This window comes from Embiotoca jacksoni, unplaced genomic scaffold (genome assembly GCF_022577435.1).
Source record: "Embiotoca jacksoni isolate LCO1_2020_lvr unplaced genomic scaffold, fEmbJac1.0.p SCAF_4, whole genome shotgun sequence".
NCBI classification, from domain to species: domain Eukaryota; kingdom Metazoa; phylum Chordata; class Actinopteri; family Embiotocidae; genus Embiotoca; species Embiotoca jacksoni.
This window is the reverse complement of record NW_027185392.1, coordinates 19,987,738-20,048,685: the sequence shown is the minus strand read 5'-3', so window position 1 is coordinate 20,048,685 and position 60,948 is coordinate 19,987,738. Positions and strand designations below refer to the sequence as shown.

The 60,948-nt window shown below is 39.2% G+C and overlaps 4 protein-coding genes across 4 annotated transcripts; 3 read left to right on the top strand and 1 right to left on the bottom strand.

Annotated features, from left to right (window-relative positions):
• Positions 1–276: 276 nt before the first annotated feature.
• grap2b (GRB2 related adaptor protein 2b) lies at positions 277–6,274 on the top strand. Its single transcript, XM_069167708.1, has 7 exons — positions 277–351; positions 1,272–1,359; positions 2,809–2,900; positions 3,757–3,885; positions 4,950–5,112; positions 5,230–5,340; positions 6,009–6,274. Exons 2-7 carry the CDS (start codon positions 1,282–1,284, stop codon positions 6,207–6,209), a joined length of 774 nt encoding a protein of 257 aa, XP_069023809.1. The 5' UTR covers positions 277–351; positions 1,272–1,281; the 3' UTR covers positions 6,210–6,274.
• A 4,575-nt stretch (positions 6,275–10,849) lies between these two features.
• fam83fb (family with sequence similarity 83 member Fb) lies at positions 10,850–20,003 on the top strand. The gene is made up of 5 exons (XM_069167463.1): positions 10,850–11,411; positions 15,869–16,036; positions 17,601–17,722; positions 18,110–18,846; positions 19,120–20,003. Exons 1-5 carry the CDS (start codon positions 10,935–10,937, stop codon positions 19,164–19,166), a joined length of 1,551 nt encoding a protein of 516 aa, XP_069023564.1. The 5' UTR covers positions 10,850–10,934; the 3' UTR covers positions 19,167–20,003.
• A 1,628-nt stretch (positions 20,004–21,631) lies between these two features.
• On the bottom strand, positions 21,632–35,590 carry cyth4b (cytohesin 4b). The gene is made up of 13 exons (XM_069168083.1): positions 35,507–35,590; positions 32,743–32,825; positions 32,516–32,580; positions 31,467–31,533; positions 30,362–30,480; positions 29,938–30,018; positions 28,822–28,934; positions 28,413–28,561; positions 27,136–27,247; positions 26,469–26,545; positions 26,019–26,090; positions 25,712–25,866; positions 21,632–25,096 (listed from the first exon to the last, which is right to left on the bottom strand). The coding sequence occupies exons 1-13, from the start codon at positions 35,523–35,525 to the stop codon at positions 25,015–25,017; spliced, it is 1,194 nt and encodes a 397-aa protein (XP_069024184.1). The 5' UTR covers positions 35,526–35,590; the 3' UTR covers positions 21,632–25,014.
• Positions 35,591–37,664: 2,074 nt separating this feature from the next.
• On the top strand, positions 37,665–54,813 carry rac2 (Rac family small GTPase 2). The gene is made up of 7 exons (XM_069167659.1): positions 37,665–37,772; positions 45,824–45,895; positions 47,367–47,484; positions 48,562–48,624; positions 52,161–52,320; positions 52,757–52,890; positions 54,219–54,813. The coding sequence occupies exons 1-6, from the start codon at positions 37,738–37,740 to the stop codon at positions 52,885–52,887; spliced, it is 579 nt and encodes a 192-aa protein (XP_069023760.1). The 5' UTR covers positions 37,665–37,737; the 3' UTR covers positions 52,888–52,890; positions 54,219–54,813.
• The last annotated feature ends 6,135 nt before the right edge of the window (positions 54,814–60,948 follow it).

Here is a 60,948-nt window from a genome sequence, read left to right as displayed (position 1 = left end):
TTAAAAAATGAATAAATACAATAAATACATGCTTTGACTTCAGATCAAAATATTTATTTTAGTTCAGTCAATAGTTTCCCTCCATTTCCTCTGTGCTTGCAAGTTCGGATGTTTTTGTATTTGTCTTCGCATCTGAATCCGTTTCAGTGTGTGTGTGTGTGTGTGTGTGTGTGTGTGTGTGTGTGGGTCAGCAGCGACATGCAGTGTGTTTCAGTAGCTCAGTGTGTTTCAGTAGCTCAGTGTGTTTCAGTAGCTCAGTGTGTTTCAGTAGCTCAGTGTGTTTCCTGTGAACCGACAGCAGGATTTTGTCACTTCTCTTTGTGGCTCTGCAGGGAGACCAAAATATACATGGTGAGTAACACGATGTTTCTGTCTCTTGAATGAGGCACATAACATGCTGACATTTTGAATTATGGCTTTGTTGACCTGCTGTTTTCTTAACCCTCGTGTTGTCCTCGGGTCAAAATGACCCGCAGCTGTGTTCAACCAGGTTCTATTTTATTTCTATATTTTTATATTTTTTGGGGATCATTGGTCATCATTCTTTAAAGAAACCCTCACAGCCTCCTTGTCACCAATGATCCCAAAAAATATGTAAATAAAATAGAACTTGGTTGAACACAGCTGCGGGTCATTTTGACCAAAGGACAACACGAGGGTTAACTACTGACGCACTTGACTCAGACTTCAGTGAAGGTACAACACGCTGGATTCAGTTGCACTTCTCATGAAATACACTGAATCCAGGTGAATCCGTGATAGCTTATTGATTTCATCTGTCAGGTCAATTACTTTCTCTTTTTTTGTGAAGAAAAAAAAAAAAGCTAGAAGAGGTATTATATCTCCACAGTAACTGACATAAACCCATCAAGGGATTGTATCCCTCTGAAACAAATGACTAACAACATGATTAGAAGTGCAGCACAAATAGTTAAAAAAGATTTTTGTAAGAGCATTTATGAGATGTATGTAGCTTTAAACAGTGCAGCAGAAAGCAGTGACTCTGCTGTCCTGACCTCAGTGTGGAGCTTGTTCCACCATTGTTTTACTAGAGCAGCACTATCTGTGGTGACTTTGGACCACAAAATATGTTGTTCCCATGAATGTGGCAGATACAAGAAAAAAAAAAATTGACACCATTTATTGCATCATTGCCGGGTTCTTATTTGATGAGTACATTGCAGAGATGACTGCTGTTTCTACAGCTCACTAATCAGTTCAACATTTCCATTTATAAACACAAAGTATTAATTTCTTCACTTTTCCTTTAGATTTTTTAGCATGGAGGCTACGGCCAAGTACAACTTTGAAGCTACAGATGGTGATGAACTCAGCTTCCAAAGGGGAGACTGCTTGATGGTAAGGCAAGCACACACACACACACACACACACACACACACACACACACACACACACACACACACACACACACACACACACACACACACACACAATAAGTTCTCCTTCAGTTTCTATGTATGTTGTGTTTCCAACATTGTAGCTGCACACCTCAGGTCATGAAAAGCTGTCGATATGAAAACCACTCAAACGGCGTCGCCTCGATATCTGGACTTCCATTCATACAGTGTGAATAACGACACTATTTGCATTGTGTTGTTCTCTGCAGCATCTTTATTGGTTTGCGCAGTGTGCTATGAAACTGTATTCTGCTGCTCAAGTTTATTTCCTATTTGCACCGTCATTGCAACAAAAGGACAATGTAATAGCAGAGACAAACACACAAATGCAGCAAACAACTGAAATTAAAGGCAGATTATTCCAAAAAAACAGCAGTTTTCAGTCCTATCACAGGAGGGTCAAAGCAGTGTTGTGACGAACCTTCTAATATTTTTGATTTTCATCCACAAATTAGCCATTTTGCTCTAGAAGTATTAGTTGAAGTTACAGTGACAAGACACAATCCTTCAGCCTTCGTCCAAAGTGCAGTAACCGTGTGTGTATGTGTGTGTGTGTGTGTGTGTGTGTGTGTGTGTGTGTGTGTGTGTGTGTGTGTGTGTGTGCTCCTGCTGTAAAGAAGGTCAGGGAAGCTTTTGGAGTTTGCTGTGAAAGTGTGGTCCTCAATACGGTAGCCATTCAATTCACAGTTAAATGTTATCGACATGAACACATTGGTTTTGATCTAGCAATGCAAGGCAAGACTATCTCATGCATGCTGTACAGTGCAGCATATTTCACCTAAATACTCAGTGCACCTCACACATCTATGCAAATACATATATGAACAGCATGTACATCATAGAGAGCAGTAAAAACAGACAGGTGCAACAGCAGAAAGAAGAAAGAAAAAGAAGAAACTGCTCAGCCTCTTAAAGATTTATTTGAAAACCTCACACCAAACATGCAAAGGGAAACCACAAGCGGAAATATACAATGAGAAAACAACAATTCAGTTTCCCCAGGTTGTCAGAAGCTGGGCCAAAGTAAAAGTGCCTCACCTGAAGACATGAGCTTTGATGAATGTTTTTTTTTTTATTTTTTTTTTTTAATAACTACAATTATGATTACAAAAATAAATAAATGTATTTATAAATAAATAAATATTGCATGGTGCTGTAGTTTTCTTGTTTCCCTACCGGCTTTATTATTTAGTTGGGAAATCTTTAGCTTGACATTGTTGAATAAGTTCATGCTGCAGCACAAAATATAAACAAATATACACATGTATATATATATATATAGAAACGCATACACTGTGGTATAGATTGAGTTTCAATCGTACTTCAAAATTGGCAGTATTTGTAGTATTTGATATCAACTGAATGTGTGTTGTGTGATTGTGTTTGTCAGATCCTGCAAACCTCCGGTAACTGGTACAAAGCAGAACTCAACAAAGTCGTGGGGTTTGTCCCGAAAAACTTCATCAACATTCACCTTCCCAGGTAAAACCAACAAGTCAAGCGGAAAATAAAACTGGATAATATAGATACTCAGTCTCATTATTTTCAAAACCATACAAAAGAGAAACTGAAGTCATCATGACAGGAAACAGAATGTGTTTCAAACAATTTTTGTTTGCTATTTATTTTCATGTATCTGGCATAGCCACAGACATTATGGTGTTTTCTGTCCGTATGCATGTTCAATGTTGATGAACAAGATATCTCTCGATTGCCCTGAGGTCATTTCCACAAACCAGGCACATATGTTCACTTGGTCCCACGATAAACTGATTTGATTTTTGGTGGTAAAAAGGTCAAAGGTCACTGATGTCACAACCCTCCCCTATCGTGACCACAATATCTCAGGGAAACCTTAAGAGAGTTTCATCATCTTGCCATAAACATTCACTTCTACTCAAGGATGGCCTGCTTACAGTTTGGTGGCCAGAGGTCAAAGGTCACTGTGACTTAACAAAATACATTTATGTCCATAACTGAATAATTAATTTCCCAATTATAACAACATTTAATACGCATGTTCAAAAGGATAAAATGGAAATTGATGACATTTTATATCCAAGAGGCCAAAGGTCATCTTTCTGTGACATCATAATGTTCTGCAAAAACATGTTTCCCTGCATTATGAAATGACATGACCCTGGAAAAGAAGGGGTGGTTGTGACCTAATTTCACATTCATTGAATCGGTGACAGTAATCTTGGCTATCCACCTTGAAACTGTGCTGATCATATAGATCTTCTGTGCAGGTTTGAAGATGTGGGAGAAGCAGCAGTATTGAACTGGTTTTCATGTTTGTCTCTATTATAATATATAATTCCCTCCTCAATGACTCCAGCTGGTACCAGGAAACCGCCAGTCGCAGTGATACTGAGGAGAGCCTGATGTCACAGCCTGTGGGGACCTTTCTCATACGAAGCAGACAAAATGCAGCAGCACCCACTGCTGCCTTCGCCATGTCTGTCAGGTGCATTCATTGTCTGTTTGTGCATATTTAGCGAAAAAGATGTTACCTTTACCTGACTAACTAAAAACGGTGTATTTTAGAAACTGCTCACAGTCAAATAATTAGCGGTTACAGTTTGGGTTTAGGATTAGACTCACCTAGCCCCATATTTCATGCTGATGTTTATTTTAAACACGGTCACTGTCACATCGTTGTGGCCAAGAGCAAACCACAAGACATGTTTATAGCTGTTTGACTGCACCGCTTCCTCCAGCAGATGCACTTTCTTTCTCAGAAACTTTTCTGCTTGCAGTTATCTAACATGATCGTGGGATGGCATATTTTTTTTAATCCCAATGTTTACATAGATAGGACAATATATAAACAAATACAGTAAAATAGGTACAGGCTTGTCATTTTTCACTGCAGTATTGAATGGAGCCATCCCTTGGGAGTTTTCTTTTTTGTTATTGTTTTAATCGAATAAGAAAATGCTCTGATACAGACCCTTTGAATTTTTTTCACCTCTTACATTATATTTTTGTGGTCTTCTGTGTTTATCTTTTGCATCTGTGTAAACAAGTACAATCTTCTCTTTTCTTGGCTTGCCTTTCTTGGTCTGTCTCTCCAAAATGCTAAAGTCCCAAACATTATTATTATTGTAACATTATTCCATTGAAAAAAAAAATCAATTTCTCTTCCTCGTTACATCCTATTCTTATTCACTTTATTTACATCCTGCTTCCTCCTGCCTGGCTGGTAGAGGATTGTGGTTGTTTGTTCAAGGACACAAAAGCTCAACAAGCTTTGTAAATCCAACTATAAGCTTTAGTTTAAAAAGAAAAGACATATAAATACTGCAGATAAACAAGGTGTGTAATCTGTGGATTAATTTTTATAAAGAATTATGTCAGTGTTCCTATTTTGTAGCTATGGTCGGTTTGATTCTTGCAATGGCTCACATTTTTAGAAAAATGGGAAAAAAAACATGATTTGTTCTGCACCTTTGATAAGAGATTAATAGAAAATGGATGCCGACCCTTGGGAAATAATTGATCCTAATTTTGCTTTACCCTCATTTTTAGGCATCCAGCAGAAGTGCAGCACTTCAAGGTGCTGCGGGACAGCAGAGGGCAGTTTTACCTGTGGTCCCAAAAATTTGATTCTCTCAACCGGCTGGTGGAATATTACAAAAAAAACTCTGTGTCCAAACAGAGTCAACTATTCCTGCAAGAAACACAAACACAGGTGACGCAAATCTTCACGTACACGTGTCACTGTCTAATATTTGAACAGAAACATCCACCAAATGACCTTTAAGAATATAGCCTGAAGGAAATGAATAAGTTATTTGTGTCCCAACAGCAAAGAAAGTCAGATAATCCACCAGATCTACCTGCTTCTCTTCCAACTTGCCCATCTCCTGACCGTCTACCTGGCCCAGCACCACGAGAGGGACTCGGCAGCACTGAGTGGGTGCGTTTGTGTGTGTGCGCACACTGCTTGCTCTCTGAATGATTGTGTGTACATACTGTGTCCCTGTCTGAATGTGGACTGTTTGCCAATTTCTAGAAGGCTCAACAAATCCAGTGCACTCAAGACACCCTAATTGGGTATGTTAGCATGTGTGTGTGTGTGTGTGTGTGTGTGTTATTGAGCCACAGTCGTGGGGTGTTAGCGCTTTGAATTTGAGCTGATGTGCATTTCCAGGTAATTCTAAAGTGCCAACTCTTAAGAAGCTGAGAATAAAAGGCTTTTTAGAGCGTGATAAGAATGTTGACACGATCTAATGAGATTTTTAAAAGGGTTTTATGAGCATTCAAAGTTGGATAATTGTCTCATCTCAAAAAGAAGTGTGTCATCCTTCAACTTCTCTGAATGCTGCCTGACAAGAATGTGAGAGGTATTTCTAGTGCTTCAAAACACATTAAGATGCCAATAATGAGTTCAATTACAGATCCTTTACAAGGCATTTCCTTTTAATGCTTTAAGCCTTTTCTGCCCAATTAAATGGAGACTTGACACAAGAAATGACATGTTAAAACTTCTGCTGAGCTAAAACGGGGTGAATTTGGATCATCTTGTGAAGGCCGATGCAATTTAATAGTATTCATGTGTTTGTCTGTATCTCCTCTTGTGTCCAGCACGAAGCATCATCCACGCTGCAGGTCAGAGCTCTGTACAGTTTTCAGGCAGAAGAGACGGACGAGCTGGAGTTCAACACCGGCGACATCATCACTGTGCTAGAGTTCTCCGACGAGGTCTGGTGGAAAGGCCAGCTGAGGGGAAAAACAGGCCTATTCCCCTCCAACTACACCAAACCTTTGAAAGAGAAACACATGTAGAAAAACTCATGAACTGTAACTTTTTATCCAAACTTGTGTCTCATGCTTAAAAAAAATAAACCAAAAACTGAACAGGAAGTCACAAAGACAAAAGGCTTGATGTCTTATGAAGGAATGTGTCAGCTGTCTGGAATAAAAAAAAAATGAAGATTAACTTGTTGGTTGAGGCGTGTGCGCACACAGACACCCACACACACAAACACACCTGCTGTACATGGGATTTCCCTTCAAGGAAAACATGCCACTGGTGTCTTTTAAACAAATAGATTAAAATGATTTGTTAATTGCAATATAAATGATTGTTTAAAAGTCTTGAAGTTTTCTAAAATGTATTTTTTAAAAAAAAAAAGTTTTTTAAAGCTGAGACAGAAATCCATAACATGATGCATTTAGTTCACCTGTTTCACTTGAGAACAACAATAACATGTATTTTCAAATTGTTATATAATATTATAATATTATATATATATATAATGTTATGTTTTAATAATAAACAAAAAAGGGTGACAGAATGATGGAAAGATTATTTTATATGATGGAAAGACCTACAGGTAACCAAGTCAGGGACTTCGGAAATAGGTCAGGGACATACAGGGAACTATAAGAATAAATAATTAGATACCGTGAGTGTCCTACAGTGTAAAGGAGGGCCGGAACCTAACTGTACACTGTATAAAGACCAGTTGCTCGGGTGAACTCCATACAAACTGGTTGGCTCACAGATCGCAAAAATGGGGACATGCTGTAATAAAATCGAAGAGATACCTCTGGAGGGAGACGTCCCGGTAACATCTGATCTGCCCGCTGCGCCTATTCCGCCTCCGGCTGCTCAGCCAGGTTCTGTCTCCGAACCCACGACACTGTCACCAAACTCCACCCACTCTACTCCAACCCCAGACGACAACCAAGAACTTTTCAGAAGATTTGCCATATGGTTAAGAACCACATCCCCTGGGCGGCACGGTGGTGCAGTGGTTAGCACTGTCACCTCACAGCAAAAAAGGTTCGGGGTTCGAATCCGGTCCTGGGCCTTTCTGTGCGGAGTTTGTACGTTCTCCCTGTGCTTGCGTGGGTTCTCTCCGGGTTCTCCGGCTTCCTCCCATCATCCAAAAACATGCACCTCAGGTCAGGTTACCTGGCGCCGCGCTAGTGGCAGCCTGCTGCAGCATCTCCCCCCTAAAAGATCCCCTGCTGTAGTGAAGAAATTTCCCCTCGGGGATTAATAAAGTGTATAAAATCAAAAAATCAAAATCAAATCAAAAACCAGATCAGGTAGAGACTATCAGAATCTGTCCAATAATACCGTAAGAGATGCACCCCCTGATAGAATTACCTAATCCCCAAGCAGGAGAAAAGGGACAGGAAGCCACAGTACAAGTTTATCGTCCGTGGACATTAGCGGACATTAGGATGGCTGTGGACGGCATTCCTCATCCAAAAGAAAATTCAGCAGAATTTGAAAATCAGCTAAAATTATTGTGTCAGAGCTACCAGTTAAATGGATTTGAAATAGAAAGATGCATCAGACAAATAACAGGAGTAGATTGGTGCCAATACCAAGGCGATTGGAACCCGCTCGTAAATGGAAACCCCGCCCATTTCGGTAGTCACCAAATGCAAGTTCAGATGGAAGCATTACTCCTTAGAATAAGGAATCTGACAGCAGCTAGAGCAGATTTTTTGCGTGTGGCAGAATGTACTCAAGGAGACGATGAGACAGTGGTGCAGTATTTTGCAAGATTAAAGATAGTGTTTGACAGACACAGTGGCATAGCACCAGAAAATCCATATAATGACAGAGGGCCCTATGCACAGCAGTTAAAGAACGCCCTTTTGAACGGATCGTGCGCTCCTATCAGCTCGTTTGTAAAGAAACATCAGAAACATCAGGTGGGCTGGCAGACAGCCGAACTAACAGACGTTAAGGCACACGCAGTACATGCAGAAAAAGTTCTAAAAGATAAACGAAAGAATAAAACAAGAACAGCGGACACATACGTATATGAGGATGAAGACACAGAATATTCTGAAGTATATTATCGAAGAGATGATGATCAAGGGGATTTCAGAAGGAGGAAGCGAGATGGATGGAGAGGGGCTGGCGGCCGTGGGGGAGGACCACGAGGGTGGTATGGCGAGAGCTGCTATACTTGCGGGAGGAGTGGACACTGGACAAAAGACTGCAGGCGGTGGAGAGACGCGAGGGACGGGAGAAGCAGAGGAGAGGAAGACAGCTGGCGGTCGCAGACAGGTTCAACATGACTAATCACAACCACTCCAGGATCAGGTGGTGGAAAACTAGTCGATAGACCTAAAACCAGGGGACTGGGTTTTCATTATGGTGATAAAAAATAAATACTGGAGCTCCGCCAGATGGGGAGGAGCTTTCGAGATACTCCTGACTACCCCAACAGCTGGATTGCTGAACGGACCTCCTGGGTACACCTCAGCCACTGCAAAAGGGGGAGACCTCTGCCCGAACCACACAACACAGACATACCAAAGTAAGGAAGCCGGCATTTCCCCTGTGGTGAAGTCTGACTACAAAGGGGGGGGTGATACCAATAGGGGTGCTTGTCTCAAACCAGTGAAGAAACTAACAACACCCAGGCGGTTTAGTTTCTGGTGAACTTATTTTTGGTATATCTGTGGATGCGCCGAGGCACGCCCGCAGCTGGAGTACTATACCACCCTTTATATGCAGAATTCTACAACTGACCAAATGTGTGAGATCACTAACACAACACCGATTCCACCTACGACTGAATCACCACCCTCTTTGTTTGAGGGTTCTCCAACCTGGAGAACAGGACATGTTCTTGGACACTGGCATATGACAAAATAATGAATCCCTTGCCGGGACTCGAGAGAAGGGCAATGAAGATGATGTAGGGTCAATAACTAATGTCTACCTGAACAATACCTAACAACAACAATTGTGTGATTGTGTGATTTTCCTCATGATTCTTTTTTTTTTTTTTTTGGGGGGGGGGAGGAGGGGGGGGTTCCTTTTTATGTACATGTTATGTTATACTTTGTATAAACAGGAGGGATATGATGGAAATATTCTTTTATATGATGGAAAGATTCTTTTTTTTTTTTTTTTTTTTCCTTTTTATGTACATGTTATGTTATACTTTGTATAAACAGGAGGGATATGATGGAAAGGAAAGATTTGTCTCTTCCTCTTGTTTGCATTGTGGCTCCGGAAAGTCTCAGGCCCCGAAAAATGTCCTTTGTTTTCTGTCTTATTTGCAAGTGATTCTTTCCGCATCTAACTGATGACTATCTTGTGACCGACAACCAACTCTGTATTACCATACAAAAGCAGATAGAAAGGGAATGGGGGTGATGGTCTACTGTTTGTCCCACTGAATAAAAGCTGACCTACGGAGGAGGGAAGGCCCTTCTTTTCTGGACACCTCTCTTTGAGGGTTCATGTATGTGTTCCTTCTTGCAAGAATAAATGTCCGATGTGTTTGATTTTGAACCAAGCCTCTTGAGTAATTTTTCTAACACAGAAGTATTACGGAGAGTCTACAATATATTTTTATAAAAGGAAAATGATGTATACACTTAAGAACAATTCAAAGATACTTGTAATGGAGTGCCTCTTCTACTCCACTACATTCCAAAGGGAAATATTGTTCTTTTGATTCCAAGTGTGTTTTAGATTAGGCCTTTAGATGCAAAACATATTACTTTACAAAATATCAATACAATGCTAATAGTACAAATTTGTCAAACTGGAAGACTGCTGCTTACACATCAGCAGTAATGTTCCAATAATATATCTTCTACACTGCAACATTCTTCCTACCACATAGTGTAACAATCTACCAAGAGCCATGTTAAATTACTGACATTCAAGGACCTTTTGAAGTTGAATGATCAGCCTTATTTGAACTAAAGAGTTGTGCAAAGCTAAAACAAGTGAACCATCATTTTTGTGTGATTCTTTCTGTTTTGGAAACACTGAAAAGTGAAATCAAAAGGTAATGGATCATGTACTGTCGTTTATAAACATCTGTTTGTTTATTTGCACCCCCTATAGTGAATAATGCAGATTTACTTCCGGTATTCAGGCTCAAAGTACAGAGAATATATTCAGATTAACATCGATAAACCCTTTGTCAAATCAATTGTTAACTTTGTTAGGCCTACATTTCTTCAGGAATATGACCTATCTTGTTTGACCCACGTATAAATGATCTGTTTGCTCATTTTATGACCAGGGCTGGTCTGATTTCACAAGATCAACCCCTGCATGCTTTTACAACACCAGCCTTTCCCAGACAAGCCTGTGCTGCATTCAGGTTCAATCTGTCATTCTGACAGGAAATTGTAATTTATCATCCTATTTTTCAAATGGGATGATAAGAAATGGAAATAATTCATTCCAGATATATTTGAAGTTCTCTGAATATGTACAGTGGTGAGTTGGGTATGAAGATACATGCATACAAATCAAATACGGTGTCAGAATGACCAGAATATGTAGGTTATATTTGCATACAAATATACGTAACAACGTAAACAACAACCTGCCTATTCATTCTGGTGACCTTTATTCCAATGGCACGTGAACGCACCACGGTTTCTGCGCCGGGCTCCACCTCAGGTAAGGAAAGTTTGCCAGTTTTGTTTTACCTCTGAGGTCACACATGCCATTCAGCAGACCTCACTTGGTGTGACAGTTTCCGACCTCCAGGAGGGAAAACTGCCATGGCCGAATCCCAGCTCATGTGCATGGAGGACGGGGAGATCGGAGCCAAAGTCCCGGACTCCAAACCGGAGTTTTACTACAGCGAGGAGCAGCGCGCAGCTATCGAGGAACTGCTCAAGAACGGCGACGGCGCCTTCAAAACGCGACTCAAAGATGACAAGATGAAAGACTTTCTGTCCGCACGGGAAGTCAAACTGTTGCTGAACACTTTCAGACAGCATGGAAGCAGCGGCAGCGACGCGTCTCCCTCCAAATCGGAGGAGGGAGCCGCCGCCGCCTCAGACGCGGATTCGGGGGTCCATTCAACCTACTGGCCCCAGATGTCCGACACAGATGTGCCGCCGCTGGATATCGGCTGGCCCAGCGGGGGTTTTTTCAAAGGGGTGACCCGGGTGGCCGTGCACACACACCCGCCCAAAGACAACGGACCTCACATCAAGGAGGTGGTACGGCGCCTCATCCAGGAGGCGCGCAAGGTGAGGAGGGGTCACAAAGGAGGGGCTCGAGACAGAATATATACTGATATAATACAGGCTAATAATTCTGAATTCATGGCCCACGTCATTTACAGGATAATGACAGGAAGTTAGTCGCCTAGTCTATGGCAGTTTGGTATTGGGCTTGTAGAATTTAAAGACAGGATATCTCTGGACAAAATAGCCCACTGGATAACCATAATTACCTGGAGTAGTGGTGACAGGTGTGCTGGAGATTTAATACACAGAGATTTGGGTTAGTTGGAAAAAGGAGATGGCAACTGATTTATTGGTACAATATAAAATAGAATCTAAACTAAGGGGCACAAACCATGAAAAACAGCCCCAGATGATTGGTGCGGTGAAGATGTATCCATATACTACGGATCATGTAGTTTATGGGTTGTAACTACAACAAAGCCGCGGTCCCCTCTGCTTCATTCTACTCAGTTACATACATTTGAGTTGTTAGCACGTCTTCACACAGAAACGGAGGGCCTGAAGTGGGTCTGTGAATCTGAGCTGCCACTCATTGTTTACTCTGGGACTGCCGGAGCTAACCTGAGTCATCTGTTCCGCTTGCTCACTGTAACGCAGTGACAGGCTCTGCTCGCCTCACCCTGCCTTATTATGCCTCTTTCTAGCTGAGTCAGGGAGGACGACAGGAGCTTGTGGCAAATATTCACTCAGGGTCCTGCAGGTCAACTGGAACCTTCCTGTGTGGAGTTTCCATGTTTTGCCTGGGCCTGTGTGGGCTTCCTGAGTCCTCAGGCTTCTCTCTTCAGTCCAATAACGTGCATGTTAGGTTAACTGGTGATTCTGAATTGGCCGTGAGTGTGAGAGGTTGTCTGTCTTTATGTGATGGCTCTGTGATGGACTGGTGACCTGTTCAGGGTCAGCTGGGCCTCTTAATTTGTTCCTTTGAAATCCTCTTTTTTTTTTTTTTTTTTTTTTTTTCTGGTGTCTTCCCTCCAAACTGTGTCTTTTATTTTGTGTTTACTTTTTGCATTCCCTTTTGCTCGCTCACATTCTCACACTCTTCCCTTCCCGTCTTTCTGTTTAAAAATCAGTTCATACTGCATCTCAGAAAAATCACACAAGGTCAAACTGGATCACAGGCCAATGACAGCCTGCTGCTTCCTCTCTTATATGCTGCTAATAAAGAAAGTTGTTTACAGTATGCACACCAGTCTGGACACTACTTTCCTTACTGGTTCTTCCACCTTCCAGCTTTGGCCGTAAAGCAGGTATTCATCAGCTGAGTGGTTTGTTTACCCGTTCACTTCCTCTTCTGATACATTTTCAGGATAAAAAAAAAAAACCTCTGTAAATTAACTTCATAGTACACTTGTTTTCCATGTTTGTGGGTGTTTCCTAAAGTTTTCACGTAAAGAAGAAGGCAAATAAATAAACGGCAGGTTTGTTGTGTGGTTAAACTGTATGAGAGGACTGGAACATACTGACCTACTTTGTTGTTAGTTATGAGAAAGAAAATGGGCTGTTCATAAAATACCAACAAACACACACTGGAGCAACATCTTTTCACACATATTACATTTCCTCTCTTTAGTTTTTATAATTTGCTGCTGATGATCCAGTGCTGAGTCGACCGTCCACATGTCTCAGCTTGTGTCCGTGTTGTTGCCCTCTTAGGTCGACTCAGCATTTTTCTTCAGTGAGACACGGAGTGGAAACAGCAGATCTTTTCTGCCTGACAGACAAGCTTTTGTTCCGCTTTTTTCCATGACATAGCTTTTCAAAGAACAGTGGAAGTTTCAAACAAAACACATTTCCCAAACCTCCACGCTTTTGCTGAACATGTCCCAACATGTTTAATAGGACCACCTCTCGCCTCTTTGGTCCTCTCTCAATCTTTTAATCTGTAATTCTCTATCACGTGTGATTATTGTATAGACCCAACACACAACTTGGATTATTTTTGCATATTTAACATGACAAATACTTCTTCTGGCCAGCTCTCTGTTTAGCTGATTGGTTTGCGTATCTGGGCTGCAACAAACCAGACTCAAACGAATTTACATTTAAATATTGCAGCATTATAAATGAGGGATCTTAATGTGTGACCGTGTGACCTTTTGTGTCGTGCCACAATGAGGCCGAAATGTCCACTAGATGCATATAAATGACAATACAATGATATCATGATAGTTTTACACTTTTTTATTTTTGCTTTTAGAAGGAACTTTTAAATTGAGCTTATCTGATGAGCAATTTAGCACAAACTGTGTTGGGCACCAGACAATGAATCCCTTTTTAATGGTAGAGGGGCCTTTTCTAGTATTTTTTTTTCATCACTTTTATTCCAGGATCAACCCAAGATATATTTTGGAAATTAATTTTGATGAAGTCAAACTGCCATATTAGATGATAGTAAATCAAAACTATTAATTTCACGATTTAGCAGAAACTCTTGGAGAATACACAATAGACTCTATAGCCAATCATATATTGCCATCTTGTAATCCCAGTTTTATGAATGAAATTGAACCGAGAACCATTCATCAGCAAATATAGGTGGTAATTACAAAACATATTACATTACATTACATTTAATAAGTGCATTTCAACCATGAGGGTACAAATTCAGAACAACAAGAAACAAGAAAATACAATTTTCTTCAAGATAGTCAAACTTCAAAGTTCTATCAGTAAGTGCCATTTTAAGCTACTAAAGTTCTCCTATTCAAGGTAAAGTCGGAAGAGGTGTGTTTTTAGTTTGCGGTGGAAGATGTACAGACTTCCTGCTGTCCTGATGTCGTTGGGGAGCTCATTCCACCATTTAGGAGCCAGGACAGAAAACAGTCGTGATTTAGTAGAGTGTTTAGCTCAGTGAGGAGCAACAAGCCGATTGGTGGAAGCAGAGCGGAGGGATCGGGCTGGGGTGTAAGGTTGGACCATGTCCTGGATGTAGACTGGACCCGATCTGTTCACAGCACGGTACGCAAGTACCAATGTTTGGAAACGGATGCGGGCGGCTACTGGTAACCAGAGGAGGAGGAGGAGGAGGAGGAGGAGCAGGAGCAGGAGGAGCAGCGGAGTGGGAGTGAATTTAGGAGGTTAAAGACCAGTCGAGCTGCTGCATTCTGGATGAGCTGCAGAGGTCGGATGGTGCTAACAGGTAGACCTGCCAGGAGGGAGTTACAGTAGTCTAGATGTGAGATGACCAGAACCTGGACCAGAACCTGGACCAGAGCCTGGACCAGAACCTGCACCTCCTCCTGATGTTGTGCAGCATGTATCTACAGGAACATGTTGTTGCAGTGATGTTGGCAGAAAGAGAGAGTTGACTGTCGAGTGTCTCCGAGGTTCCTAGCAGTCAGGGTCGGGGATAACACAGAGTTGTCCAAAGTAATAGTCAGGTCGAGGGTGGGAGAGTCTTTCCCTGGAAGGAAGAGCAGTTCAGTCTTGTCGAGGTTAATTATATACATGTTGTTAATGTTTTATATTTAAAGGTCAGTTTGCTGATTAAAAGAAAAATCCCAAAGCTTATCAAAATACTAATATTGGCATTAAATATATGCACTTAAATATGGAAGATTTTGGTTTGGTTTGGATAGCCACATTATTACACTGCATGTAGAAAAAGAACATGGATACATTATGAATGTAACAACTCCACTTCCTGAGCCACAGTTGACTTTTGAAAACGCCATTTAAAAATTGCAGGCAACTAACAAATATAATTATTAATTGGTTTGGTTTATGAAATTTGGGGTTCAGTGTCGATCTCCAAGGACATATTGGCATGTGGTTAGCTGGACTTCGGGATTAAACCGACAACCTCATGATTAGTGGGCAACCCGCTCTACCATCTGAGCCGCAGCCTTCCTTTTTCTTGTTTAACAAAAAAAAAAAAGTTATGTAGAAGTTTACAAGACGTTATAGCTTTAGATATTTTCTTCTTTTATCTCTTTATAGTTGATTTCAATTAAGAAGTGACTGTTAATGCAACCACAGTGCTGTTGGACACTGTGGCTTTGTCCTAAAACTTGTTCTTGTTATGTTTGTGATGTATTAATTCAAATTCATCTTTCGTATTTTCAGTAGGTTTTAACGGTCTCAGTTAAAGGCTACAAGATACATTTTACAGCAGTTTTGTTCTGCTTACATCCGGCTCTTAGAAATCCTTCTATTGGGTAAAAATGAAAGGAAAACTAATCCCAGCACGGGAGCCTTTTGGGAGTGGCTCTACAGACAAAGGCAGATTTAAGTCCTAAATTCCTCAACTGATCTCCTGTTGTTGTTACAAAGCTGTATCTGTATGATCTGACAGCCTGACTGGAACACAGCAGGAGGATAATACAGTGGCTTCCTTCGCTCTTGTAAGACTGGCATCTTTCATCAGGCCTTACAGTCCTTACTCTACCCGCCCCCCTGCATGTTTCTGTCAATCAGCTGGTGTTGCATTTCCAACAGTTCAGCTGTTTTTGTTGCAGGTCATAGCGATAGTGATGGACATGATCACAGACATCCAGATCCTGCAGGACCTGATGGACGCAGCCTCGCGTCGCTCTGTGCCCGTTTACATCTTATTGGACGACCAGGGTGTCCCACACTTCCTGGATATGGGCACCAGGCTGCAGATTGGCTCACAGCACCTTCAGGTAAGACTGCACCGAACCTCAACGCATTTTACAGACGAACAACTGCTATCATAAGATGTTTTCTTTGTTTTCTTTTTTTTATAAATCAAATTTATTCAGACCAGCCACCAAAACAAAAAATAAACTGAAAAAACAGTTAGCTGTCACCTTTTATACTATGTCACTTTCTCTCTGTGGCTAATCAGGGAGGGTCTCTGAAATGAGTGTCACTTAATTCCAGGTGGAATTAATCTTTCCTTATTTTAGAGCTACATGGCACTCAATTGCACTTTTAGAAGAAGCATAATAAAAAACAAAATACATATTGCAAGTGGCAGTGCTTCTTTGGGAATGACTATTACAGCAGAGAGCAGAACAAGCATGTGCAGCTTCTGCTCAGCACACATACCAGCAGAGAGTAAAGTGAATTAGCTGCAAATTGGGAGTGGGTGAGGTAAGGCATAACAACATTTGATAATCGAGTTTTATGTAAAAAATATAAGATTCTCCAATTCTATCTTATTTAAAGTGAATCTTTTTTTGGTTCCTTTCAGTTATAAACTGAATATCATGGGCTGTTTGGGACAAACCAAAGCATTTTAAAGATCCATCCATCCATTATCTGTATATACATTATCCTGAACAAGGTCACTTTTGGGCAAAGGCAGAGTTCACCCTGGACAGGTCACCAGTCTACCACAGGGCCAACACATAGAGACAGACGGAAACAAAGACCATTCACACCGAAGGGCAATTTCTAGAACCACCAATTAACCTGAGGTTCATGTTTTTGGATGGTGGGAGGAAGCCGGAGTACCCGGAGAGAACCCACGCAGGCACACGGAGAACATGCAAACTCCACACAGAAAGGCCCAGAATCGAATCCTGACCCTTTTCGCTGTGAGGCGCCAATGCTAACCACTGCACCACCCCATTTTAAAGATCAACCAGCTAATTAATAAATACTTGAGAGTAATCAATATTAAAAACAATCATGATTTACGGCTCCAGATTGTTTGATACAATACATTAAGTTGCGTAAGTCTTTGCTAATAATGGGTGGAGATTTCGGAGAGATTTAATCATACTAAATTGGACTTATGCCACAACCTGTTGGTAAATCTTACCTCCACTACAGCAGCAATGATGATTCTAACCTGCAGTGATATAGATGACTGTCAGTAACAACAACACAAACAAGTCTGTGAGGGAGATATCAACACTGGCATTGCTCTGAACAAATCCTGATACATCCAACTGTTAATGCTAGATATAAATAAAATAATAAATAAAAGCTCTAAAGGCTGGTAAGTGATTTTGTTTACCTTTTTGTGATCTGCAGGCACAATTGACACTCAGCATACATCATTACAATTCATATTGACAGATCAGTTTGTGATGATTGTATCTACTAAAGATATGCTGTTAAGCTGCTGATTGAAAAGACGTCCTTCCACAGGCAGCCAGTCGGAGGTTTAGATGAACTGATTTCTGGTTTCTGTGTTCAGCCCTACCGTCCCACCCTCTTTCTGCTGACTGTCGTTTCTCGGTTCACGGCCTGACTGTGACCCTCTTGTCGTTGCAGAACATCAGAACCAGAACACTTCAGGGAATCGGCTTCGGTTTGTCCTCCGGCAGACTCCCCGGTTCACTCTGTAATAAATACATGCTGGTAGACGGAGACAAAGTCATGTTCGGCTCCTACAGGTGAGGTCTGAATGTATGCTTACACATTTTACGTTAGTGTTTTATGCAGCACTTGACTTATATTTCATTCATTTTTGAAAAGAGAAACCGTGTGTGCATGCATTCAAAATACTGTACTTACTTAATTCTGTATTTTGTAGAATAATTAGGGAATTCAACTACATGTTTTAGCCTCTTCGTAAAAGATTTTGATACTGCTAGCATGGTCAAAACATTGATAGATAAAACTACTACTAATAAAAAAAGAAATGGTCAAAGCTATACAAATATGACCTAAGTCCTTGTTGCAGTAATGGTTTTAAATTTAGCTGTAAAAGTAACGGACCAATGAGGTATCATTGAATATACTGAAGTTGGTAACTGTTGTAAATCTCATCTCTGTCCCAGTTTCTCCTGGTGTACGTCTCGTATGGACAGAAACATGATCACTGTGATGACTGGACAGGTGGTGGACTTCTTTGACCAGGACTTCCGGCAGCTGTACGCCATCTCTGAGAAGCTGGACCTCTACAAGGAGTTTCACGTTAGCCCGCCTACTGCCAGCAAGACCGCCACAGTTCGTTCCAGAGCAGAGTCCAAACGCCCGCCGTTACCAGCGACCACGTCCCGCTTTCAAGTCAGCTTGGGGGATTCACGGAACGCCAACATCCAGGTGCCTGCGCACAAATACTACAACCCCAAATACTCACTGGTGTTTTGGGATGCTACTCGTCCCACAGGATCTCTGCCTGAGGCAGGACCTAAGCAGGGTTCAGTTCTGGCTAAGGTTCCTGAGGACATGGACCTGACGAGGCCACGATTGGCCAGCAGTGATAAGCTGGACCGGCTGAGTCCACTGCCCTCAGAAGCCCTGAGCGAAAGCTTCAAGAGCCCAAATGGAGGCACGCGGGACAAAAAGGGGCGGTTCATGTGGAAGATGAAATTCCACAGGAGGAAGTCTTCCAGCAAGCTTTCCGTTAACAGCGTTGCGTGCCCTTCACCCACAGAAAGTCATCCGACAGATGAGAATGACGACAGTTTTGAGGTGCTTGTGATGTCTCCATCCAAAGGGAGTAAGAAGCCGTCCAAACTGGGCCAGCGTACTGCGTCTCAACAAACTGTCAACACAGCACAGGACAATGAGAGTAAGTAACAAATGAAGGACATATTTATGAAGCAAAATGATTTAATCTAGTGGTTCTTTGTGGGCTTTATTCTCTCAAGAGGTTCTGAGATGGATCTGAAAGAAAGCTCCTTTTCTTAGTATTTTTGAGCAAGCCAATGAGTAGAGGTCAACTGCTCTTTGGTTCTTTGTTATACTGCAGATGTATGGTTCATGAGTGGTAAAGTCCACATATCTGCTCTCCCTTCGCCAATTTTTTTTTTATAATGGTGTTCCTCCTGTTTTTGTCTTACAGGTGTTAAAAATCAACATCCAAGAAAATCAGCATGTATAGTGTCCTGAGCTGCAGCGGCTGGTCTCCGACATTCTTCAAATGGATTATAAAACAACTTTCTTTACACTAACGTTACATTTGATTGGACAGTATTGATAAAATAAAGTGTTTTATCAAGCACCCAACAGAAAGACCAGATTAATGTACAGTCCTTCAGGTACTAACATATGCAGTTTTATGTTTAGTGCTGAATGTAAAATTAATGATCATAATATTGTGAGATGTATGCTGCCCTGGTCGGGTGCAGAGAAGTGTAATATGATATTCTATACTGACCACTGGCATCTTATTTGCTTATTTGTTTGGGCTTCAGTTTCTTCCTTGCTAGACACTTAGTGAACACAATATTCAGTGTTTGGCTGTTTTAATAATATAAATATAAACTTCCAGATGGTGGTGAGACATATTGCAGGGAAGCAGAATGAAAAACCTCTGATCAGGGATTATATGACACTGCCACACATGTCCACCTGGTTGAGAACCACTGATCATGAGTAACCTAAAGTGGGACATTGTCAGACATTGTATGATTTTTACTTTTAACTCTTCCTTGTATTAAACCAAAGAATCCTCCGAGCTTCAGTCCTCAAATACACAGAATAATTATCTATAAAAGAAGATGAGAAGTCGACCTTGGGTCAATAGATGGGTACAACATTACACTGCAATTTGTTGTGTCCTTTTTTTTTTAATGTAGTTTTATTTATCTGTAAATGAATGTTTGACATACGAATAAGTGTGGGATCTTTATTTCTTTGTGTTTATTAAATGGTTACAGAAAAGGAAATCCTTAACATTACCATTATGTTTTAAATATTTAAATTGTCCAGTGATTCTAGACTGAAAACAACCAATTATAATGTATTCCTACCATAAATAAATCTATGTATTTACAATCTAAGTCATAGTTAAGCTTTTAAAAAACATGTCTGTTGGATTCGATAGGAATTTGCACTAATTTAGGAAACTAAGGGAGGGAGATGATCTTCACAGCAACACACAGAAAACATAAGGAATAACATGAAAAGAACAGTGTTATATAAAAATATATTGAACGTGGGAGGGGCTATATGTTCGTGAAATCAGATGTAAGCTGTTTGCACGACTGTTTGACCATGAGGCATCGCTTTGACTGCAGCTCCTCCTAGTGGTGACATGCAGTAGTGCTCCAACACTTAAGATGATTGCACTTCACAAACTGACCGCCAGCTGCCTCCCTCTGCTTCTCTTCTCTGGGCGTTTGCTAACAGCTTAGATCTCACAGAGGAACCACAGGCCTGATGGGAACTCAGAGGTTGAGTTGCGGGTGGAGGCGGGGAGGTGAGAGAGGTGGGACGTTTGTCAGAGGTGTGTGTTGCAATACTGAAACAGGAAGTCAGAGCTGCATCAGGAAGAGGTGTTCTCACACTAATATATAACCTAAATTTACTGACGCATAGCAGGCGTGATGACATGTTATTTCCTGGGATACTTATATCTCAGTGTTTATCCTACAACACTGCAACTGTTTGTACTTCAGTTGACATTTTTCAGAATGGAATTGGCCTTTTTCACAGCAGATGTCTTGACTTGTTTTAGCAGGAAATGCACAGGTGGCTTTAATAATACTCCAATCACACCTGAAGTGATTGCACGAAACCATTTGTTTTCAGGGTACTGGTTTTGTGCAGGGTGGTTCATTGGCAAGGGTCATTTAAACACTTAAATGGAACTTAGTCATTTTGAATTTCATTACAGCTGTGTCTTTCTTGCCAAAACAGAATCAAAATGTCTGCCATTAAAAAGGTCAAAATACTCTTGTCAGGGAGAGGTCATCTCATTTCAAGATAAATTACACCAGCATTGAACCTGCAGGTGCAGCAATAAACTCTAAACATGCAAAAATGAATCACTAATAAGAGAAAAAGCTGACATAAACAATGAAGGTTTAAAATGTTCTAATGGGGTTATAAATGTCATGAGGTTGTAGGAACATTTTATCAAATGAATATAAACATGATAGAAAAAAATACTGCAAGATACCCTTCAATCCAAGCCTGTAATTGTAGGAAGAAGCAATCACAACAGGTTCAATTTTGTAATTTAAAGGTGAAAACATACCAAAGATCAAATCAGGTAGGACACAAATAACTAACTGTTCCAACAGCATTTCATTACTGCATATGTGCAGTTAGGACATGCTCCACACTGAAACAGTCAAATTAACTAGATAACCAAAACTGTTATTTCCTCTTCAACCAAATTTTCCTCAGTATAAAAATCACAAATGAACAAGTCCACATTTAATAATTTAAAGCAACTGAAGGTCTCTTACATTGGCTGATGTTAACATGTGACTCTACCATCAGGAGAACACTAAATGACAATGATGTGAACAGCAGAGATGCAAGAGAGATGTTCCGAAAAGAACATTGTGACCTGTCAGCAGTTTGACAGATCAAAAACATCACAAACTTACAAATCCACATTTAATGTGAAGTAATCATTTAAAATTGTTTTATTATATTGTAACACCAATAACAAGTTGATATATCTAAACAACATTTGATAATTTGTCAAATGAAGAAGGCCATAGGAGGATGTACAGTGGGGCTTGAATGTTTGTGAACCCTTAACCCTGCACAATATCTAAATAACATCATACCATTTTTACACAAGTCCAAAAGGAAGACAACCCGGTTAAACAAATGAGATACAAATACAATACTTGGTCATTTATTTATGAAGAACATCATCCAATATTACAGTATCTGTCATAGGCAAAAGTATGTGAAGCTCCAAGATTACTATTATTGGAAGGTGAAATCAGAGCGAGGTGTTTTCAGTCAAGTGTGATTGGACCATGTTTTATTGAAAGAACAGAGATTCATCAAAGACTGATCTTTCCAGCTTCTGTTTGTTGTGAGATTTCTGAGAAGCTCAGAAAAGAAAGTTGTGGATGCTCATCAGTGTGGAAAAAGTTATAAAACCATCTCTATAAAGTTTAGACTGCACCCATTCACAGTCAGACAGATTGTGCACTAAGAGAAAACGCAAGACTTTGCGCTCACCAGGGGTGTGACCAACAAAGCTAACACAAAGGTTTGTAATAATCTGCAAGATCACAGAGGAAGCCAGGATAACGTCTAAGCAACCGAAGGTCTCTCTCATGTTAAGTTGTGAGTCGACCATCAGGAGAACACTAAATGACAATGGTGTAAACAGCAGGGTTACAACGAGAAATGTTGCAAAAAGAACATTGTGGCCTGTCTGCAGTTTGACACAGATCACGGGAACAAGCCAGTAGGCTGTTGGGAAAAAAAAAAAAAAATTGTGGATGGATGAGACTGGAATGAGAAGCATTATGTTGGGAGAAGGAAAACACTGCATTCTAGCAGAAGAACATTATCCCATCTGTAAAACATGGTGGTGGTAGTATCATGGTTTGGGCCTGCTTTGCTGCTTCTGGGCCAGGATGGCTTGCCATTATTAATAGAAAAATGGCTTCTGAAGCAAATTATAAAGGAAATTGGCAAGACATTTGTCAGTGAACTGAATCTATGAAAACAAATGCCACAGCTTGTCTCGAAGAAAAATTAAAAAAAAAAAAATCCTCTTATCTTTGTATGTCCAGTCTACGAGGTGGGGGGGGGGGGGTAACCTCGTAGTCTGAAGTACTGAAATTATAGATGTTTTGTTCAATTTTCAAAGAAATTGTAGGCCATGCAATGAGACAACCAACCTAAGCACACAAGTCGTTCAACCAAAGAATGGTTAAGGAAAAATAAAGGATTTTATGAATCGAAGTCCTGACCTTAATCTAACATAAATGTGGAACAACCGGAAACAAGCAGATCATGTGAGGAAATCACCAGCATCCTAGAGTTGAAGATGCTCCAGAACAAGGAAGTAAAATGTCTCCAAGCTAATGTGAGGACTGATCAGTTTGCAGAAACATTACTTTGCAAATATAGCTGTGATAGGTTAGCCTGGTGCGAACCAGAACCCAATTTCACTCTGTGTGAACATATGGGTCTGGGGATTATCCAAAGAGAATCGTTTGTACATGTTTGGGCGCATACCTCGGGTTCATTTTAACCAATCAGCTCGCGCTGAAACCGGCCGACACTCTGCCACCGCTGCAACTCCCTACCATATCCACCAAAGTTTTTTTTCCTGAGCACAGCATGTTTTTAAAGTCGATTTTAATGAACGCTAGCAGTGTGATGAAGGTTTATTCTGCGCTGAGCGTTCAGCGTTTTTTTTCCCGGTCCCTGAGAGCTGCCCTCTTCACTGTCACCAACTGTCCAATCACAGTGAAGGAGGGGCGGGACAAACGCGGTTAACCACTGATATTGATCGATGATCGGTCTGCCTTTCAGAGTGGCTGTGCAAACGCTAATACAGGCCGAGTACCCAGACTGTATTCACCGCAAAGAAAACTGGAGCAGCCAGGCCAGTGACAGGTGGCCACACTAGAAAATAACATGTTCACATACTTTTGCCACTCACCAATATGTAATAGTAAATCATTTTCTTCAATAGTTAAAAGACCAAGTATAATGTTTTCTGTGATATTCAATTAATCTGGTTCTCATTATGCGCTTTTAGGGAAATTATGTTGTTTTAGATGATATTTAAGGTGAAACATAACAAATTCTAAAGGGTTCACAAACTTTTAAAACACCACCATATGCCCTGTCTTAGTTTGAAAAAAAAGCTTGCTAAACGTCTGTATGTGATATCGCAGTGAGCCAAAAATGTGGTTTTGGTGTTTCACCCAAAAAGAACATGCAAGGATAAGAATGGACATAGAAACAATAAATGTGAGGAAGTGAGGTATGGTTGGATGGTTTCAGAGTGCATTTGACTGAAAACACAGCTGTCAACGTGCTTCTTAGAATTTAAAAACAGGATCCATTTTACATGTCAAAAGAGATCTGAAAACTTTTTTATCAAATAATTATTCCCCGAGACAAATACAGTACTGTACAATGGTAGAATATATAAGGTACGGTAAAAGATTTCTTTCAATTATTACAATATATACAAGCCATTTGCACAAAATCCGACATAATGTATATTTGTATTTTTTGCACTGTGCTTTCAAATGAAGTGACATTAAAATAAAATTGCAGGTCCTTGCATGTCTATGTCGCTCTATAAAGTACAAACAACTGATGGAGGAGTATAAATCCCGAAAAACATATTTACATACTTAAAATGATTTCTCTACAAAATTAAGAAATGCATAAGCAGGTATATTCAGATGACACCTGACCAGGCAGAGCTTTTGTAATGAAATTAAAATGACCCAGTGAACAGAGGCACATCCGTCTATTTACTTGTGTCCATTTTTGAGCCTGTGAGAACTTAAGCTGAGAAACAACATGCCTGTCACCTTTTGATAGCATTCACGAAGCCCTTGAGACATCACACGCTTGATGTGTCCTCCTGACAGTACACGAAGCAACTTCTTATGGCTGAAGTGATAAGAAAGTGCAGTACATACACAGCCAAATAAACAAAAGAATCTGTAAACGATTCCAGTCCACAACATTGACTGGCACAGATTGAGATGTCCCAGGCATCGGTTTTCACACAGATGCCCTGTGGCTTGTCATGTTGATACTGAGAGCATCAGCAATGAGTCAGTGAGGTTTTGACCTTTGACACTGTTTCTTCTCAGTCTGTGAAAAGAGAAGTAGAAAGAGAAGTCCCTCTTTTAGACTCAACGACCGCTGATAGTGTGTTTCTGTCAAGGCTCCACTGTCTTTGCTCGGTTGTGTTGCAGGGTGTATGAAGCAACTTAAAGTGGAACAGAATCCCACAGTGGTGCAGTAACATAAATGTCCATGTGGTGGGGCGCCGCACAGCTCAGTCCTGAAGAGTCTGGTTTATCACCTTCTTCTTACGAACCGAGACCAAGTCGTAGAATGGATCCTTGGTGATACTGGCTCTGTTTGAAGTAGAAATGGTTGTCATTAGGTTAACTGAGCAATATATGTCTGCATGTACTTGTACAAATCCCTTTTTGAGACAAAAAGCAAGGCTGCGTTATGCAAAATGTTAGCATAAAGACTTGGTTTAAGGTTAAGGTAGAGTTAGGTTTAGGTTAAGGTTAGGGTAACATTTAGACAAGTAGTAATTGGTTAGGGTTAAGGTTAGGGTACCCGCCCAGGTAATTCATTTAAAGTCAATATCATGTGCATCAATATGACTGACTATCTGACCCCATAGTTTATCTGGAAGCGTTGGGCCCAATATAGTTCAGTGAGTTGGTGCAGAGTCTTTTTTTCCTTGTTAAATAGAATACCCCACTGAGCTTCATAAAACCCACCTGTACTTTTGTTCCCCCAGATGACCAAAAAACAAATAAGGTTCCTGGTTAGGATTATAATTTGAATTATCATTATTGTTTTGGATAACCTACACACTTGTGGAAAAAGTCTGGCTTTTTGTTTGGTTTTGTTCTGCGGTTTGGTGTCATTTGTGTTGTTTTGGCCACAGTTGATCATTTTCAGGTTAGTGTTTACTGATGTATGAGAAAAAATGTCCGTGTATGATGTCTGACCTGATGGCTTCGATCCAGGAGTCTCTCTCTTCGGCGCTGGCAGCACAAATGGTGTAGGACTGATGTTTCCCCTCCACCACCCTGCCGTCCGTCTCTGTTTTACAGGCTTTAATCTTCTGCCCTCGACTGTTGGGGTTGTACAACTCCAGACAGTACTAGACGATAAAAGATCATCAACATGACAGCCAATCAATACATTTATCAATCTGCCAGCTTTCAGTATTTACACAAAACCTCGACATTAAATTGAATTCAGTTAACGTTTCAAACATGTTTGTGTTGACAGGAACAGCAGACAGGATCTTACCGGTTTGCGAGGATATGGCACTTCTCTCACACAGAGATTCTCTAAAGGGATAATGCCTATGGGCTCTTTGTCCTGCAGACAGATTAAAAAGAGATGGATTGAGTCAGGTGATGGGAAGACGGTAAGAAGGAAGAGCTGAGAATAAAAATGTCACTCGCGTCAAGAAAAACAGGAAAGCAGAAGTGACAGAGAATCATGACCTGAAGTATAACAATCTGAGACCTTCTCTGAAAATAAAAACACATTTTGTTGATCAATGTCCAAAAATAAAATATAAACTCTACGTAAAAATGAAAGGTCCATGACTCTTGTGTGCATACATACATATTTAAGATTAAAACAATTAATTTTTTTCTTTTTCTGTGCAACACAAGAATGGGCCAGAAGAATGCTGCGGCTTGAAAGTCTTTCAGAAAAAAAGGTATATGAAGGACACTGTGGGCGCCTTACAGTGGTGAACTCAAAGTAGTAGAGGCAGTTGTCAGTCAGGATGAACCATCGTCTCTTCCATGTCTTCACTCGACCTCCTGAAATACAGAGAGAGCAAAAATACTGACAGTTATTTGTTGTGGTTTCAGTTGTCAGTGAAGGCTGGCTAAACAAGCTAATCCAAATGCAACATTTAGAGGTTGTTTGTGAGAACTTAAAACAATAGCACAACCAATCAGGGGCATTAAGTTTTGTTCTAAGGACAGTTAAGCGCCCTGAGTTTACTTTTGTTGTGATTTGGCACTGGATAAAAACAATTGAATTGAATTGAATTGAACTCAATTGAATTTACATTCAATTCAAATGAATTGAATTAAACAAAACTGAATTGCATTAATATTGAAATGAAATGAATTCAATTGAATTAAACACAAATTAATTCAATTCAATTGAACTGAATTGAACTAAACATTATTTAATTAAACCTAATTGAATTGATATCGAATTGAATTGAAATGAGTTGAATTAAACGTAATTGGATTAAACTAAATAGAAAAGAATTGAATTGAACTGAATGTAATTGTCATTGAATTGATAATAATTACACATCACCTCTTTGTAACTGAGTTCAAATAAATGTTTTTTTTTTTTTAATCTTTTTACAACGTGTTCTTGAGAAGGAGTTTACCAAGTTTGAGGAGCCATCCTTCTCTGTCAGGGTTGAAGAAGGTGTGAGTCAGATCATTCCCATCATCCTCTGGGATTTTGAAAGGCTCATTGCGGATGCTCTCGTACAGTTTCTGAGTGGGGGAGGGGTTTGACTGTTAAAACGATTAAATATACCAAACATATGCAACCCGTAAATGACCAGTTTCAGTCAGTGAACACACATTGTCAGCCAAAACCTTTTAATCAGTTTGAAAAATAAAATAATAATAACAATGACACCCAAACACAACAAAATGCGTGTGATTTTAGTTACATATGACGCTGAATCAACTATTTCCAAGGTAGACTGGCACAATGGGTGGTTCACATCTTTACACAAGCCTATTGTTAGTTGTGACTGAGCTGTCGGAGGAGAGTAGTCACGAGAACAAGCTGGATGTGATGTGATGGTGTTTCTGTGGCAGATTATGTGGTCACTGTGAAATAGTGGCATTATTTTCTTAAGCAAGAAAAGTATTTTATGGTTTTGCTTTCATTTTCCTATTGTACAGTGTCTCACACTGGCATTCATTGTTTGAATTCAATTTACCATGTTCTACTTCATTTTAATTGAATAAAGCAGAAGGATTACCTATCGGGTATACCTTGAATAATCTTACCATTTATTTTTTTTAACTGCAATATGGACACATTAAACGCATGCTATTTGGTTCTATGAAAAGTCTACACCCCAGTATCACCCCGTAAACAGACCTGTAATTAGAAACAACAATGAATTTATCCTACTAACAAGTATTGTCTGTGTTGTCAAAGCCTCATAGTGTATCTTCTTCTTCTGCCACCAAGCTCCAGTCTAAAAACTGTTAAAAGAGCAGCAGCACTGTTGCACAGAGGGACATGGTCCTACATTATAATGTGCATGGGCACTGCCAATTTTCAGTCAGTCCCAAATACAAGCTACAGATACAGTATGCTGCCATACATATTCATAGTGCCAAACGTGTATTAATCTGCAGCTGGAAAAAGTCCTCAGCAAATGCAGTATTTAATCCTGTTTAATTATACACTTTACAATCTTTAGTGTCTAACTGTCAGTGAAACAGTAAAACTGTAAATACTGGATGACAGGTTAACACATGTGGTCTTTACAAAATGTGCCTCTCCATTGCATGTATCCACTGTAGGGGGCTAATAATCAGACTCTCAAGGCCAAACATTGATGATCAATTTATCTCCAGGAGCTGAGATGTCGGCTGTGTTACCGCTTGGACACTGTGACTGGCTGAACGTTCTTACCGAGAGCAGATCGTCAGGTAGATTTTCTCCGTTATTGATGCCTCTGTTCATGGAGAAGAAACGCTCCAACGTGGTTTTGTCCTTCACGTTGGGATTGTGAAGGCTGGTGTTCAACATGATGATGGCAAATGACAGGATGTAGCACGTGTCTGGTGGTAAGAGGAAGATCGACACATACAAAGAATAAGAAGAAGCACGACATTACATTTACCATAAACCTTTGGAAAAATATAGAATCAGTGAGATAAAGAAAAAACTAAAGAGAAGAGAAGGGAAATGAAAGGCAAAAAGGCAGAAGCAAAGATATTATTTAGTCATTTATTACATTCACACCTCCCCCCACTCTTCAGTCACGCAAACTCGGTCCAGACAGGAATTAGACACATACTGTACATGTGGTGAAGCTTACCGGTCGACTGGAAGACATGAGTGTTGCAGTCACAGTAGCGTGTGGCGAAGGCCTCCATCATGCGGTCAATCTTCTGGGCTTCACCAGGTAGACGGAAACTCCACAGAAACTGTCTGTCACAGACACGCCACAATAACATCTCTGCATTCAGTTCATACAGGCTCATTTAGGCTTGTGATCAGTAGATACACAACATGTCTGGAGTCCACACTTCAGTACAATTCTGATGTTCCTCTTCCTTATACTTGAACATTTATTTATTGCTACTTTAGAAAAACATAACATTGTAGCATATTGGTTATGTCACAGTGCTCAGCAGCTAATAAAATACTCATTTCCAAAACTGACTTTTCCTTAAAAAGAGCATTCCAGCAATATAGAATAGCTCTTCTATGGAGTTAAAGGACTCGAGGGCAACAGACCAGTTTTGTAGCGGCACATGCATTGTGGTAATTTCATCTAAATAATACATTTTGCATACTAAGATGCTAATGTGAGGACGCTACAATGTTTACCATGTCCACAATTTTACCATCGCACGTCAGCGTGTTAACAATGACGGGAAAGGCTGCAGCAGATGCAGTTGCTTTGCAACTTTCTTTTTCGTATTTTTACATTGTGGTATTGATCACAGTGAAAAATGTAATCTACGTCCACCAGTCACTGAGAAAGGTATCTGAGTGTAACTTTCCACCGCTGTTGACATTCTGCAGCAACCAGCAGCCTCGCATAGCACTTGTGAGAACTGACTGAAGTTTGTGGCTTGTGTTGGGGCCGGTGACAATTGTGATCAGTATGCAGTAACTGACTGCATTCTGGATTATGCAATCATATTACAAGTGTAAACAATATTACTTACACTTTCTTGATCCTGAAAATATTTTTTGATTAAATGTAAAAAAAATGTATTGTGTTTATTTTATTTTGTGTGATTACTTTTGTCAGTTTCAAATTATTTCAGAGAAAATTGTGGGTTTTTCCTTCTTTTCCCGGAAGGGTACCAACAAATTCATCCACGACTGTATATACTGGAAATGTCCCTGCTGATTCGGTTGAAGTTTGGTTTGATGAATGATAATCATGTGATCGAAATAAGTGAAGATAAAGTGAGCTGACCTGAGAGCCTGGACCAGGTTGAGGTCGGAGAACTCGTGCAGCTCCACGAAGGCCTTCAGCGTCTGAAGGTGGAGCTCCTCCCTGTAGGATGGAGTGGGGAGGAAGGCAAATGAAACCAAAGGAAGTCATCCATCTTTTCCAGATGAAACCAGCATTCGCAGCTCACCATCCTGTGACTACTTTTTTTTTTCTCTACATGCCTTCACCTCGATTTTTATTCCACGTATCCTCTTAACTTCCTCGTCTACTGGCTGTTTCAACATCCTATCATGCTGTCTCGTTTGGCTCTCTGGCTTACTATATCACAACTCTCTCATTTATGCACCTAATATTCTATTTTCTCCTCCTCATCATCCTTGACCCTCTCCAATTAGGAACCCTCCTCTCTTCTTTGACTTTCATCCTCATGCCTCCTCTTCCTCACCTTTCTCCAAGGAATTCTCCGATGGCTGTCTTGTTGAGTCCTTCCTCCTTGTAGAGAAACTCAGCGATGGACTGAGCACTTCCATTCAGCAGCTTGTTCTCCACCAAGTAATGGATACCCTGCATGAAGGGAGTATTTTTTACAGGAAGTATAACATTTTTGCTTCACAATATTTGTTGTGTTCGATTGGTCTTAGTGCTCCAACAGGTAAGTACGTTTTACTTTATGAAATAGTGCGGGGGAAACATGCAGTAACACATAAACTATCCAGGGTGATCAAAAGTGTTGAGTGTCACAATGATCTCATCTCCAGTCAGCAAAACAAAAGTGAGCTCATAACTTCTGTAATTCCAATTCCTTAAAACGGATTTATCTTCCTCTTTCTGCTCTGTCACAGACTTTGGAGAGGAAAAGGAGGATTAGAAATACATTTGCCGACGCACATCCACTTTTCTTCACAACCCAAAACCGAAAACCAATCCATACAGCCTCAGACTTTTGACAATGAAGCCACGCTATGAACTTATTCCTCACATAATCTAATGGAGTCCTGTCTATCATCTGAATATTAACAATTTCATACAAGTTTGAAGGCACATTAGTGTGAATAACTTAAACATATTCAAGCGTTTCAGTCATCTCAAATATGCACTTTACCAAAAATATAAATTTAAATACGCAACACCTTGGTAATGCTTTTGCTTTGCATTTGTTGTTGCAAACCTGCTTTGACTCATTACAGTGATGCGCTTGACCTGACAGCGAAACCACGGAAACTGTGGGCCGGTGATGGAGGTTCACAGACTCGGCACCTTCAGTAAGAGAGGAAGTCTGTATAGTGACAGACAGAGCTGCTCGCTGAAGGTGCTCAAGTTGAAAATGTCAGAGTTTTTTTTTCAAACCCTTCGAGAATAGCAAAACGTAATTTCTTGTCAAGCATCATGCTGAGCAAGATGCTTTAACCACATGTTCACTTCGTGTTGATATTTGGGTCTCAACAGACACACACACACACACACACACACACACACACACACACACACACACACACACACACACACACACACACACACACACACACACACACACACACTTCTGAGCTCACCTTTTTGGGGTCCATGTTGAACTTCTTCTTTCCAATTGAGAATTGTTTGCTCTTCTCTACAGTTTTACTGAAAAAAGAAATGTATTGATTTACTTTTCACCAAAGCCAACAACAGGGAGCCATAGTCCCAATCAAGTAAAGCCTTTGTACCACCAGCCCAGTTCATATTTTTACTGCAATTGTTTAATAGTGTTTGAGTAACATCACATCCTATCTTTGTAAAGATAGAACAAAACAATGTATCCAAATATATCTTATTAGAATGCAAAAATGTAACCTTCCACAAGGTTTTGAGAGGAAACCCAAAAAGTGTAACCACTAATGGGATTGATCTCAGAATGTCTGCTCAATACACAGCCACAACCAACAGAGTTCGTTTAGTTCAAAACTATAAAAGTCAAGTTATCATCATTTTAAAAGCTTGCTAATAAGCACACTATATTGTCTTCTTTTATAAAAAAATGTCTCGTTTTATTGTCCCTACTAATTCTCTTTAATAATTAGTATAAACAGGAAACAAAGACCAAAACCCTTTTTGGTTTATCAATTACTTTTAAGATCTAATCAAACAAATCGCAAAATTATTTTTTTTTTAGATATTTTTTAAATGAGGACAGGTTATCTGAGAAACATCAACGAATCATGTATGAGAATAATTATTGTAAAATAAAGTGGTGAAAATGCTGCCCTGGAACTGGGAGAAAATGAAAAGCTACTGTGAAACTGAAACGTGACCACAACACTGATCACGCCAAAGCGTGTAATACACCTGTCAGACCACTAGAAGATAATACTGGTGTTAGATTTTGCCTCACCTCAATGTGAAAAGTATGCGCATATAAGAAGTCTCAAAGAAGGAGGTCATATGACAGAGTACAAAGAATGATAAAGTCAGAGTAGCGATGGGGTAGTTTGACAGAACAACAACAACAGGACTGTCAAACTGTACACATGTGTTCAAGTCCACGACAAAGCAAACGTTAATATGCCTTTCTTTCAAGTAATGTAAGTAAGTTACTGAGATAATGTGAAGTTAGACCAAAACTCACTTTTCTTCTCCAGACTCAAAGCTGTGTATCTCTGCCATGACGTTGTCTATCTCCATCTTTAACTTCTGGACAAGATGAAAAAAAAGTCTTTAACATTTGTTTTCGTAAAAATCAAAGCAGTTGTTGCTTCTCTTAGTGAACGTCAAAACGTAATACACTAAGAGAGCATTTATTTTAGTGATGGAAACATAAACGTAAACATGTTGTGGTTTGTGTGAATGCACTACCTGGATATCATCCAGCAGGTCCTGCTTATACGTCTTGATGCTCTCAATCTCCATCTTCTCATCTGCTGTGAAATCTGAGGAAACTGTAAAAAATTGAAACAAAAGATGTCAAACTGATTCCCAGTAATTTAAGTTTCAACAAGTCAGTTCTTCAAATTGAATGATCGCCCCACATCTCATATTCAGTTGAAATAGGAACTATATTTTGATGGTCGTTGTATCTTTACTGCGACTCCACAATTAGATCTGCTTTACTGTAGAATTAATTGAATTTCAGTGTGTTGTGTATTTAAAGACAACCACAGCAGAGGGAGTGAAAGTCTCTTTGGGAGACATGTCAGACAGTTGTGGTTTTCTCATGAATGATATCTGTCACCGCAAAATTCCATTTCCATGGATACATATTTAAACACAGACTCCTCGTTAAGTTTCCATTCTGTCAAACATTAACATCCTCACCTTCCACATTACAAGTCATGTATGAATCATAAAAAAATGAATAATAATACAAAGTTTTGTCATGATTACTAAATACAACAAATATCAATAACAGGAGGTTGCTAGGTAATAGATGTTTCATGAAATTGCACTTTCAGGGTTTAGATATCACTTCCATATGGACACTGCATCACCAGAGCTTAGTTCCCTTCAACCTGATTTTGTAGAAATGATGGCCAGAGGCCCTTTTACACATGCGAATCAGTATATTGTGCACAGAAATTTTCCATTTTCAATTTTCTGTCTTTGAATTGTGACCTTTGCCCCCCCCAGAATTCATGATAATTACTCACAGAATTCAAATTTGCTCTCACAATGGATGCCAAATTCTCCAAACGTATCTTCTTGTTGTATAAGGTTGTTGTAAAAAATGTTCCCTTGGCTCCTTTTGTGCCACATGCCGTTACTTTGATATAGACTAGGTTTGTAGCTATCTCTTAAACTGAGGAAAGGTCTACTCGCGACCCCTCCTCTTCAGTCATGATGTCAGTATGAACAGAAATTGGGCAGAGTTTGACTTAAGAGTGACTCCTCTCACAGAAGATTGATCATTTTAAGGATTTTTTTTTTTGGCGCCCAAAGAGGTGACGGCATCCAGTACTTTACAAGAACATTTTGAAAGATGTTGAAAAAAAGAACCATCACTTTATGAAGTTGTGTTTCTTATTTGTTGACCCCTCAGATATTCAGAGTGGTCTGAAGCCCAGGTTAGGAACAGCAGACTGGGCCAGAGTCTCTGGAAGCTTCTCATCTATAGTGCTAGGTCTTATTGTGTCAAAATCATGCTATTGTCACATATAGTTTACACAAAGCCAATAGAAAGTAAAAATGATACTGCTCTGACGCATTCAATGTCAGCTTGGAAGAATAACAAAAGTATCTCAAGAAGTTATCCAGAGGAATTTACAAATTGTTTTTAAAATAAATACTCAGTGAAGGACACTGAGTGCAAAAGGATTGCAAGCACACTTATTGTTTGTCTTCCAGGCTCAATATTGTAGCAGCATTAGTTGTGGATGAAGAAATGCTCCTCAGATCACTCATGTTGCAGCATCCAAAAAGTACACTGACCTTGTGTTTGGCTTGAAAACAGTCCTCTGCCAGCTAATTATGATGTTCTTATACTGTCTTCTTATAATGAGAATCAGCTTTGATTATTGAAAGCAGCTCCAGGCAAAGCTAACAGGCCAATTTAGGCGAGTAAAAAGAAGTTCCCATGAGAAAAATTTAAACAGAAGTGATATAAATATATTTCCTGTCAGCATGGGCGATTTTAGAATAATTTCTGACCAGGGTATGAGCTCTACAGTGCTCCAACATAGTTTTGTATCAAAGATAAAATATGCATTCAAGTTTTATTCTGATTGAGAAATGTATCTTTAAAAAATATAAAGTTAACCAAGCTTTAACTGACAACACTTCCTGTACAGATATGTTAGTTGTTTGCTGATGATGCTGTGACCACAGGACTTCCACTTCCCCACCCTTCCTTTACACTTCTTGTGCAATAACACTGGTAAACATACGTTATCACACTGCGCTCATTAAAATAGGTTTTAATCTGAAAAATAACTCCATAAATGTAGTATAAGCAGCTTGACGTGAGTACTTTAAAGGAGGATTGTTTAGACATCCAGCCAAAGACAGGAACTTCTGTTTTTAGTTTTTATATTATTATCAGTGATGAGTGTCTCTTCCCCATTTCAGTTAAAGACCCGCTCAGTGTGTGATGCGCATCGCTTAACCACAGGGTGCAGATGGTAATGAAGCCATACACCAAGAACTGGAATTGTGCAACCATGGCCTAAATATTAAAAACTCAGCTGTTCTCACAGTGCACTGGCCAATTCATGTTTAATGTACAGCTATTTCTAAATTATAAGTGTGAGAAAGTAGACGCTGCTAATGCACACAAAACAGCTGTGACACTAGTTAAGATTAAACGTGTAACTGCTTTTGTTTAATTTGTGTCGTGACCTCCAGCTTGTTGATGATTGTACACATATCAAAAACATACAGGGTAATCAAATACCTCATCATATGTAGGAATTCATTAAAAGACATTTATAGTAGGTAAATGACATAACACAGGTGGTAAGTTCATAAACTAATGTCCCATCGCTTATCTTAAAATGTCTAATAATAATTTTTGAGGACATATTGAAAATGCAATACCAACAAAAGTTTTAAAGTCTTTGTATAAATCTGAAATTAAATATTAAACATCACAACTAACAATAAAAAGGGAGAAGAAACCAGGACTTACCCATTTGGCAATCAGTCATTTATATCCTAAAAATGTTTTTTAAAAAGGCAACACCCAAATAGTTGAGTATGGTCAAGTGGCAATATCAAGAAAAGCAGGCTGCCGCAGCACACAGTGCACTAATAGCTGAATGAAGTGGGTGTTGTCTTTTAACCCCACCTCTTCCCCAACCATCACCGTGTCAAGCTTACATGAGCACAAAGCAGAGAAGGACAAGCAGACCGGCCTTCAAAATTAAATGTTTTCTTAAATGGATTAATCAATGTCCTGCAATCATGGTGGGTCACTTGGGCCATTTAAAAAATATATATCTATAGGTCTAAGGTCAAACAGTCGTGGGCAAACGCAAATGTAAAAAAAAAAAAAGAAAAGAAAAGAAGAACAGGTTTTTGTTTATTTACTTATTTTTGATTGATATTAAGATTTTTGCAACACTAACACATTGGTCCTTGTTACAATGTTGAACCTTCAAGTGGGCTTAAAAAAGATAGTTTTGAAACTTGGTTGTTCAATGAACCTTGGCTGCAAAACAGGCCAGGAAGTGAGTTTTGACACCCAAGAATCTTGTCACATGGTGAGGTAGGCACTGAACCGCTGACAACCATCAACCCTGCTGCCGATTCGGACAGAAATATCTTCGTCATTTGCTGCTACACAATAAGACAATAAGACATTTTCTTCTCACTGCAAATTAGAGACATTTATTTTGAAGATGATCTCACCCTCGTGCTTATTGTGGTTTCTTATTGTGATGTACTAACAGGCTGACTTGACAGTTGATGAGAGAAGTCATGCATGGTTAACAGCTGTCTTTTGGATGCAGCATCCTGTCACCGTAAACTTGTTTAACTGGGTTGCGGTTGAAACTAATTTCGAACCCACATTTCATTTAGGATATGCAATTACTATAGAAACATTAACAGGAGAGAGTAGCTTCAACACTCGAAGTCATTATAACTAAAATTGATGCACCTCCAACTTCTTGAATGGGTTTTTAATGATTGATCTCACAAAATGCATAATTTGTTTTCCTAAAAACAAAAACATATTCGGATTAAAATGAATTAAAATCAATAAATGTCCTATATCTAATAGTTGTACAAGTGCTGTGCAAGCAAAGGGTTTTCAATCTGCGAATAACAAGAATAACACTGAAGTGTCATCTAGTGGTGACAAAGCAATATCACAGGTATTATTAGGGCATGCACTTTGAAGATGTGTCTGTGTGGCTTACAACATATTTTCCATTTATTTCCATCGTCTATCATTTTACAGATAGATGAACACATTTTAACTTAATGATGAATTTCAAGGTTTGTGTGTAATTGCATTACACATTAGTCTGTTTTACAATGTAGCATTGTGAGGATCAGGCTACCTGTTGTTGACAGATGTCAGCCTTTATAAATGTAAATAATTAAATATATTAAGGAAGACTGGATTTAATTTTGGGTTTCGGTTGAAGTAGGCAAGTAGTGATTAAGATTAGGTTCAATGTGAGTCTCCAGGAAATGAAAGAAAGTCAATACAACATCCTCTGAAGTAACGGAAACAAGACTATGTGTGTGTGTGTGTGTGGGTGTGGGTGTGGGTGTGTGTGTGTGTGTGTGTGTGTGTGTGTGTGGTGTGTGTGTGTGTCTGTGTGTGTGTGTGTGTGTGTGTGTGTGTGTGTGTGTGTGCGTGTGTGTGTGTGTGTGTGTGTGTGTATGTGAATTTGAATGTGGTTTATTGGTAACTGTTGAAATCAAAATGTAATTCAAAAAAGTGTTAGCTAACCTTTCAACGTGTGTTTGTGAGTGCTGTGTCTGTATGCAACAAAGTAGGAAGTTTACAATAAAGAAGTTGTTACTGCAACACCTTCCCCTTTGCAGCCTTTCACAGTTCGTATCTATCGCAGAGGCTTTTTAAAGTATCATTCCCATCAAAAGTTTTTTTTTTAATATCATTATCATAAAAGTTTTTTTTTAATGTATCATTTGCATGCGCTCTGTATCATTTCTGTTGTTTAAAAGAAGATACAAAAAAAAAAAAAAAAAAAAACCAGGAAGGAGAGATGAGTGCAAAAATGACGAAAGGGAGACTGAGAAAGAAAAGGAGGCAGCATGGGGAGGGGAGGGAGGGAGGTGTGCAACAATTTCCTGTAGTTGCATGCTCTTTTGCGTCTCTCAACCTTCCTCTCTGAGTCGGTTTCTGTTAGACTGAAGAGCACAGGCGAAGCCGAGCGGAACAGGATGCAGGCTATCAAATGTGTGGTCGTGGGAGATGGGTACGCCATTATTTCACTTTACTTTACTTGTTATAAAAGCTGCCTTCTAGCGTTGAATTCTGCAGTGTTGGCTCGACGGATGCATGATGGAGATGTTTAGCCCTAGGCTCAGAATTTAGAGCTATTTGATAAAAGGATGGAAGATCAATGACAGTTAGATCGACTTCCGCAGTGACGTGGCTGTGTGGCATCGTGATCTTAAAGAAAAGTTTACTGCGCTCTTTGGCTGAGTGGAGAACACAATGTGTGCGCTGTTATATGAACATCTTTAGGTGTGTGTGTTTGACAGCACTGATTCACAGTGAGGGCGCTAGAGGAGCGGTGCAGGTCGCAACATGCAGGGAAATGCTTTAATGCAGAAAACTCAGAGGAAAGAGTCCTTGCTGTAGATAGAAATCTGAGGAATGCTAAAAAAAGAAAAAAAAAAGAAGAGTTGTTTATGAAACAGAAAAGAAAAGAGACAGAAAGACACAAAGGATCTATTTAGAAAATTAGGCCTCATTTTAACTTTTCAGTATTTAAAAACCTGGTGAATTTATTCGGTGTAAAGGCTGAAGTGTGCTCTTTCACGAGAAGTTTAGATAATGTGTCATATAGCACATCAGAAAAGCAAACTTTTTACACATTTGTTATCCTTAAAGATGAGGCAAAAGGGCTGTTTGTCATGATGAAGGAAATTGTGAAGCGGAAGTACTATACTTGTTTCTCCTATACATCAGTAAACAGTTAGAGAATAGGAACATGCACAGGTAGCACAAAGGTGCTGCAGCCGGATTTCCTTGTTCATGTTGAGCTTCCTGGTTTGAGACACTGATTTAAAATTATAGTGAAGAAGCGGTGAGGTTGAAGGCTGTGTTAACTTATGAACTGTCCCTCTACGACAAAAAAGGCTCACTTTCAGATTTGATTGGCAGGTGAGCACGCCGATTAAAACAAGACTCGAAGAAAACAAAAGTAGCAGTAATTTCAACAAACAGCAAAGAATGACATTTGTCTTTGTGGCAAAACTTTGCAGTGTTTTTAGGAATGAAGACTTTTGTCTGTCTGGAGAAAAAGAGGCACCAGTGTCCCACCCAGTCAAAACAGGGGGAGGAGGCTGGTGTGGCGGGTTGAACGAGGGGTGTTCAGTTGGCTGCAATCTGCAACCTCACCTCTAGATGCCACTTAGTCCTACACATGGCTCCGATACATTTGGACACAATTTTGAAAAGAGAAATTGCAATCCACTTGCAACAAACATGTTTTCTCAAGTCTAAAAACAGTTGACTGACAAGCTCAACTTAACAGAGGTTCTAATGAATTACAGCACTGGTCTGAACTGTTGTCTGGAACTTGACCCTGAGATTTCAGTCACTCCTCTCCCCTTTGTGTTTTTGAAAACAAACCACCAACACAAAGACAAATGGTGCAGTTAAGCTGATAACATAGACAGAAAGAGTAATGTCAAGGCATTTGACGAAAATAGTTAAGTCCAGTTTTACACTTGTTGTCACCTGAGCAGTCACTACTGCCAAAATATTGCAAATCTTAAAAAAATGTCTCTTTAAAGTGTCTGAGAGGAGTTTCGTCCAAACAGCATCTCTGAAAGAATGGGCAGTATGTTGGCCTCATGACAGCCAAGAAGTTGTCACTTAAAGCTCGTGCTCGTGTCAGAGGTACATTCTGCAATGATTGTTCATTTTTTGATCAACTCTGCTTCAACCTAACAATGCATTGTGGTGCAACATCTGTGGTGTTTTCTGTATGTAGCAGCAGCTTGGGACTCCACCTATTTCACAGGGGGTAAACTTTGTGCAGGTGGACCTTGCGAAGGCCTTTTAAGAGAATGTGAGCAGCTGCACTGTTTGTGTGACTTGTGAACATGTGTTTTGTTTGACTGAGTCAGATGTCAAAAAAAGATATATGGCCCCACTTAACAGACATAGAAGAGGAAGTTGGTGTGAGATTGTGGGGAAGTTTTCTGTGTGAGTCTCATTTATACTTGATCTCCATTTGAATTTATAACTTAACAGCACTAAACTCAAATGTAAACCCCTCAACAAGCCTCATTAGTTAAACATTAACCTGCAGTACTTTATTTGTGATTCTAGCTCGCTCTAGCTCTTTGCAAGCTGTTTATACATTTTGATCTTTGAGGAAACAAAGAACCAACGAATCTAAAAGGGAGGATGCTATTTTGGCTTATTAGCTGTTTTGCACCATCCACCTTTATTGAACCATAAAGTGCTGCTCCAAAAGAAAGAGTTTTACAAATGTGAAACCTCCATGAATTCAAAATACATTTTTAAGTTGCAATACCATGAATAAGCACTGGGAAAAAGTGGCAACAAAACACATCTTAAATGCACTGTGTATTTTACACTTTTCAAGTGTTGGTTTTTTTGTTGCAGTCTTGATGCCCAGAAGAAAATATTTTTGAGGTTTTAAATGTCAAAAACCATCTAAATAGTTTTATAACTCATGGTAACAGGTCAGTGTGTAGGAATTACAGGGAGCCTTGTTGCTAAAAATGGAATATACTATTCATATTTATTTGTCATTGGTGTGTGATCACGTGAAAAACCTATACAATTGTTTTCATCCCCTTCTTATCTGCATTGGGAGCAAGTTCCTGTCCCAAGTTCGACCACCATGTTTCGACAGCAGCCCTTAAGGGACAAACACGGGCTCTAGGGATTCCCTTTTGCATTTATTGTGAGTTTTGCGCTTATCACAGCTTCCCCTACAGGGAGGTTAAAGCAATGGATATTCAGGTGATTGCAGTTGCACACACACACACGCTAATGGAGCTCCCATGCAAGGTGATTGCTTGCTCTCAGGAGCAATTCAGGGTTCAGCGTCTAGCCCAAGGACACTTCGGCATGTGGATAGCATGTGGACAACCTTACAACTAGTGGGAAACCCGCTCTACCATTTTTCAGACCCAGAAAGATACAGTCCATGGCTGAATCCTACATACGACTCCTTTAAGTTTTTCTCTTGGGGACTCCACCAAAAACAGGCTGTTTTGTGTCTGTGTCTTTAATGTGCATTAATATCAAGGAGCCTCTGTTCTGATTGGCTGATTCTTTCCTTAGTTACATATTCCCTGGCCAATTACAGGTGTTCTCTGGACTTGTAGTTTTCTAGCTCCATGATAGACTTACTGGTCGACATTTTCTTCCACATAATTGGTTGTACAGATGTGCCGAAGGCGGACATAAGCATGAGCTTGTGACATCACAAACTTACACAAGTCCAAACCGCACATTTGCTGAATATACGCTGAGTGTATGTTTGCATGGACAGAGCATTCTGTACCAAGTGGAGGGATTAAGGGGTGTCTCAGACAAAGATGGAATAAAGTAAAGAAACCTAGTTGTCATGAAGGTTACAAAGATCAAACAACAGGCTATTGAGAAACGAGGAGAAAAAGTTAGAAAGATGCAGTTGAAAAAAAAGAGTGAGGTTTAGGGAATGAGAAGGAGAGAAGTGAAAAGTTGAAAGAGAGAAACAAAGACAAAGTAAGAATTTGACTTTGAAGAGTTTGCCAAGCTAAAACCGGATAATGTAGGAAGTGTCAGCAGGGGAAAGAAAAGCTGATGGAAAACCAGATTAAGAACAAACAGACAGAGAGAGATCTGAAGTAGAAGTCCTTTTTTCTTCTTGATAGCTCAGTTTGACTGGTTCCTGTTTTCAGCTCTAACCGATGGTTCTGAAACAGATCAGTTCCTTTTTGACTCACACAGCCACAAAACACACGTGCACACACTTGTACTTCTATACTTATGAGAGCCTACACCGACAAAAAAACAGTCCCTAGCCCACAACCCCCACCTTTACCAATGCAACAGGCCTTACCCTTAACCTTTGCATTTCACCATAACTATGTTCACCATAGAGTTAAAGAAGGCCTAACCACCGGAAACCTGACTGCATCACAGGCCTGTCAATCAAATAGACACACCCCTAAACATCCCGCTTTTTGAGGCCAAATATATAATTAATGATGGAATTATTTTCAGATGGACCATCAGAAAACTAACAAGAAAAGAATGATTTTAGCTGACAACACCAAAATCACTGATGGAAAACAAAGCAAAAGTTTCCTCTGCCTGTCAGAAGAAAGCAATTTACTCAGTATGGATATTTGATTGGGCTAATACAACTTACATTGGCAAGATTTACCGAGCTAGTCATGTGAGAATATATGATCTCGTCAGACTGTGAGTTAAAGGAGGTTAAAGAAGGCTTTAACTCTGACAGTAAAACCAAATTTGAAACCTCCGACAACCATTTGGAGAAGTGACAAACAGAAAAAAATCAAACTCAAACTTGGCCTCACAATGATAGAAATACTCTCTCACACACACTGCCCCCTTTCTCAGTTGCTATCTCGTTTGCTCATACCACTATTGAGTCATCTTGTTCCTCCTCAAAAATCCAACGTATGTAATGATAGACTTTTTTTTTTTTCTGATGGTCCATCTGAAAATAATTCCATCATTAATTATATATTAGGCCTCAAAAAGCGGGATGTTTAGGGGTGTGTCTATTTGATTGACAGGCCTGTGGTGCAGTCAGGTTTCCGGTAGGTGGACATATATGTCCCCGGAGATCGAGTCAGATCCACTGCTCGTTCTTCCCAGCTTATCCAAATATGGTCACTTATGGCTCAGAAATAGTAAGATGGCGACAAAAAATATTGAACTCCAGGCTTCAGAATGGCAATTCATAAACCAACGGTTGATGTCACAGTTGATTTCCACTTGGCAGTAACTCAGAGGCACTTTATAATCATCATTTTATCCAAGTAATCTACGGACATCACAATTACCATTATGAGTAATGTTCTATCAAAATTACTGAAAATCATCCATTTAATAAAAATAATCAAGTCTGACTTTTCAGTGTTGTACCACAAACGAAATTCCATTGACTCCCATCGCTTGCTCATGGGAGCAGAAGTTTTCTGTGGCAGATATTTTCTTTGCCATGATTATGAGCTGTAGGGATGCTTCATAATTGCAGGGACTGGAGAACCGGTCAGGAGTGAAGGGAAAATGGATTGAAAAAAAATACAGCTTAGTTCTTGAGGAAAAACATGATTCATTCTACTGGAGATTTGAGGCTGGGATGGAGGTTCACCCACTAGCAGGACAATGACCCTAAACATACTGCTAAAGCTAAAGGGAAACATTGAAATGTTTTGGGATGTCCCAGTCAAAGCTCAGACCTCAGTCCAATTGAGAATCTGTGGCCTGACCTGAAGATTGCTGTACAGCAACACAACCAAAACAACCCATCCAATTTGCAGGAGCTGGAGCAGTTTTTCCTGGCTGAATAGGCAAAACTCCCAGTGTCTGGATCTGCTAAGCTAATGGAGACATACACCAACAGACATTCAACTCTAAATAACACAAAAGGCGGCTCTACAAAGTATTATCGTTTCTAGTATAATCAACATATTTTGCACCTTCAAAGTGATACCCATGTTTAAACCAAATCAAATCAAACCCATTGTTGCTTAACCTATCGATGATGGTGCTTTAGAAATGCATTAATAAGAACTGTTATTCTAAATAAACTTTACATATTTTAGGCACCCTTGCACCTTGGTGTCTTATTTTTGAAAGAGAGATCACTCCTGACCACATCCTTTTACATACTTTATCACGCTTTGTGCTTAGTCACCTGACCTCCTTCTTCGGCCCTGGTCTTATACATACGTGTACTTTGTGTGTACAAATGTTACACTGACACTTTATCCTCTAGTTGACTGTGTTTCTTGGTTGTTTGTATATAATATATATACATATATACTGTACTGTATATACTGTATATACTGTGCATTTTATATTTTATATTTTTTTACTGCTATTTACTGCTATTTTATTGCTTTTCTATTATTCTATTATTATCTTATTGCTTCTGTATGCTGCTGTAGCGAAAAAATTTCCCCTCGGGGATTAATAAAGTAACTACCTAACCTAACCTAACCTAACCTAACCTAACCTAACCTAACCTAACCTAACCTAACCTAACCTAACCTAGTGGACTGATGGGTGTATTACATGCTTTGCTGTGATAGCAGGCTGAACAAAGACAGTGGTTGTGGGGGGGAAATGTTATTATATGTCAGTTAATGCAGCAAACTCCATCTACTGATGGAGTATATGAGATGCAGTTTAAAGCTTTAGAAAAGGTGAAAGATGGAATCTATATTAAAATGATTCCATCAGTGAAACATGTTTTTTTGATTTGCCTTTAAAGCCAACTATTTAAGTTTAAGTAAGCAACAGCCAAAAATAAAGTTAAAAATAAAGCATCCATAGATATTAATCATCTTTATGATAATCAAATCCACAGGACTGTATTAATGTGGTTGGATCAGATTGATTGGCAGTGATGCCTACTGTTAAATTCTGATTGGAATGCGTAGATATTTGACTTGAAGAGCACAGAAAAGAAACAGCACAAGTGCAGACATATTTCATGTGGTACGCCCTTGTATGCTGTGTGTTCTTGTGGTTGTTGAGAAAAAGGCTCCTGAAACTTGAAATGCAGTGAACTAATTATTATGTAATTATGTAACCCATTATGATGGGTTACATCAATTTTAGGCATAATATGGATTTTCTGAGTCACGCCTGCTCACAGCCTGTATGTGAGCAAAGTGACCAGTGAGACAAGTGAGACAATGACAGGCTGATTACTATAGTGTCACTATATAGAAGGACATCAGGAAAAACCCCTGCTAGAACATTTGGGGATTTAGGTAGCTAAGCTTTTAATTACCTATAGTTTCAGAGGGCAACTTCGCAGAATCTGTTTGATGAAAACAACCAGGGCACGAGTTCTGGTGGTGATGTGTTGTTTTTGAAACGCTGACAGCAGATCTCTGGAACAAAATAAGAACCTAGCTAGTTGATACTTGTTGGATCATCTCCTGCACGCTGTGGATGTTGAGACAAGCTGCTCCCTGTTCTCCTGTAATGAATCTAATGTTTGTGTCTCAATTAAAACCACAAAAGTGATCATAAACACTGTTTACAATATAGTTGTTCCATGCTGCACGTTAAATCTTTGCAGTTCACATTACAGACATGAAAACATGATCTATACTCAGAGAGGTGAGTTTATCCTACATAAAAGTTGTTGCACAATGAAACTAGGCGAGCTGCTCCTGGTTGGAACATACTGCATTGTAGGTGATTGTTCATCTATTTGGAAAGTTCTGAGTCACAGTTTAAAGCCGCGGTGTGACTAATATCTGCCAGTGTACATGTTGCATCATTTCCTGTCAGTATAACAGAGGAACGTACGTTGATTTCTTAAATACAATCTCCAAAATGGAATCAGGTACACTAATACATGTGTAGTACATACTGTAATGCCTGCCAGTATCACGACGAAGCTTGTACTACACCTGTCGGTCCACCAGAGGATTCTGTGATACTCTGTTACATTTTGCCTCGCACAAACAAGAAAAGTACACGCATATATGACCATGGTTAAAAACATCGTGTCCAGAGTGGTTAAATGGAACAAACACAGGACTTTCACCAAAGAGAATGGTGTTTGAGTGAATAAGAGACCAAATGTCAACATGGATTTATTTGAACTAATGTCAGGTGTTTAACATACATAATGCACATTAAGTCACTAACCGTATTTAACTCAAACCATGATTATATTTCAACCCTAACCAAGCAGTTGTGGTGCCTAATCCTAACCTAATTTTAACTGTGTCACATTTAACCCAAATTATTATCTTTTCCTACACGTAACCATGTGTTTTTTGGTACCTAAACCCAGGGCACCTTATTTGGAAAGTAAAAACACGACACTCACGGTGTACTCCTTTGTGGACTGTCAGGTGTGTTACACTGTTGTTGGTATTGCTGTACTGTACATCGGTTTTGTAGTAGTTAAGTGGGATATAACTCCAGCTCCCCGTAAAGCTTCATGAAACTGTATTATTTATCTAAAGTCAAATTTTACTGCCTGAAAAATTGTCATTGGCTTTTTCCTAATATCTCTCTCTATGTGTTTTTACTTGTGTGATTTAGGGCTGTGGGTAAAACATGTCTTCTCATCAGCTACACAACAAATGCCTTCCCCGGGGAGTACATTCCTACTGTGTGAGTACGACTGACGCACGAACGCACGCACGCACACACACACACACACGCACACGCACACACACACACACACACACACACACACACACACACACACACACACACACACACACACACACACACACACAATCACACAATCACACTCTCTGAGTGAGGCTACAATATACAAATACATGCACATTTATTTGTGAGCTCTCATGCTTTTGTAGGAAACATTAGACTCTCTGTATCTTTTTCCGAGTAATAGAGATGCACACTCGCGCTGCAGCACATCTGTAGATGTGTGATGGTGGCGACACAGACAGGTTTGGGCTGGCAGCAGCCTACAGGTTAGGAAAAAGAGATTTTTGCCTGCTCAAACCTCAACTAGTTACAGCAAATAGAAATAGAGGAGGAGATGAAGAAAGTAAGTGATAACCCTTCTCCTTTCCATGAACAATTAATGTCGCTGAGCCCCTGACAGTAGTGCTTTATATAAGTACTTAAGTGCAATTTTGAGGTACTTGAGTATTTTATTTTCATGCTGCTTTATACTTTTACTCTACAATATTTCAGAGGGAAACACTGTATCTTTCACTGCACTACATTTATTTGGCAGCTTTATTCACATCACAAGATTTTTATAAAAACAACAATGAAGTGCTGGTAAAATATAATTATCTGTTATAAATTAAACTATCAACATATATAAATATAGCTGAAATTATTACTTGATTGGCAGAAAATGAACCAGAAACTGTCTTAATAATTATTACAGTCATTTTTGTAATGCTTCAAATTTAATGACTCCAGCCTCTCAAATAGAATGATTTGCTAACTTTTCTATTCATTATTTAAATTTGAATTTTCTTAAGAAAACTTTTTTTTTGTTTGTTTTTTTAATGTTTTGGGTTTGTAATTTCCCTTTCATGAGATCTTATAGGATGAATAAAATTACAGTGAATTTAATTGAGGAGAAACTATTTGCAGCAGCAATTGTAGTAGGTCACGATGGAAGTTATGGAAAGAAACAGACAAATTGACAGATTGAACTGTAGTGTTTCACAGTAACCACACAGGGGCAGTGTTGCCTAAATATACTGTGTCTTACTATTCATTACTTCTGTTTTATGACAAAAAAAAAAAATACCTGTAACGCCTGTAATTGACTATAAATACAAATAAAAATGGTTTAAATTGTCAGTTTAGTTTAGTTTTTTTTTTTAAAGAGCTGTGATGTGATCAAAGGTATTTTCAGGTCAAATACCCAGACAAAGTTATTTTTCCCTTTTCCCCCACTGGTTTCTGGGATATAAAGCTTTGTCTCTCAGATCGTATATGTTTGAAGTCACATTATAGGACCCTGCCTTGATTTGATGGCATTTCTATGGCAAATATAAATCAAGCGATTGATTTTTTAAAATAATCCATTAAATTAAAGAGTGACTCGCTGACCGCTTGATTGATTGCTGACCTTCTCTGCTTCCCATAGATTTGACAACTACTCAGCTAATGTGATGGTGGACAGCAAGCCAGTCAACCTGGGCCTCTGGGATACAGCTGGACAGGAAGATTATGACAGGCTCCGCCCACTGTCCTACCCACAGACGGTATACAATTAAACACACACACACACACACACACACACACACACACACACACACACACACACACACACACACACACACACACAAAGTTCATTAGAGAACACAAAATCCATTCTGTCCCCAGCTGTGAAACCTTCAGTTTAAATTGCAGCTGTCAAACCCATATACAATACTGCAGTCTGTTTGAGCTACATGCTCATTAAAGTAAAAGACAGGAACAGAGCAGAGAGCAGATGTTAAGGAGGAAGGTGTGAGAAGATCAACAGACTAAAATCTGACACAAAATACAATCAAGATCTGTTAACCATATAATTTGAGACTTGGCTATTAAGGTACAAATAGAAGCAGAAAAGCAATAAAAATAAATATATTTGATATACAATCATACCAGAATGTATAGTGCGACTGGCTTTGGGCAAAGTACGGTGATCAATACTGAGGGTGATGTTTGGTGTTGTTAGTTCTTCTCTGAGACTAAATTAACAAAGAAGTGTTTAGTATGCTATTCAATTCATCTTAAAACAGGAATTGAAGCAGCAATTTAAAGACCCAAAAGCAAAAATATCCTTTTACTTGTATTATTATCCTGAAACACAGAAAATGTGTTTGGTTGTTGTATCACACTGCCTGGCAAAAAAACCCATTGTACATCTGATTTCAAAATAAACTTTAGAATTTGAGCTACACATTTAAATTTGTTTTATTTTGGGACCTTGAAAATTGTTTGATAAAAATGATGTCACATAGTTACTGCTGTTTTGTCATGGAAATGGTTCAGATGTTCAACTGCACACATCAACCACATGTAAATAAGATCCTTTTGGTCGCGTGATCAACACATGAAATGTGGCTAAAACTTTTAGAATAACCAAGTGAAAGAACATCTTTATATGTTTGTTTTTTTTGTTTTTTTTCAAATTAGCCCAAACTTAGTTTGAATCAAATCTAATATGCACTGCTTGATTTAACCAGGAAGCTTCTCTTCATGTGGTATTGTTACACAGGTGTAGACTCAAATCCACAGTGAACAAGTCCAACATCTAATCTATTCTCCCTTTTCTACATTGTCTTTCAATCCAGGATGTTTTCCTGATCTGTTTCTCCCTGGTGAGCCCCGCATCCTATGAGAACGTCAGAGCAAAGGTGAGTCTCATCTCTGTGACACATCATTCATACCTTTTTAGATGTCCCCAAAATATAAAAACAGTCTTGATTAAATCTAGTCGACCTGACATAAAACCACCAGTTTTACATTGTTTTATAGAAACAAACGGTGATATTGTTGCTGCTCTTTTTACCACATATGGTCAAGTTGAATTAAAGAGGTGGAAAGTGGTGTGCATGTGTATGCAATAAAAAAAAAAGAATATAAAAATAACCAGGGATAGGAGGAATTGTTACTTTGTAAATGACATGGAGTTGTCAAATATATTACTTAATGCTGTACTTTAGTCTGACAGGTGCAGAATGAGGGGGAGTAAACGAGTGCCACCGCCACTTGAAGTTTTAACAAACTGTGTCTATTTAGAGAAGCATTTCTGTCATCAGCACATTGTATAATGGATATATGTTAGGTCAACTTATATTACAGGTATACACACATTGTTGAAGGAATTAATATATATTATTACAATTCTGAAATCAAAGATTGAGACATATTACATAACAGAGAAAAATAAAAAAAAACCTGAATATTAAACAAAGGAAAAATGCTATGTATAAAATGAATATCACTGCTTGATTATGATGTTCCTGTTTTGTCTCACCAATAGTTCAATCTAAATATATTAGATATAAAGAGACAAAAGTTACCTAAATTACATCAAAAAACAATGATTGTATTAATCAGATAGGAGCCAATGTATTGTCTGTCAATTTATGAAACAATTATTCAATCTTTAGTTTGTTTCATCTAAATTTAGATTAACCTCCATCCATTCATTCTTCTATCCATATTTTACTCCTGCTTATTTCTGTACAGGGTCATAAGGGTTAAATCGTTCCGTCCTTCAGAGTCAACACATTGAAAAGAACCCAATTCCAGGAAGATAACAGTGCTGTCATGTGAAGAGCTATTCTGGTTTCCGCACTGTCATGTATTCACCATTTCCTGCTTTGCAAAAGCGGATGTGTGGCGTGATGTCTCTTAAAAACCACTCAGTGTTATACAACTCCATAGATGCCCTATGAGGACACAACTACAATGCAACGAAGGAAATGGCATCAGAATTATGTAGGTTTAATCATTTACTTTCCACTTTGAACATACCATCCACTTTCGATCCCATGTGAGTCTCTATAGTAACAAGAGTCTAAAGCAGCACTACAAACACGGCACCTGCTATTGTTGGTATGGAGGGAAATTCAAAGAAAGAACAGGTTGTGAATTATATGAAGTGACACTTGGAAGAGAAGACTTAATTTATAATTTTAAACAAGGAAAACATAATTTATTAGAATGTATTTTGCACCTTAAGTATGATTATGACAGCAACAAGGAGGCTGTATGTTTTGACTGTCACTGCTTGCACTAGCTGTACTCAAAAACAGTTTAATCTAAGTAGTCATTATTGTGACTGTGTGTTTCTGGAAGCTCTAAAATTTGGATTTCGTCTTTGGCATAAAATTCCACTTTTAAATGAAAATAAGTTTCTGGATTGAAATGTATCAGTAAAATGTGACTAGAGTGAAAGGCTAAGTTTACTTCTTGCTTTTACCTCTGGAAGACGATGTCTTCCACAGACTTCCACAAAAGTGAGTATTAAGATAGAACCACCATATGTTGTACATATATTTCATAAAGGAAAAATTGTACTCCTGCATTAAAGGTGCAAATATGTGAATGGACACTTTTGTGACTGAGTATAAAAGTGAATATTACTTTCCTTTACCAACATAAAATAAAAATGGGCATACAGTTTGAATGTTAGGTTGGTCTAAGAGGTAAACTACCTGTTTTCAAAATGCAAGTTAAAATTTGGGATTAAACAGGTTAGACATCATGATTCACAGAGAGTCTCATGATTTTAAACAAACCTGTCTCCCTTCACATTCCTTCCTTCATGAGTTTCAGAGAGCAGTTTGTTTTTGTGCACAGAGGTTAACACCTATTGACAGCAAGGCCCCCACCAGCTAAATATCAAGAAAATAAAAGCTTAATGACACAGTGGAGGTCAGATTAACCAGCAGGGAGACAGGTTCACTCTTCGCTGAAACAAAACTGGCCATAAAGAGCATAATGTTAGTGGCCAATGAGGATACAGAATTACACAAACATATCCCTCTTGCTTTTTATCACTGGCTTCCTTATTGGCTAAAATGAAACCAGCACTCACAATTTGTTCCCTCTCAATGGTGAATAATGAAATATTGGTGGTGGTTGATGGTGGTGTTTTGGGGCAAGTCAACTCAAACGAGTCAGAGCCAAATCTGAAGTCTGTTATACGAGTCAAATCAATGATTGGGACAAGTATAAGATACATTTGGGAGTCTTTCACAGCAAATATTTGAACTCAATCGAAAACAAGTCCAAGTCATGTCTTACGACATCTGAGACAAGTCCTGCATTCAAGGCAATTCCAAGTCAAATCAGAGGTGTTTCAGAAAAGGTCCAATGGCAAGTCTTGAGTCATTCCAGATAAAGCAAAGTCAATTCTGAATTAATTCAAGACGATTCCAAGAATTCAGCCTCTTGCAAGTTCAAACCTCAAGATTACAGCTCTGTTGTAAAGTGAGGTGGACCTGGTCACGACTTTCAGGAAACGTTCAGAAATATTCATGTGATAAATTCAGATTCCCACTCGACACAGGAACTATTGGCTGTGACCAAAACGATTCCCATTTCAATTTGTTCCAATTAAACTTCAGAAACAGTGACTAAATTGGATATTGGGAGAAGGAAACTCAAGAAATTTCAAACGGGTTTAATTTTTTTTTTTTTTTTTTCTGTTATGCACAGCAAGACATTTAAAACAAATTGAGTGAGGGAAGCAACAGTATTCACCAGGTAATACCCCCCCCCCCCCTCCCCATGCCAATCAGCTAGCCTGTGAGCGAGTTACTTCACTAAGCTGGATGGATATGGCAGTCAAAACCTACAACAATTACTGGGCTGTGGGCACAAACACAATCTACTTAATTCTTTTAGCAGATATCATCTCTCATTGCCGTACTGAAGAAAATGGATGACAAGAGCATAAAAGATGCAGAAGGGAAAGGGAGGGAGGGGAAAAAAAAACGAGGTTTAAGAGGGAAAGGGAGTGGTGAAGTGAGAAGGGAGAAGCAAAGAAGAGATCAGAGGTAATGTAGGGAGGAAAAGAAGCAACAATTATGGGCACCTTTGTGAGAGAGGTGTGAGGCAGCCAGGACCGGTCTGGAAATAAATTTGATTGACGACATGCAAGTCAGGGCTGAAACCTGGATTGTTGGATTGGAAACGTGCAGCCTACAGCAAACCCCAATCACACAAGTCTCCCAGCATGTCATTTGCATTTTTAAAAAAAAACTTATTTCATGACAATTTAAGAAACCTTTCATTCACCTTTTTACCCTTCCTGGCTTCAAACCTTTTCCCCATGTATCCCTTCACTCCCTGTCGTTTTCCTCGTCTCTGACACTTTTCAAGTCTCCCCATTTTCTCACTTTTTAATGTTGATTTCCTTTACTTTGTATTTTACTAGTGGTATCCAGAAGTTCGCCACCACTGCCCCTCCACACCCATTATCCTGGTGGGCACCAAGCTGGATCTGAGGGATGAGAAGGAAACCATCGAGAAGCTGAAGGAAAAGAAGCTGGCGCCGATCACCTATCCACAGGGCCTAGCTCTGGCAAAGGAGATAGGTCAGTCACACGCGTGGTGTTCTCTCAGGGTTGGTTTTTAACTTTGGCAACATGTCCATGTGGTGTTTTTTATATTCTCAAATTTAAAATTCTTTGTTTCCCCAAACTTCAAGTAGCAGCTGATAATAACACATTTGAACATTGCTTTGGTGATTTGCAGGTAAAATGATGTCTAAGTTTATGCTAATTGGAGTGAAGCACATGTGTTTGTTAGTAATTTAACTTCCCTACTAGTGTTTCAGCTGCTCTTCCATCACTGTATGTCCACATGCATATTCTGTCCTGTATACAATATTTCTACAAAAAGAGCACTACAGCTTATTGATCACTATTACAAGTGAGATGGAACCAAAACTATTTTCTTCAGCCTTTGTTCTTGTCTTTATGTTGCTATTTGTAGTTTTATTGATATGTGTGTGTGTCCTTGTCTGCCTAGATGCAGTGAAGTACCTGGAGTGCTCAGCCTTGACCCAGCGTGGTCTGAAGACTGTGTTTGATGAGGCCATCCGGGCCGTCCTCTGTCCCCAGCCCGCCAAGGTCAAAAAGAAGCCCTGCTCACTGCTCTAAATGGTAAGACTGAAGTGAACACACAGGGAGAAAGTGAGAGGGGAAGGTCAAAGAAAGAGTGAGAGAGGATGGAAACAGCTGAAAGATGTACAGTACTACATCATTGAAGGAGAGGAGGAGGGTCATTATCTTTTCCTGAACCTGAAGTTTGAAGGTACTACAACTTATGAAAACCCTTACAGAAAAATCAAATGGATTTCACACGTGCAAAAAAACTGTCGATCACATGTGACCACATGCACATGTGATTTTGTACATGTGAAACGTATTTTGGCCATGGAAAACGTGTCGTTTCGGAATGTTTTCATGGTGTAATGTGTGAATATTGGACTACATGTGACACCTACGTATTTTCTCACGTGAAACCCAACCTTGTCCCTGGTGAAATCCATGGAATCGCACATGAAAACCATCAAACTGCCACAAAAAAAAAGATATAACAAATATGCGATACAAAACAAGCTTTAATTTTAAAACATGCATTGACAAAACTTTCCATGCAAAGGATTAAAATTCCCCAAACCATCAAGGCCCTTTCTTCTCTCTCTGACAATCCCCCCCCCCCCCTTTTTTTTTTTTTTTCCTGTGATGGCGTGGTGTATGTTCTGTCTTTACACACGTTATTATGTATTTTATGTCATTGCTATTGTTGAAAATGTGTCTGGTAACATGTGTTCTACATGAGGTCACAATGTGTCCAATGTTATAAACATGGGAACAAAGGGATTATTTTTCCGTAAGGGAAATCTTGATCAAATGTGGAGCAGTAGGAATTTTCTGATCACTATTCGATCATCCAAAGGCTTCTTCTCACAGATACAAAACAAAGAAAAGAACAACCCATTTGATATGTGAAATTAAAAAAATCCTATCAAACATGTGAGTAATTATTTCCAAGCCTTCAGGGCAGATTTTCAATTTGCCGGGAGAAGGACGGATGCAATGAGCCTGAAAACACAGCAATAATTTGACAGACAACTATTCAAGCTTTACGCCACAGGAGATAAATTAACAGCCAAAACAAAATAATTCCCAACGAAAAGAAGGACCTAATATTGAGTTCCTGCCTTCTTAAAATTACCATAATAATTACAGTACTGATTGTATCCTAGTGGCATTTAATATTCAAAGGTTCAGAGAGAATTTAAAGACGAGAAAGCAACATTATTTTTCTTTACTAAATTGTTTAAGACTGAATGAGTAACTTTGCTGCTAAGAAAAAAAAACAATTAAAAACAAACAAACATTTTTTTATTTCCATGGCAGTATTGCATTTTCTTGGATCTCCTACAGGCACTGCCATTTTTAACCTGTGATTTTTTTTTCTGCAGGACAAAAGACAGGAAGACTTTCCGACTGCTGGCCCTGGGTTATAAGATGAAGCTTTTAAAGTTCTGTTATATCTAAGACAAAACTAAAACTACGTCTCCACTAGATACAAAAAAATAAGAAATCAAATATGTAGCCTTTGTCTACAGTAGTAAACTTCTCTGTACAGCATACTCTGAGACTTAAGGACATTATAGACTCTGCACCATACACGGTTATTCTGTTAAAAGATATCAGTTTGTAAGAATAAATGCCCCAGTGTCCACTCTGGAGATTCACCATATGAGTTTAAGTATAAAAACAGAAGCAGCATCCTATCAGAATACCTGCATACATCTCATTGCCCTTTTTAGGATTAATAATGTGTATAAAGGTGTTTTGTGAAACTTAATAATAACATTTGTTACTGGATGCAAGTACAGTGTTCAAATAAGATTGGTTCATACTGTGTTTATGAGTATTATTTAGAGAGTAAAGAACAACGATAAAAATACAGATTAGAAATGTAGGGTATATGTGAGCAAGGTATGTTAAAGAATATTAAAAACTGTATTATTTGTTGTGGTATTAAAATAAAAGTTATTTGAACAAGTGAAAGATTTGCCGAAAAAGAGTTATTTCTTTGACATGACTGTTTTGACTTTGGTCAAACACGCAGCTACTATGAAGATCAAATCTGCAAGCAGCACCAGATATGCATCATCATCTACATGATTGCAGCACTGAAATGAGTGAGCAGAGTGTGGATGCTGTGTTGAAGGCAATGCTGATGTATCTGATTGCACTTCTACCATCTGTCGCCAGCATCATCTGTCTCACTTTCTAAAGGGCAACCCACTAGGACAGTGATATCAATCTAATTTGCACCGATTATTATTGGCTGACTGATTAATGGTGTATATGGGGTCATAGTCACCCCTTCTCCAGGTGGGAAACATCGCTCATTAGTTGCGTTTGTGTGCATGTGTGTCAGAGAACGCAATACCATGGATAGCTAAAGGGTTAAAGACAGAATCAAATGCAAAATGGCTTAATTATCTTGTTCTGAATGTAATGGAATGTAGCAATTAGTTTGAGATGCATTTCTTGCAACTCTTTAAAACCCACACAATATTTTTTAGCTCGATGTGTGAAACTAAATGGTTGACGTTTATTGTTTTAGATTTGTGCTAACGTAAATTTACCAACATTCAATGCAGTTCTTTAATACTTTAATGGCGGGCAATCAAAATTGTCAGAGGGAGTTCCTGTTGCACACAAACTGAGTGCAGCACCAAAACTAGCAGGTGGAAGCTATAATGTTTGTGCTTAAATATTCCAAGTGACAGAGCTAGATTTACATCTGCCCCTGTATTAAATTCACCACAGTTAAGATCCTTTTCACCCAATGTTTTCCCCTCACAACGTCAACTCAGTTTTCGCAGTCTGACCCTGGGGGAAGAATTGAGGGTGCATAAACCTGCGAATGTCAAAGTAAACCCTCCTGATTGTGCTTCTGACCCTTTTCAGTCTTGGACAATGACGTTCTGCTTCTCTTTTTCATTCTGCGAATAACACTCAAAACACCTCGCCCGGCTCATTACTTCATTGCTGTAGTCTTTCTGAAGCATTTCAAAGTTTTCTGTTTCCTGAGTTAAAAAAATACAAATTCTGTTCAAGTCCATGCCAACATATAAAATGCCAATGAACCAGTGGTCACAAACCTGCATGTAACTGTAGGTTTGTTTTCAGGAAAGCAAGATTCAACTTTTTGCAATCGGACAACAAATAATGCAGTCGATAAAAAACACTTGTAAAAGATAAGTTAAGGGTTGTGTGTGTACGATTTAGCTTTTGGTGCATCTTCTTTGTCCCTGCAGATAATCAATTTGTCTTTATTTCCACCCTAAAACCTCTCCAGAGGCTCAGCGAATTGTCAAACAGCAGCCAGTAAAAGGGCTTTTAAACCTCAGCCGTGAGGTAGGCAGCCTTTTCAAACCAGATTACGCCTGACTTGATGATTGCAAAGAATTTAGGGCTGACAGCTCAGATTAGGATCGGTTCGCTCTTGACTTGACAAGACATTAACGTGCTCTATCATGGGAGGCTTTCTGTTAAATGTGCAGTCAGGTTGAAAACAAAAGGTCACAGTAACAGGTCAATAACCTGGTTTCGGAGTAAAACTGCATGACAACCTTGATCAGTGGGTTGCTTGTTTTGTTATTTAAAAACATCTTCCCAATCTCAATTTTAGGATTACTAGCGTTTGAGCAAATCTTTTCCCTCAATAACACCTTCAACACCCTGTGATGAACACAGCAACTATTTTGAGTTTTTGAGTTGTCAGAGCAGGACAAGCACAGGTGTTACCAACAATACTGATGCTATTTCATAGTTTTAGCAGTTATTGCAATGCAGCAATCAATAATGTGGGAGCTACACGTGTTTGATTGGTCAAAATAAAAATAAAAAAATCAATTCAATTTTAGGTTGACTTCACTCTGGCTTTTATTTGGCACTCTTACACCCCCGCCAGTTTGGAAACTAGATAGTGAATGGGTTTAGACAGCGTTTGTTTGTAGCTAAAATGTATGGCACAAGATAAGATGTATTCATCTCAAAGTAAAAGGGAATATTAAAAAAATTGTTGTACAGAGTTACATGTTCAATGGATGAAACCAGGTTCTTGCACTTATGCCTACTGTTGGTTTGAAATTTCAGGCACTGCAAATACCTAAGATTTGAATAATGTGGCAACAGCAGGAAAGAAGAAAGCAGGGCAACTTTGTCATGTTCATGACTTTGGATCTTTACCACAGGTATACAGTTGACACAGACTTGGGTGAGGATGTGAAGAATAGTGTGTCTTACTGTAAATTCACAGATTTTGGCCCTTTAGGAAGATGAATTGTAATTCTAACAAGTACCAATTGGATTGGGCGATTAAACAACAGTTTGAACAGTTTCCGCTAGCTGAACGTGGTTGTTTTGATGTTCAGATCAATTACATCCTCCAAAAACGATATTGTTTCGCCAACATTAATCAAGTTGGGTTTCACCATGTATTTTGGTGATGAAGCAGAAAGGAATGACTAAATTCTGTGTTGTTTTGAGAAGGGTCAATTTGGGCATGAAGACAGGCTCATTTCCATTATGTAAGAATAATTACATAGATCAGGTGGTGTCTGCCAAATTTGTCAGCAAATTTACTTGTTTGAAGGATATCAACAAGTTTCTACATCCAAGCACACACAATACATTTCTGCATCCAATACACCGTCAGGTGTTCACTCCTAATGTGATACCCTGAAGGTTAAAGTATGCCACCCGCTACAAAACCCGGTTGAACCAGAGACTTCATGACGAACAGTGTCGTTTTTCAAAGGGCTGTTTTTCAGTCATTATGGTGTCATTCAATCCCTCTGATCAGTGCTCTGGTGGTCCATCTGGAAATAATTCCTTAATTAATTAGATATTAGGCCTCAATAACCAGTATTTATTTAGGGGTGTGACTGGCTATAGGAGGGCTGGCATAGCGTCCCTGGTTTCTTTGTCAGATCGAATCCGATCCACAGCTCACTCCTCCCTACTTTTAGCTCCAAACAATCAAGAGGGTAACAGTCAAAATGCCAGTAACATGAGCTAATACCAGCTATAACAGAACTTTATAGACAGATATATCAGAATCTGAAGCATCTCACGATCAAAAAGCTTGAGATTATGAACAGTTATGTCACTCATTTATTACGTGGCCCTTGTTATTGTGATACATATCATGGCAATGCGTAACTGAAACGGCCACATTCAGAACAAGCACTTAAAACAGCAAAATGTTATATATACAGAGGATAAGAAGAGGATATAAAGAATTTCATAAAGAACAACTTAATCATATTTCATTACATTATACAAGAATCTGGATTAATGTAGTACTTTAGAACATATTGTTTACAGTTAAACCTGAGAGCATGTGCTGTTATGACTCTTCATTCTGACTTGCAGATTTAACAAGGAGATTTAATGTAAACACAGACGGAAAGCCAAGGAAAAGAATCAATCGGGTTCATTTTGAAACTGTTGGCACAGACTTTAACCAGTTTCCATTGACCACCACATGTGCTGAAACTCGGACACCTCTGCAACTATATTTAGAAAATAAATGCTTGACTCCAATATCATCACATTTAGCCACCAATACTTGTCATCGATTGGTCCGCACTTCACAGTGGCTGTGCAAACGAAACGGTAATGTAAACAGGGTTTCCAGATTCTGATCATTGCAAAGACTGAAGCTCTGAGCAATAGTCTGGTGGATGCTGGTTAGTGTGCAATAGGTAAAATATGAAATTTGAAGAAATACAGCCAGGTGAAGTAGTGGCAGGAAGGTTTTTGGTACGGTCCCTGATTGATATGATCTGACGTGCAGCTAAATCAGTGGCAGTTGCTTCTTTTATTTTGGTCGCGCTGTCGCTTTAAGAGCAGTGAAGCGTAAGATACGAGAGCACAGCTCACATGAGATGTAGACATGGAGAGCGTCAAATGCCCGGGAATTAGAGGCTTCTGACGCTGAAGGGAAACACTTGAACGACGGGTCAGCGTAAGTAGTGGGAGAAGTTGCTGATAAATGCTGAATCACCTCATAATTGGGTTTACTAACTGTTGTAAACATCGTATTGATGTGACAACTAGTGGGTTGCCTCGTTCAGAGGGGAGACGAAAGCTGCCATGAGTTCCAGGTGTCGGGTCCGAGCACACAGGCCGCGCACTGGAATACCAGCGCGTTAAAGATTTTCTTTGAAAATGTTTCTGTTCCTGTAGAAGTTAACGCTATCTACATATCTTCGAGAGTTGAACGGCACGAGACAGATGCTTGACAGGACGAAGCCACTACTGTTGTTTTCTATGTAGTTTTTCTGTCTAGTGTTTCCTTAAAGTAGCGTTTCCTTATAGTGTTTTTTCTAGTTGTCATTCCTGTTATATTGTAGTCATGAATGAGTGAAAAGCAATTGTTCCATTTTGATATCACAGATATTGTTCTGTAAACTCAAAATGTGCCACATTAGCGCTGTGCTCCAAGAGTACAGTCGGGGGAAATGAAAGACCCACAAAAAAAAAATATCAATTTGTTTGGTGTCCGGCCTCATCATCTTAACCAGGCCACATATGTAAGCACTCTTTGATGAAAAGCTCCTATTGTGACATCATCACTACAAGAGGGGTAGTGATGAGCTATACAGGAACATCTCCCTGATAGAGTCGAGACACTGCTGGTGTAGCAGTGGTAAAGAATTATGCTGAAGATCTGGATGGATGTGATGTGGAGCAGGACGACTGAGGAGCTTATTGGAAGGACACTGGTCCTGATGAAATGGTGAATGGGGTGGAAGAGGGATGCATTGATCCGACACTGTAATGAATGCTGACAGCAGCAGAGAAAAGAACAGTTTTGTAACGACAACAGTGAAACGACTGACGGTGATAGAGGCTGTGGTAAGATCTACTTGTCTTAACAGCGAGAGGCCAAGGAACAGAGACAAAGAGAGAGAGAGAGAATGTAGATTGATAGTATAAGCATGAGCGAGTCTTCTGATTGAGCTGCTTATCAAGAACAAAATATTCCCTAAGGGTTAATATGGAGTGGCGTGACACCCAGGAAGTCACATGCTACAAAGGCATGAGGCTAAAAACTCTCCAATCCATTATAACAAGAGACCGATTGATATGTTGTCTTGAAGGGGGTTTTGTTAGAATTTTTTGAAATCAACTAACACACAACATACGGCTTTTACACTTAAATCCAAGTCTGTTTCAAAACTGCAAAATCTACACACTGTCAATCAACTAAAAGGGTTAACACAATTCTTTACAGATGATTAATGAACGAATGAGGTTTTTTTTTTTTAAATCCAGAGTGATCAAAAGTAGAGCCAAAGCAATTGTATCCCCCCTACTTATATAGAGAGGGTTTAAATGTGTACTTACCAGTGATCACAACATTGTGTTTAACACAGGTGCTGATGTTGATCAAGCGATGCAACTTAACCTTGAATTGGCGTTATTATATTAATCAGTGATATGAAGGAATAGGAGAGGAAACCCTTTTAGCTGAAGGTTGCTCATTTATTCATATGGTGGTCATCTATTCAATTTTCCTTTGGTAAACAACCGGATGTTGAAATATTGTCAGTTAAAGCTTAACTATAGTGATGTGACTCAAAAAATATTTTCCCGAAAATGTTTACTTAAGCACTGTGAAACAATATACAGTTAACATCTACTGTATAATAAATGTGTTTACTGTTGACCTGAAATCTCTGTTTATTATGGATGTTTACTTATTTGAATTCACTTGTTAATTTTGTCTTTAATCCACTGAATGTAAGAACAGACGTCCGTGAACCGCGCTGGGGTGTTATAGGCATGTAAATCACTACTTTTGATGACACCATAAATCTTGTCCTTGTACATCACTCCACCACCTGAGTCACCCTGCGAGAGAAAAAAAAAAACAGTTAATGTATAATTTTGCTCCAAAACATCTCATGACAAAGAGGATATCACGTTAGGAGCCATGCCAACTCACAGCACACGTAGCCATGTTGTTTTTCTTGCCACAGAACCAGTGTTATGGCACGTTTGAAAAACAGACCTAGACGGGTCACACTTGGCAACGTACATTTTTGCACATTGGAGATTCTTTGGTTGACCGGGTTCTAGAGAATAATCAAAACGAGAACACAAATGAATTGTGTT

Excerpts from the sequence above, each read along its gene's own strand:
- grap2b (XM_069167708.1), top strand. The coding sequence starts at position 1,282 with ATGGAGGCTACGGCCAAGTACAACTTTGAAGCTACAGATGGTGATGAA. Across the intron at positions 1,360-2,808 it reads AAAGGGGAGACTGCTTGATG|ATCCTGCAAACCTCCGGTAA; the intron begins GTAAGGCAAGCA and ends TGTGTTTGTCAG. Across the intron at positions 3,886-4,949 it reads GCCTTCGCCATGTCTGTCAG|GCATCCAGCAGAAGTGCAGC; the intron begins GTGCATTCATTG and ends CCTCATTTTTAG.
- fam83fb (XM_069167463.1), top strand. The coding sequence starts at position 10,935 with ATGGCCGAATCCCAGCTCATGTGCATGGAGGACGGGGAGATCGGAGCC. Across the intron at positions 11,412-15,868 it reads TCATCCAGGAGGCGCGCAAG|GTCATAGCGATAGTGATGGA; the intron begins GTGAGGAGGGGT and ends TTTTTGTTGCAG. Across the intron at positions 16,037-17,600 it reads TTGGCTCACAGCACCTTCAG|AACATCAGAACCAGAACACT; the intron begins GTAAGACTGCAC and ends TTGTCGTTGCAG.
- cyth4b (XM_069168083.1), bottom strand. Across the intron at positions 30,481-31,466 it reads TCAACATGGACCCCAAAAAG|GGTATCCATTACTTGGTGGA; the intron begins GTGAGCTCAGAA and ends CCCTTCATGCAG. Across the intron at positions 25,097-25,711 it reads TCCTGGATCGAAGCCATCAG|AGCCAGTATCACCAAGGATC; the intron begins GTCAGACATCAT and ends TACTTCAAACAG.
- rac2 (XM_069167659.1), top strand. The coding sequence starts at position 37,738 with ATGCAGGCTATCAAATGTGTGGTCGTGGGAGATGG. Across the intron at positions 37,773-45,823 it reads TGTGTGGTCGTGGGAGATGG|GGCTGTGGGTAAAACATGTC; the intron begins GTACGCCATTAT and ends TGTGTGATTTAG. Across the intron at positions 52,321-52,756 it reads AGCTCTGGCAAAGGAGATAG|ATGCAGTGAAGTACCTGGAG; the intron begins GTCAGTCACACG and ends TTGTCTGCCTAG.